The sequence below is a fragment of the Malus sylvestris genome, chromosome 15 (genome assembly GCF_916048215.2).
Source record: "Malus sylvestris chromosome 15, drMalSylv7.2, whole genome shotgun sequence".
Lineage (NCBI taxonomy): Eukaryota > Viridiplantae > Streptophyta > Magnoliopsida > Rosales > Rosaceae > Malus > Malus sylvestris.
In genome coordinates, this window is record NC_062274.1 from 48,643,555 (window position 1) to 48,715,643 (window position 72,089).

The window sequence follows — 72,089 nt, forward strand, 5'->3', positions numbered from 1 at the left end:
TGTTACATTGATTTGGTGTTTGTCCAAAATGTTTTCATTGTCGTGTTCATTTAACATTATTTAAAAGATTAGGGACCAAGTTGAGACAATAATTTTTTTTGAAACCAAAGTGAAATCACCAATGCATTTAAGGGGTTAATTTTGTAATTAACTCTAAAGGGGATCAATTATGCAATTAACTCAATAAGTTAAAAGTTAGTAAATGGACTTGCTTAGCATAGCATTGGGCCTTTTTAAAGTGATCATAGACCGGCTTGTGCCTTACTATTTTTTGGCTTATTTTTTGTTATGGTCATTGAAACTCGATTTTAACCCTACTTTACTTTTGTAACTCCCACCACTTTACTCTTGAAATTCAAAATTTGATCTACTTTACCATGTTTTCATTTCGTCTGTCAAATGCCTGTTAAAGTTGTTGACATGGATGGGTAAAATTGTAATATCATAGACTTATTTTTAGATATGCTCCCTGAAACTCAACTTTGATCCCACTTTGCCCCTTGGAACTCAAAAGTCGTCACTTTACTCCCTAAAATTCCAAATTTGGTCCACTTTGACTTGTAGATTCTCTCTCTATCTCTTCTCCCTAAAACTCAAAAGTCGCCCCCTTGGGACATATGTGGGACTCAACACCAAATATGACTATGTCGCATGTACTAATAAATTTGATTATAAATCTCCACTATGTGTTAACATTCAACAATCATATGTTATTAAGTTTAAAAGAAGAAACTAAGGATTGGAATTTTTTTTGGAGTTTCAAAGATCTGGAAAAAAATGAAAAAGAAATTGATTAATCTGGTGCACCCAAATCAAACTGACATAACGGAAAGAAAAAAAAAGTGTTTTGCCCCAATTCCACGGATAGCAAATCAATCTTAGAGAAAGAGAGAGAGGGAGAGACAGGTTTGATAACTTGATAATGAGGAAGAGAAGATGGAGTTTTCACCGGCAAGATGGGGTCAGTAATGATGGGATAAATGACGCCAAGAAGTCGTTCTCTTCTTTTAGGGTTTTAGATCACCATAATACATGTTCCTCTTCTTTCACATATGCATTTTTTAGTCCACATCAACATATTTGATGGATTTTGAATAGAATTGGCAGAATTAAGGTAATGTGGAGCGAACTTTGAGCTTTATGGAGTAAAATGATGACTTTTGAGTTTTAGGGGTAAAGTGGGATGGAAGTCGAGTTCCAAAGGGGTAACTAAAAAGAATACTATGATATTACAATTTTACCCATCCACTTCAGCAACTTTAACGGGTAGCTGACAGAAGAAACGAAAACATAGTAAAGTGGAGCGACTTTTGAGTTTTAGAGGATAAAATGATGACTTTTGAGTTACAAGGCAAAATGGGGTCAAAATCGATTTCCAAGGTTTGTAGGTAAAAATAAGCCTTTTTTTATATGACAATATTATACACTAAAGTTATTACGTCATCGTATTTGTATGAGTTTAAGCACCAAACTTATTACGTCAAAATGTGCAACACAAAACACACATTAAAACTCAATTGTTCAAAAAAAATTTAATTTTCATTAATAATGACGCATTACAAAATTTGAAATTGTGATTAGGGATGGGCAAAATACCCGTGGTTATGGATAACCATGGTTACCCGACCATTTAAACTTCACGGTTATGGTTATGGGTAACCGTTTAGATAATTAAACGGTTATGGGTATAACCGTTTACCCGTGAAATTTAAATGGGTGGTTATGGGTATTAACCGCGGTTATAAACGGATAACCGTTTACCCATTTATTTTATATATGTAATGTTGAATATTTAAAAAAAATATATATATATATATAGACACACACATACGGGGCTGTTTGACAGGGGATGAGAATATATATATACACACACACACACACACACACACACAAACACATACAAGCTGTTTGACAAGAGATGGAAAGTTGGGTTATTAACCCAACAATCACCTCTCTTCAATTTGAATACTGCATCTTTCTATTTTTTTTTTTTTTTTTGAAAACTGGAACAACAGAACCTGGGCTAAGAAGCCAACCAAACAGAAAGCCAACACAAGGCCAACAACAAGCAGAAGCTAGAAAATCCTTGCAGGGATTAATATTATGACAATTTTTTTTAAAATTTTTAAGTTGTTAAAAAACATGTAGACGGGTGAAAAATGGGTTATGGTAAAAAAAAAAAAGGATAAATGGGTTAAAAAGGGTAAATGGGTAAACGGGTATTAAACGGTTGCGGTTAAATGGGTATGCGGTTATGGGTATGGTTAACCGTTTATAAATGGTTATGGGTATGGGTATAACCGTTTAGGCAATTACCCAACGGGTAAACGGTTATGCGGATATGAGCATAAACGGTTATGGGTAAATTAACCGCGGTTACCCGCCCGCATAACCATTACCCATCCATAATTGTGATAGAAAGTTTATACTATACATATACCACCAATTAACAACTTGAAGATACAAGTCGAGTTCCAAATGGATAGTAGGCACGGAAACAATATCATGAGTAGTGTTGTTGTGCTTCCATGGCTAGATCACGGACAAATATCTTCTTTCCTAGAGCTTGCCCAGAAGCACTTTCGAGAGAAATTTTCACTTTTTTTTTTTGTTCCATGCCTATAATTCTCAACTCCGTCAAGCCAAAACTTCCCAAAACATACACTCGTCGCATTGAATTTGTAGAACTAAATCTTCCATAGTACGATGAGTTTCCAGAACTTCCCCCTCACTACCACGTACACCACCAATGGCGTCCCACCCCACCTCATGCCCACCTTCATAAAAAGGCCATGCGAATGTGTTTAGGCCCAAAATAATAGTTTGGGCCGAATAGAGAATCATTCTCGGCCCGGAAGGCCTTGCGGCATGGATCGTTCAGTACGTGGGCCTCCAAACCTAGGTCGACTAGGTCAGGACGTAGGATAAGTCGAGTCCTGGTGCAATAAGGAGTCTCGGCAGGATTAATAACCCGAGAGCGAATCCGGCTCAATAAAGGACTAGGTTCACAGTCATAATGAAAGTAGGATTGGTCGAGTCAGTGTTTGATTGGGATAAGAAGTCCTAGTCCGAATGGGGTTTCAACTCGACCTTAGGGGGAGCCATTGCTATAAATAGAAGAGGTTGTGCATCATTTGAACCCCCGACAATTCAACACAAAACTGCCATGCGCAAGCTTTCTCAACAACTTTGAGATTTTTTCTTTTCTTTTCTCGCTGACACATCTTCCGTTGGCATCAACAGCACTGTGGAAGCAACTGGTGATATGTTAAGTCGGCATAGATAGCTCTGTCATCGTAGAATCAGTCGGTCTCGCAGTATCTTCCGTTGGCATCAACAGCATTGCGGCGAGGACGGTTGGTTACCTATCCAAGTCTCGGTCGAGAAGGATTTATGGATCCTTATTGATTGAGGTCATCTCATTAGCCTCCTCGGCGAAGTGAGGTGTTACAGTATATCGAGCTCGGTGCATTGCACGCTGAGTTATTTTATGATTGGATATTCCCAAATGAGATTTAGAGTTCGGCATTCGGACGGCTGAACCACGTTCACCATTAAAACTTATATTTGCTTTGAGTATTTGTGCCCTTACACTTTGGTGTCGATTCGGCGTGAGTTTACTCTGACGAATAACATCACTGTGACTGAATCCGACGACGACTACTCGTGAACTTCGTAAGAATAGTAACCTTGTCTTCAGGTTCGAGAACCCAAGAGGCCGAGACGCGTTCTTTCCTCGGTCGCAATCGCAAGACGCAGGAGTTAGCCGCGCACCCAACGCAACATCAACAAATTTACTCATCGGCCGAGCTCAGCCAACGAGTTGGCACGCCCGCATTCACCGAAAGACGTAGTTAGCTTATAGATTACTCGGCCTGCGCGCCACGTAGGCTTGGTAGTTTCTAGGGTCAACATTTTGGCACGCCCAGTGGGACCTAGGGCTAAACTACGAAGTTCATGCCAATTGAAACGCGATCGGTAAAAAAGAAAACAGCTATGGGAAAATCAACAGTCGATTTGCCGATTCAGAACATAGGACACAGTGTGCCACAGGCGCAGAATCCCGTCAGCGCCGTGACACCTGAGTCCACAAGCGCAACCTGCCGAGAAAGGGAAGTTAATCTCGGTGGTCAGGTTCACAGTCTTGAAATTCCCGACAGGAACACTTGCGTTCTCAATGAATGAGTAATGGAAGATTGTGATGAAGATGGTGGCGAAGGATCTGATCCACCCACAAGGTCGTTTCTTCGAAAACGGCTTGACGAGCAATCTCGGACGGTTGAACAGATATTGAGTCGAGGAATCGATAAGCTTCATGACGTGATACGTAATTTCAGTGAAGCACAAACCAGATTACTCGAAATACTGGTTAGTAAGGTCAGCAATGGTAGAACTTTCGATCTTGCCCATCATTTGCCGCCAAGGAATAATCTATTATCAAGTGCACCGGCCGAGCCAATTCCTGCTCGGCTCAGGCCAATTAACTTAGAAAGAAGATAAGGGTCAAATAGTAGGTCAGACGGATCCGACCAGAGAGTGGAAGTAACACCCGTCAATATGACCGAGGTCCAACGGATGATCGATTCGGCCATGAAGAAAGGGCCGAAGTTTCCTAAGTTTATACACCGATATCCAGCTTATGTGGAGCAGTTCGAATACCCTAGAGGTTTAAAATCCCAGATTTTAGCCTTTTTGCCGGAGAATCATCCTTATCATCGTTAGAACATGTAGCTCGTTTCACCACGCAATGCAGGGACGTCAATAGTGACTTTCACAAGCTGTGACTTTTCAATTTTTCGCTGACTGGTTCAACGTTTGCTTGGTATATTAACCTCCCACCAAATTCCGTCCAGAGTTGGGAGGAGTTGGTCGAGAAATTTCATGAGCAGTTTTATCGGCCGGGAATGGAAATGTTAGTATCCTCACTAGCAAAGATGGCTCAGGCGTCCGACGAGTCACCAATGGATTATCTTACCAGATTCAAATCAGCCAGGAATTGGTGCCGAGTACCTCTCCCCGAAGTCAAATTCGTCAGGCTTGCTCTGAATGGTCTTGACGTCGAATACAAAAAGAAATTCTTGGGGGCAAACTTTCGGGATATGTGCGAATTAGCCCAACATGTCGAGCAGTATGATTATTTGCTTCGCGAGGAAAAGATTTCGAAAGCTCCATCTCGGGGGACGATTTACAAAAATCCTACTGTCAATTATGCATCAACCGAGGATGAATGTGTTAGTGTGGATGCAGCTGAGATAGTGATAGATAAGCCTTACGTTTGCAAGGCACTGACTCAAGTTGACTCTGAGGAAGTCAAAATCCGCTCGGCCACTGAAGGAACACTGAAACCTTCAAAAGTTTATACTTTTGATATTACAAAAGCCGATGCAATTTTTGACCAACTGTTATCAGCGAGGATCATCAAACTTCGGCCTGGGCACAACATTCCCAAGGCCGAGGAGCTTAAAGGAAAGATATATTGCAAATACCACAATTCAAGCAAACATACGACAAATAATTGCGTCGTGTTTCGAGACAATGTCCAAAGCTAGATTGATAGTGGCAAACTGAAATTTCCAGAGAAGAAGATGAGCGTTGATACTGACCCGTTCCCCACAGTAACAGTAAATATGGTTGATGCATGCCTACCTAAGGACAAAGGGAAAGGGAAGGCCGAAGTTGTTGCGACGCAACGCTTTCAGAATCAGAATTCTCGACCACGTTTCATGGCCGATTTTCGTTCAAACGAACCACCTACAGCTTTAACGGGACCCGCTATTATCAAACCTATGATGGATTACAGGACCGATGAAGATAGTGGGACGGCGGTTTTATACAGTAAATGTAGAGCAAAGGTCAACAGTGAGCCAGAGGAGAAACCCTCTTCGCTTATAACGGAACGACCTACGGCCGCAACCCAGCAAAAGGTAGCCAACGTAGGCCATCATCAAGGGGTTTTTGATAGGCTCGGTCCTAAAGTGAGGATGGAAGAAACACCCTCGGTCAGGCGGCGTCTTGATTTTGATGCTCCATTTTATGACGAGGACTACTATATACGTAACTCTAGCAGCTCGGAATCATCTCGGAGCCAAAAAACTTTCAAACCTCCAGAACCTAGAGATCAACGTTGGTATACATATCACTCTTCGAAAGGCGTCTCTACCGCACTGTCCAAATCTCAGAAACGCCGGCACCAAAGGATAGATTGCATGGCCCGCCGACGGGCAGCCCAAGAAACTTCGGTCCTTAAATAGCGGCCGAATGACACAATTGTCACTGACGATGAACGACCACCTCTAGCTATTATGACAGAGTTGGTTCAAGGGAAACGGTTGGTCAATCAAGATATCGAAACCACGTTCGAAGAGGCTGATAAACGAATCAAACTGCTTCTTCGGCCTAGGGAGATGAAGGCACACCTCAAGCATTTCAGGCAAGAAGCTGAAAGCAAATTAGCCTCGCCGGCCATTCAAGAGCCTTTGATCAAAATTCGACGGAATTTGCATCCACCATTCCTCGGGGAGGCCTTGGGATATATGCGAGAATTTCATAAGAAACATTCGGCCAACTATCTGTATGGTTTGCCGAAAGCATGTCAAGACACAATTGATCTGATCTAAACTTGCCCTGATGCCGAGCAAATCATTCAGAATACCTCAGACCCCGGGTTGAAAGCAAGGTTCCAGCACATACGAGAAGCTCGTGTTCTTGGATTTGAAGTCGACCCATATACTGATATCGATGTCGCTGACTTTCCTTTCTCAATTGAGGACCTTCAGTATTTACGATATCACTTTGAAGTATTTTCGGCTGTGTCTCTCTTCGGCCTTACGGCCGATGAAATAGCACGTGTTGCAGAATTGGATGCCTATCTCGACACCAGAGACGCCCGTATGCATTACCAGGAGCAAGTTCGGGTCTTGGCCCGAAGCATACTTTCAATCCCAACCTCACCTGAGGCAATTACGCATAACCAACAGGCTGCCAAAGAGACGCCGCAGGATCAAACCATTGAAGAAGGAACAGAAGAGTCTCTTTGTCCAACTCTGACGGCAGCGGAGGCCGCAGTCGCCGACCAGACAAGAGACGCAGCGAGCGAAGAGGATCCTAACCTGATGGGCCCGTCAGTTCTGGATAACATGGAAATCAGTATGGTTCATGTGTTGCCCGCCGATTTTCAGTCAAGCACAGCTTAACCGAGTTTCCTTGATGGTGACGTAATTGCCGAGGAAGCCGGTCACATTGACTTTGTAACTATTACCGATGACGACTCTGCAACAAAAGAACAATATCAAAGCAGCTTTGGCCGAATTGTTTCCTCGCTCATCATCGGCCAACCTCCATAATTAGAGCCATTATATGTCACGGCCCATATTGAAGGGTATCCAGTCTCCAAAGTTTTTGTCGACTGCGGAGCGACGCTCAATATCATGCCTGTAAACATCATGAAGGCATTGCATCGCTCAAATGACGAACTCATTCCGTCCGGGATCACAATGAGCAGTTTCGTCGGAAACAAATCACAAACCAAATGGGTGCTTCCTTTAGCGGTAAATATTGCCGGCCGAAATCACATGACCGCCTTTTTTATCGTCGACTCCAAGACCGAGTATAATGCTCTGCTCGGTCGAGACTGGATTCATCAAACCAGCTGTATTCCTTCGTCCTTATATCAAGTGCTAGTTTTCTAGGATGGCAAATCGGTCATCGTTCACCCGGCTGATAGTCAGCCCTTCGAAACTAACATGATCCAAGCACGGTATTATGATGACCACGTCGGCTATATCACCCTACAGGGTTTCAATGACGAGGGATGGCCGACTAGGATTTTTGTTCAAAAAGCTATCGAAGTTAGCGCCGAAACTGTCCATCAGGATTCGGCGAGACTCAGTTTAGCTAATTTCATCCCCGAAGCCGATGTTTGACACCGATCGGGAAAAACGTAGGGCCGCGGTTTCATCTACTATGGAACGACTGATAGCCCATTGGTATACTATATCGAAACAACCAAATTCGGGCGTTAACCTCGTCGAGTTCCTTGCCGAATGAGATAATGGTCATGTCTTATCTCTTGACAAAATTCAAGCCGCCCCGGCCGAGCTCGAAGATAATCGGCCCCAAGTCAAAGATCCCTTGGAAGAAGTTAATGTTGGGACGGCCGATGACCCACAACCTTTATTTATTAGTGCTTTACTTCCCCAACCTCTGAAGAACGAACTTTGTGCCCTGCTGGAGGAGTTTAAAGATTGTTTTGCTTGGAGCTATCATGAAATGCCTGGTTTGGATCGTACTCTTGTCGAGCATGAGTTGCGTATTAAACCTGGATGTAGACCTTTCCGTCAACCACCTCGACACTTCTTGACCGAAGTTCAACTCGGTATCAAGGACGAACTAGTTCGACTTTTGAAAGCCGGGTTCATTCGGACAGCTCGATATGTGGAATGGTTGGCCAATATCGTTCCTGTTTTAAAGAAAAATGGTGCATTGCGCATTTGTATCGATTTCAGAAATCTGAATCTGGCAACTCCTAAAGATGAGTATACAATGCCGATTTCGGATCTATTAATCGATGTCGTGGCGAATCATGCAATCTTGTCCTTTATGGATGGACACGCCGGGTACAACCAAATTTTCATTACCGAGGTTGATGTGCACAAAACTGCTTTTCGCTGCCCGGAGGCACTCGGCACTTACGAATGGGTTTTCATGCCATTCGGCCTCAAAAACGCCGGCGCCACATGCCAACGGGCAATGAACACTATATTCCATGATTTAATTGGAACCATCATCGAAGTCTATATTGACGAAGTTGTAATTAAGTCCAAACAACAGCGGACTCATTTGGATGATCTCCGGCAGGCTTTCCTTCGTATGCGTCAACACAATCTCAAGATGAACCTTGCCAAATGCGCATTCGGTGTGTCGGCCGGTAATTTTCTTGGTTTCCTCGTGCATCACCGCGGAATTGAAGTGGACGAGAATAAAGCACGTGCAATCATCAATGTTCCACCCCCGACAACTACGAAACAACTGCAGTCCTTACTCGGTAAGATAAATTTTCTTCGTCGATTTATAGCTAACTCGGCAGGAAAAATGAAAGCGTTCTCGACGCTTTTGAAACTTAAGGACTCAAATACGTTTGCATGGACTGACGAGCATCAGGCAGCGTTTACACAAATCAAAGTCTCCCTCACGACACCACATGTCCTTGTTCCACCACGACGCAGTAAACCTCTCAAACTATATATCTTGGTGGCTGAAGAGTCCATCGACTGCCTCCTCGCCCAAGATAATGATGCCGGGCGAGAGCAGGCTGTTTTTTACCTCAGTCGAAATCTTAATCAACCGGAAACCAATTATTCCACCGTTGAGAAGCTCTGTCTTGCCGTGTTCTTCGCCGCCTCTAAGCTCCATCATTACATGCTTCCATCTGTTATACAAGTCATTGCCCAGACCGACGTTATCCGGTACATGCTTACCCGGCCAATCGTAAAAGAGAGAATTGGGAAGTAGACGATGGCGTTGTCCGAGTTTAGCTTGCAATACGTGCCCTAGAAAGCTGTCAAAGGCCAAGCATTGGTCGACTTCCTTGCTCAACACCCTTCCCCCTACGGTTTTGGGGACACCGATGTCGAAATCGGCATGGTTGAAACACGCGACAACTATTGGACGATGTATTTTGACGGTTCCAGTACTTCATCCTCGGCCGGCGTTGGGGTTGTCATTCAATCTCCTAATCACGATCGTTGGTATTTTTCGCTTAAGTTGGATTTTGACTGCACCAATAATCAGGCCGAATATGAAGCCTTTATCATCGGCCTTGGCCTCCTTCATGACCTGCGGGCCACCCGTGCCCTCGTCCTCGGCGACTCTGAACTTGTGATTAACTAACTTAATGGGTTTTTCTGCTACATGAGTTGTACCATGGCACCCTACCACATGGTTGCCAGCTATTTGGCCGACTCCTTCGACAGTATTACTTTCGAGCATATTTCCCGGATCCATAATACCGACGCGGACGAGTTGGCTCAAATCGCCTCCGGTGCACAACTCCTGGGGGGCAAGCTAGGCCGAGAAATACCGATGTTACGACAGCTGTACCCGGCCTTGGTTAACCAGCAAATTCTTCGACGCGACGACGTGATACGCACCAGAGTCATGTCCTTACCCTCGTTGTTAGATCGACAAGACTCTATGGAGGTTTGTGTTGTCGAGGCAATACCAGATGATTGGAGAAAGCCCATTATGCAGTACCTTGACAATCCCAATGGCAAACATAGTCGCAAAACACGAGTTCACGCCACGAACTATGTCATGTATCAAAATGAGTTATACCGGAAAGGCGATGATGGACTGCTATTACTATGCCTCGGCCCCCAAGAGGGTGCTCAGGCGATCACAGAAATACATGAAGGGATTTGTAGAGCTCATCAATCCAGACGGAAAATGCGATGGCTACTTCGACGACACGGCTATTTTTGTCCAAGAATATTAAAGGATTGTATCGAGTTTGCACGAGGATGCGTACAGTGCCAAATCCACGGGCCTATACAAAGGGTCCCGGCCGAATCGTTGAATTCGGTCATTAAACCATGGCCGTTTAGAGGATGGGCCATGGACGTGATTGGTAAAATCACGCCATCTTCTGGGGCTGCCAAGCACGCATAGATAATAGTGGCGACTGATTACTTTACTAAGTGGGTCGAAGCGAAATCATATGCCGAGCTAACATCTAAAGAAGTTTGTGACTTTGTGGAGGAACACATTATGACCAGATTCGGCGTACCGGAAACAATTATAACCGACAATGGCACGATCTTTACCGCCGTTTAGAGAGTATAAAACAGGTTTGAAAATTCGGCTTGAACAATCTACCCCGTATTACCCACAAGCAAATGGGCAGGCCGAGGCAAGTAATAAAGTGTTGATCGGCATTCTCGAGAAGGTAATAAAGAAAATGCCCGGTATGTGGCATTTGAAGTTGAATGAGGCATTATGGGCATATCGAACGTCACCCCGATCGGCGACTGGGACAACCCCGTATGCACTAACTTACGGACACGACGCAATGTTACCAGTCGAGTTAAGCATAAATTCATTGCGGTTGATTGAGCAAAGTAGTTTGGTTAGCGCCGAATATAATCAGTCCATGAGACAGGAGTTGGAAGATTTGGAAGAAGCGCGACTTGACGCTTACAACCTGTTGGTGGCACAAAAATGGATTGCCGAACGAGCCTATAATCAAAAAGTACGGCAGAAAACATTTGGCGAGGGTGAATTATTTTGGCAAACGGTGTTGCCCGTATGACTAAAGGATCCTAGGTTCGGCAAGTGGTCGCCAAATTGGGAAGGGTCGTTTGTTGTGCATAAAGTATACGGCAAGGGGGCATATCATCTTAGAGACCGGACCGGTTTAGTTCACAAATTACCAATTAACGGGAAATTTTTGAAGAAATACTATCCGGTCACTTGGGAAATGCGAGAGTAAAACATTCATTTCATTAAAATTGATAGAATACAAAGTGAGCTGGTCGATCGGTTTACATAAAAGACAAAATAACGTCAAGGCGAAGAAGGTAGAAGAGTGCCGAGCAGGGCTTTCAGCTCTAACCACCGTACCTCGCCCATGATGACCTCAGCCTGCCGGTTCTTCTTCTCCAGCTTCAACTGCTCGACCCGTTTTTGTTCGCTGCATACTCGGTTAAGCAGTCTTTGCCGCCCGACTCGAAGTCCTTAGCAAGCTCGGAGGCAATGGCCGACTTGCGTCTCGCCAATTCAGCCATTTGACGGTCGAGCTCAGCCAAGGCCTCTCATTTTGCCTTTAAAGCATCGATCTTTGGACGGAGAGTATCTTGGACGGCCCTCGCAGCTTGCAGGTCTTGTTCGGCCTTCAGAGCATTCTGGAAGAAACTAAAGGTCTTCCGAACCCGCTCCAAGGCAGACGACCCCTGAACGATAGCCTCGCCGCTCAGGTGACCATCGGCTCCGAGGTTGTTTAGACATGCACCGAGCAAATCAAGATCGTTGCACTCGAGTATTTACGATGCCGAAAGCGACAAAACTTCTTGCAACCGAGTTTGAGCAGTTGAATTAGCAGCTTCAGTCACAGCGACCGAAGGACCAGCCCCTCCAGTTGTGCTGGACAGGAGGGCTTTGAATTCGACTTCCCATGAGGCCTGCACACAAAATAAAGTTTGAGCTCAAAGAAATCCTAAAAAGGTAACAAGAGGGTTTCGTTTCTTTTAACCTGCCGAGAGGATACTTCGGCCATGTCTTCAGGATCGTTGCTCGAACCTAAAGAGCTTAATGGTCGAGCCCAGTGTCTTAGGCTGCTTCTCAGTTCACGCGGCCGATGGAGGTTATCTACATTCGATGGCCATCGAGGCGGCTAAGAAATATAGATAACACCCTTCGGCGCATAGAATTTTCGATGAAAAGAGTGTGCAGGCACCTGACATTTAGTAGTTTCCTGGTTTAGAGTTTTTACGGTAGAGAACTAACCAAGAAAAGGCGGAATGAGGTATTTACAAAGGCCGAAGTAACCTCCTGCGGGGGAATGTTGATATCCTGGTCCTACGGATGAACGGGCGTCTCCGCCGACGCTTCTGGCTCCCCGACAGGTCGTTTACCGTGGTCGACCGTAGATAGGCCGACTCGGACAGCAGCTTCGAGCACAGACTGGATGTCCTGGTCTTGCAGGTGAACGGGTGCGTCCGCCGCCGTTGCTGGCTCTTCGGCCGGTGATTTGCCATGGTCGGCCGTCGTAAAGCCGACTTAGACAGCCGCCTTGGACACGGGAGGAGGTTGACGATAGGAACGAAGGTGACTCGCCAGAGGCACCTCGTCGCTCCCCTCACTCTCCTCCAGAGTGACGGCCACGGGTTTTGCAGAAGTTTTCTCGACCGAGGGGACTGCCTTTTCTAAGACAGGTGCAGCCTCGACCAAGGAAACGACAACTGGTTTCCCAACCTTAGAAGCAAGCCGTGCGTGGACCGCTTCCTTGGCCGGAATTGGTCGATCCTCGACCAAGGCTTAGGCGACGGGGGAAGAAGGGGATACGCTGGGAGTCGTCGCCCCCGTGGTTTGACTGGAGATGACGTGAATCTCTCATTCTCCTTTCCTCGCCAGCTTCTTGACCCGTTTGGCAGGCCGAGGGGGTTCGACGGTTGGCTCGGCTTCTCGACGAGGCCGTTTACTTGGTAAAGCCTGCGCAGCAACCTCTGCCCTTTTTGAGACGGCCGATTTTTTCTTGGCCACAGTTGCGGCGGCCGCCTCTACCTTTTTCAACGGTCGACCACCTGAAAACGTAAAAGTAAATCAGCAAAACCGATCAATAGCTCAAAATTGAAAGGAAAAAGGGGAAAATAAACAGTTACCCTGGGCTTGGGAGACATAAGCTTTCTTGGGACGGTCACCGAAAAATTGGTCCAAGACGGTTTCGACCGGAACACCAAAGAACTCCTGGGTATACTTTTCCCACCACTTGCCAAAGGTATCGGTACTAAGTGTTTCCAGGATGGCCGGTCGAAGGCGGAAACCTTGGCATTGCTCTTGAAACTCCCTCTTGGCGATATTGCATTCCTTCTCCGAGGAACCAATCTCGCGTCCACGGCTTAGGACGTTTCGCGAGGAGAGAAGAGGGACTAGGCAGCCTTGAAGGTAACCAAGCTATCGAGCCAGGAATTTAGGATGGTATACCTCCCAGCCCACTCGTTTCCCATCACAGCCGAGAGGAAGGTCGTGAGTAAGCACGAATGACCCCGAGGACTGACGAAGGTCGGCGTCTTCGTCCGCGCCCCACATTGATATCATGGTGCTGCGGATGAACGGGCGTCTCCGCCGACGCTTCTGGCTCCCCGACAGGTCGTTTACCGTGGTCGACCGTAGATATGCCGACTCGGACAGCAGCTTCAAACACGGACTGGAGGTCCTGGTCTTGCAGGTGAACGGGTGCGTCCGCCGCCGTTGCTGGCTCTCCGGCTGGTGATTGGCCATGGTCGGCCGTCGTAAGGCCGACTTGGACAGCCGCTTTGGACACGGGAGGAGGTTGACGATGGGAACGAAGGTGACTCACCAGAGGCACCTCGTCGCTCCCCTCACTCTCCTCCAGAATGACGGCCACGGGTTTTGCAGAAGTTTTCTCGGCCGATGGGACTGCCTTTTCTAAGACAGGTGGAGCCTCGACCAAGGAAACGACAACTGGTTTCCCAACCTTAGAAGCAGGCCGTGCGTGGACCGCTTCCTTGGCCGGAATTGGCCGATCCTCGACCAAGGCTTGGGCGACGGGGGTAGAAGGGGATAGCTGGGAGTCGTCGTCCCCGTGGTTTGACTGAAGATGATGTGAATCTCCCATTCTCCTTTCCTCGCCAACTTCTTGACCCGTTTGGCAGGCCGAGGGGGTTCGACGGTTGGCTCGGCTTCTCGACGAGGCCGTTTACTCGGTAAAGCCTGCGCAGCAACCTCTGCCCTTTTTTAGACGACCGATTTTTTCTTGGCCACAGTTGCGGCGGCCGCCTCTACCTTTTTCAACGGTCGACCACCTGAAAACGTAAAAGCAAATCAGCAAAACTGATCAATAGCTCAAAATTGAAAGGAAAAAGGGGAAAATAAACAGTTACCCTAGGCTTGGGAGACAGAAGCTTTCTTGGGATGGTCACCGAAAAATTGGTCCAAGACGGTTTCGACCGGAACACCAAAGAACTCTTGGGTATACTTTTCCCACCACTCGCCAAAGGTATCGGTACTAAGTGTTTCCGGGATGGCCGGTCGAAGGCGGAAACCTTGGCATTGCTCTTGAAACTCCTTCTTGGCGATATTGCATTCCTTCTCCGAGGAACCAGTCTCGCGTCCACGGCTTAGGACGGTTCGCGAGGAGAGAAGAGGGACCGGGCAGCCTTGAAGGTAACCAAGCTATCGAGCCAGGAATTTAGGATGGTATACCTCCCAGCCCGCTCGTTTCCCATCACAGCCGAGAGGAAGGTCGCGAGTAAGTACGAATGACCCCGAGGACTGACGAAGGTTGGCGTCTTTGTCCGCGCCCCACATCGACGTAGGTAGCTTGATTGAGGAGGGATATTCTCGACGACGGCATATCAAGAACTTGTCGTTGGAAAGGTCATCAAGGGCGAAAAAGTATCTGAATACCTCTTCGGCTTGGTGAGGGGTTGTTGGTCGGGAGGCCAGCTGAGGCCCAAGCGCTTCCGTTGGTGAGAAATCGACGATTGCCGGCCGAATGGAGGCGAAGTAAACTTGCACCCAGAGTTGAAAGACCTAGAGGGGACCGTTTTGGTATGGGTCGTTCTTGTGAAGGGTCGTCTCAGCCAGGCAGCAGAAGAGATGGGCAAGAATGTTAAGACTAAGTGACAGGACGTGGCCACTAGCCAGGGCCTCAGCTACCGGCATGTTCTCGACCAAGCATTTGTTCGATTTGGTACAACAAATGTACTTGTTGAACCAATAGAAGAGGAAAGCTTCATGTTCCCCTTCTCGCAGGGCCTCTTCTCCTCAGCCGGCAAAATGGAGATAGAGGGTGTTGTAGTTGAAGAAGTTATTATGGAGTTTTTGAACGTCTTCTTTCGAGGGGATTTGACCCTCACGGCTCAACGTCTCAAAAGCCCGTCGGTCGAAAAGCATTTTCAGGTCAAGATTCGACGGGTACCCGGAGAGGGCAGCATCGATGGGGATTCCAGTTGCTGAAGTTCCCAAAATGGCGGTGACATCAAGCATGGTGGGGCCGATGGGACCAAGAGGGAGAACCATGGTGTTGGTGGCCGAACACCAGAAGCATAGGGCGGCTAGGAGAAGCTTCTTGTCGAGAACGACATCCATAGACGAGAGGAGGATGGCGTCGTAGATACCGAGAGCCTTCCATTGCTCACCGAAGAGCTTTTCCATTCGAACAACCCAGGCTGCCTAGGTTGTAGTGGTCGAAGGCCAGGAGCCTTGAGGTTTCGCCGCATCCCATCTCGACCATTCAAACCCTTGGAGCAAGGGTGATAGGCAATGCTCCTAGAGAAGTCCAGTAATGGCTGACGGTACTGCCGCTTTAAAAAGATAACCCAAGATTTGGTGAGAAGTACTCATGTCACTTTCAAACCGTATAGTTTTGATCGAGCTTCGATCAAGAATCTTTTGACACTGATCACATTCCCTGGAAAGTTTGGAGATGAAGGAGGCCATTGTGGGAAGGATAAAAAGTACGATGTGAAAGGGGTTTTTCTGGGTTGGAGACTTGAAGATGAAGACTCGGGGAAAAGGAAGGTGCTAGAGCAATGGCAGAAATTCAGAAAATTTGAACGCGTAAAGGTACAAATGAGAGGATTTCGGTATTTATAGGACGATGAAGGGAAGGGCAATCGTTCGAAATTCGAAATAAAGGGTAGAATCGACCAAGGAATTTGCTAATCATTATGAACATTCAAAAAATCCAATTGAGAAGACCGAGGGTTTCTTGTTTTGGGGGACGCACGATTGCGTGTGACGGCGAGATTTATGGTGAAAGACGGTTTGGCGTCTGCACGATACTGGATGGTTCGTAGATCGAGGCGGCGTGGTGGTGTTCAGCAACAAGACCATGATGATATGACGGTTCAAGGGGCTGCACACTCCAAACGTCACTACGGATTAACCCTATAAAAGAAGGCCACGTAGAATGGTGGTTAGCAAAATCGAGATCATGGGATCGTGTTCAATAAATGCACCTCGGAAGGGGAGCATTTGAGTTTTGAAGTTTTAACTTCGCTTCTTCAAGGCCAAAGCTCAACCAGAGGGTTCAGATCGAAGGCCTCAGAAGCGAGGGGGCAATGTTTAGGCCCAAAATAATAGTTTGGGCCGAGTAGAGAATCATTATCGGCCCGGAAGGCCTTGCGGCATGGATCGTTCAGTACGTGGGCCTCCAAACCTAGGTCGGCTAGGTCAAGACGTAGGATAAGTCAAGTCCTGGTGCAATAAGGAGTCTCGGCAGGATTAATAACCCGAGAGCGAATCCGGCTCAATAAAGGACTAGGTTCACAGTCATAATGAAAGTAGGATTGGTCGAGTCAGTGTTTGATTGGGAGAAGAAGTCCTAGTCTGAATGGGGTTTCAACTCGACCTTGGGGGGAGCCGTTGCTATAAATAGAAGAGGTTGTGCATCATTTGAACCCCCGACAATTCAACACAAAACTGCCCTGCGCAAGCTTTCTCAACAGCTTTGAGATTTTTTCTTTTCTTTTCTCGCTGACACATCTTCCGTTGGCATCAACAGCACTGTGGAAGCAACCGGTGATATCTTAAGTCGGCATAGATAACTCTGTCATCGTAGAATCAGTCGGTCTCGCAGTATCTTCCGTTGGCATCAACAGCACTGCGGTGAGGACGGTTGGTTACCTTTCCAAGTCTCGGTCGAGAAGGATTTCTGGATCCTTATTGATTGAGGTCATCTCATTAGCCTCATCGGCGAAGTGAGGTGTTACAGTATATCGAGCTCGGTGCATTGCTCGCCGAGTTATTTTATGATTGGATATTCCCAAGTGGGATTTAGAGTTCAGGCATTCGGACGGCCGAACCACGTTCACCATTAAAACTTATATTTGCTTTGAGTATTTGTGCCCTTACACTTTGGTGTCGATTCGGCGTGAGTTTACTCTAACGAATAACATCATTGTGACTGAATCCGACGACGACTACTTGTCTTCAGGTTCGAGAACCCAAGAGGCCGAGACGCGTTCCTTCCTCAGTCGCAATCGCAAGACGCAGGAGTCAGCCGCGCACCTAACGCAACATCAACAAATTTACTCCTCGGCCGAGCTCGACCGACGAGTTGGCACGCCCGCATTCACCGAAAGACGTAGTTAGCTTATAGATTACTCGGTATGCGCGCCACGTAGGCTTGGTAGTTTCTAGGGTCAACAGAATGGCAAGCCCTAACTTTTCCAACGTCCTCAAAACCCTAAACCCTAATTTTCTAATATGTGATAGTATTGTTGTCCCATAGGCACTGTCTCTAAGTCTGGACCAAAATATTCCCACATCCAGTTCTTCATCTTCACCGTTGTTTGTCACCAAATCATTTCTTTTCATCATCTTCTCAAGGGCCCTAGTGTTCGACTTCATTTTCACGCACTCTATCTTCGTGATTATGAGATTAGTAAGTTCAATAGTATGATACTGCCGACATCATCGAATGTAGACTGAAAGGATGATAAGAGAGATGTCCTTCCACAACAATTCCCTACTATTACTACTACTACTACTCGTCGCTCTTGTGACAGGACTTTGTCCAAGACGTTCGGGGAGATAGACGGAAAATAAATATTGATTACCTCTCTGAGTTAATGAACAGCAAGATTATGTTTATTGGTTCGATAGTCCACAACCCTAATAAGGACCATGAAGACAAAGATGAAGAAACATATCGCATCATTGAATGGTTGAATAAATGCGAAACATCTTCGGTTGCATAAGTTTCTTTTGGGAGTGAGTACCATTTATCCAAGGAGGAAATAGAAGAGATAGCTCAAGGCTGGAGCTTAGTCAAGTGAGTTTCATTTGGGTTATTAGGTTTCCAAGGGAAGAGAAAATTACTAGGTCTGAGGAGGTACTGCCATAATGGTTTGCAGAGAGGGTAGGAGAGAATGGGATGATAGTTTTGGGCGCCACAAGTAAAGATATTGCAGCATTTCAGCTAATAAACCTAATAATCCTACATGTCCTCCAGGTCAGCAATCCTCGTCAACCCATCAATCTAAGTTCGTGCAGTTTGATTTACATGGTTTCCGCTCATCAACTCAAAGTTAGAGTTTGGATAACACACGAACTCTTCAACAGATTTAGAAGAGTCACAGTCCTTCTTCACCATGACTCTATCTTCACCGTATATACCTTAGCTTCAGTTTATGTTTTTGTAATTTGAATTCCCTTGTAATCTGTGATAATATATACACCATAACTACCTGATCTTGTAAGGTATATTTAATGAAGTAAAGGACTAACTCATCATTAACTAAGTTAAGCTTATGCAATCAGTATTAAAAACCCTAGCTTAAGTTCTTTCATGGTATCTTCGAGCTAAAATCTAACGACAAAACAACTCAATATTTTTTTTTCCTCTCTCAAAATGTCTTCCAATTCCTCCCCCATTCCCCTTCCTGTCCTACCTAATGCCTCTAATTTCATCACGATCAAACTTGATCATACCAACTGTCCCCTCTGGCAAGCCCAGATGCTCCCGTTACTCAAGAGTCACAATCTTGTTTCATTTTTAGACGGAACAAGCAAGTGCCCTCAGGCATTTCTCAAAGATGCCGATGGTAATCTCACTGATGTTGTCAAACCCGACTTCAAAGCATGGATCCAGCAGAATGCTATGGTCGTATCTTGGATCAACTCCTCGGTCTACCCCACTCTACTTGCTGTTTTGATTGGGAAAACTAGTTCTCATTCCACATGGTTAACTTTGCATGAAGGATATGACTCTCAGTCTACATGCCGACTTCTCCAGCTATATAGTGAGTTAATGAATACTCACATAAGTGATTCCTCAATTTCTGAAATTTTGGATAGGATTAATTGTCTTGCAGATACTCTCTCTCTCTAGTTCTCCTATTACAGACTCCGACATTGTTGCAATTGTTTTGAACAACGTCTGCCCTGCCTATGAGAGTATCGTAGCCTCAGCCCAAGCTCGAGACGAGGCAATTTCCTACAGTGCTTTGGAGGCACTTCTTCTTGGTGCAGAAATGAGACAGAAGATGCATTCTGGATTTGGTAATGACAACACACCCATTGCCTTTGCTGCTGTTCGCAATGGTAGTTGTGCATCTAGTGGCTTTCGTGGACGTAGTTCCTTCTCAGGTTTTAAGGGATGCAGTAGTCCCAATGGTGGTCGAGGTCCCTCTGCATCCCGTCCCTGCAATCTAGTCAATCATCTTTATGGATCTCAGTCTCGCCCTAATGGTGGAGTCCTAGGGCATTCTCCTTCTCACGGTAATTTTAATACTGGTAGAATTCAATGTCAAATTTGCAACAGGCATGGACATTCTGTGATTGATTACTATAATCATCTCAGCATGTCCTACGAATGGAGAGTTCCTGCACCTAGACTTCAAGCTTTTGCTGTTGTCGGCCCTCCTGCTTTTCCTAGTGCTCCGGCCATTCAAAATTAACTCTTCGATTCTGGCGCTAATACACACATCACTAATGATCCCACTCAAGTTATCAACCTTCATCCTTACAACGGTATTGATCAAGTGAATGGTGTAAACAGTGGAACAAGTTTGCAAATCTCTCACGTTGGTAATTCTTGCGTTCTCACACCCCAAGCCACTTTTAAATTATCTAACATGCTTATTTGCCCTAATGCATCCACAAACGTTATTTCCATTCATAAATTTACCAATGATAACAAATGTTCCCTAACCTTATATCCCAACTCCTATGGTGTTTAGGATCTTCACACGGGGAAACTGCTTTTTCAAGGCCCAAGTAGGAATGGATTTTATCCTCTTTCCAGTGTTTCATCATGCAATAAAGGAGTCTCTGCATTTGTAGGTGCTAAGGTGTCCAATTCTATTTGGCACTCTAGATTAGGTCATCCATCATCCCATGTTTTAAATTGTTTAATTTCTAGAAATAAAATGTTTGTTAATGGCCTTGTAACTAGTGATTTTTGTCACTCATGTCCGATGGACAAGAGTCATAAGTTACCTTTTAGTTTGTCTAGTTCTAGGTCAAGTTTTCCTTTACAATTGATTCATTCGAATGTATGGACCTCACCTTCTGTTTCTATCAATGGATTTAAATATTATGTAGTGTTTATTGATGATTTTTTCATGATATTCATGGTTGTATCCATTAAGATTAAAATCCAATGTCTTTTCTACTTTTGTTAATTTTAAAAAGTTGGTTGAAAACATGTTTAGCACCACTATCAAATCCTTTCAATCAGATAGTGGAGGACAAAATGGGGTTTTAGAATGAAAACATCGTCGTATTGTTGAAACTGGACTCTCACTTCTTGCATATTCATCGTTACCAACTTTATTTTGGGATGAAGCATTTAACACGGCTAATTATCTAATTAATCGTTTGCCAACTAAGGTCTTGAATGATGAGTCACCTTTTCAAAAAAAAATTCTCAAATCTCTTAAATATGATATTCTTAAAGTTTTTGGTTTTGCATGTTTTCCATATCTTAAGCCATACAACTCTAATAAACTGCAGTTTAGATCAAAACGTTGTGTTTTTCTTGGTTATTCATTAAATAAACAAGGTTATAGGTGTTTACATTTGTCTACAAGCCGATTTTTTTTGTCCCGTCATGTTATATTCGATAAAACAATATTTCCATATAAAGAATCCATCTCTACTCAATCCTTCACCTCATTTACTTCCTCGCCTAACACCATCATAGATATAGATCCCATCACGTCACATTTCCATCAATTTTTCAATCCCACTCCACCACTACCTTAGCCTATCCCTCCCGTTGACACACATACACCAACCAACCCTACCCATTCTACCAACCCTAGCCCTGCACCCTTACCATCTCCCACTCCAACCCTCAGTACCTTATCCTTATCCAATCCTACCACTAATCTACCTATAGATCCCATAGGATTTAACCAACCTGCGAATGCAAGTACATCGACATTAGCCTCTTCATCTCAAAGGACAATTCCTTCTACACATTCCATGGTCACTCGTGCAAAGGAAAGGATTCACAAACCCAATCCCAAATATGCTTTTGTTTTAAATGTAACTAATGATGTGGTTAAGCCTGCTTATTTCACACAGGCAAATAAATCCCCAAAATGGAGACAGGCTATGGCAGATGAGTTTAATGCCCTCCAACGTACTGGTACGTGGTCCTTGGTGCCATTTCATCCATCTCTGAACGTTCTCCCAAATAAATGGGTGTACAAAATTAAGAGGCATTCTATGTTTCCATACAAAGATTCAAAGCTCATCTTGTGGCACATGGTTTTCACCAACAAGCAGGAATTGACTACAGTGAGACCTTCAGTCCCGTTGTCACTCATGCCACGATCATACTTCTTCTATCCATTGCTCTGCATTACAATTGGCCCATTCGTCAACTCGACGTCCAAAACGCATTTTTACATGGCTCTTTGGCAGAAGAAGTTTATATAAGACAAGCCTCAGGTTTTGTTGACCCTCAGTTTCCCTCACAGTTTGTCTTAAATAAATCTTTATATGGTTTGAAACAGGCGCCTTGTGCATGGTTTCAATGTTTTTCTCACCATCTTGAGGACTTGAGATTTTAGGATTCCATGGTATTGGAGTATAAATGTATTTGCTGTGGTAGTTTCATTATAACAAAGTGTAGGATCTAATGTAAACCTTTGGATCATATTCCAATTGGTATTTAGATTAGATTAGATTAGAATGAGTCATAGCTCATGACATGTGCAAGCATCTTACATGATGACTTAGAAATGAATGGTTGTGATGGATTTGTAATGTTGTGAGAGAGTAAAGTTTTTCTTACTCCTCCAACGTTAAATCATGCTTGTTGAGCTCTTTGCTTTTAGAACAAGTTGAATACACTGAAATCTTGAAGAAAGCTCTGCTCTCTGTGTGTGTGTGCATTTTACTGTTCCATTGAATCTACCAGAAAATCAAACACAAATATGGCCTCAGAGCCAGGTTGGATCTCAATCTGGGCGTGAATCTGTGACAAGGGTTGCAGCTAAGGAACTCGACAGAGAATCGAGTTTGCTGCGATTGAAAAACAATCTGAAAATCACTGGGTAACTCGATAACAAGTCTAATATGGCTGGATCGAGTGGTGCTGATCTTCGAGCACCGATTTTCAATGGGGAAAACTTTGATTTCTGGCAGATAAAGATGAAGACTATTTTCAGATCTCACGATCTGTGGGATATGGTTGAAACGGGGTATAATCCTCCAATGAAGAAAGAAGACGAAGAACTCACTACCGCTGAGCTAAAGCAGCTGAAGGAGAACATGATCAAGGATGCTAAGGCTCTCGGGATTATTCAAGGTTCTGTGTCCGATGAAATTTTCCCACGAATCGCTATTCTGGAAACAGCAAAAGAAGCCTGGGATATACTGAAGCAAGAGTTTATTGGAGATAAACAGGTGAGATCTGTGAAACTTCAAAGCTTAAGACATGATTTTGAATATACTCGAATGGGTGAACATGAATTATTTTCTGTGTATCTTGTGCGTTTGTTTGATCTCATTACGCAAATGAAAAGTTATGGTGAGAGTATTGGAAATCAAAGAATAGTGCAGAAATTATTGATTAGTCTTCCTAGATCCTATGATAGTATTGTAGCTGTGATTGAGAATACACGGGATTTGGAGACAGTTGATGTGCAGGATGTAGTTGCCACTCTAAAAGGGTTTGAGCAAAGAATTGAGAGACACTCTGAAAATAGTACGGAAAAAGCCTTTGCTAGTTTAAGTATAGCTCCCAGGAAGAACAATTACAATGGCAATCAAAGTTTTAAACCCACAAAGAACTGGCAGACAAAGAGTAAGAAATGGGATAACAAATATGTGCATCATCAAGGAAAATTTATTGGACCTTCTGATAATGTCAAGAATGCTTGTAAGTACTGTGATAAACTTCATTTTGGAGAGTGTTGGTTCAAGGGAAAACCAAGGTGCCATAACTGTGATAAGCCAGGGCATTTTGTTAAGGATTGCAGGTCAAAGAAGGTTACTCAACAGGCCAATTATGTCAAACAAGTGGAGAACAATCCAACCATGTTCTATGTGTGTATGGCTGTTGCAGTGAAGAAGGGAGAAGATGTTTGGTATGTTGATAGTGGCTGCAGTAATCACATGACAGGAAGAGAAGATTTACTGGAGAACATTGATAGAAGTGTTACTGCCAAAGTTGAGATGGGCACAGGGGAGTTGGTTAATGTAGTTGGAAAATGAGAGTTAATGGTTGCAACTAAGCAAGGCAAACGGTACATCAAGGAGATCATGTTAGTACCTGGTTTAAAGGAGAATCTATTGAGCGTGGGACAAATGATGGAGCATGGATATTATCTTGTGTTTGGGGGAATTGAAGTCAGAATTTATGAAGACTTTACATGCTCTAATCTGGTTGTTAAAATTCCTATGAAGGGAAATCGAAGTTTTCCTTTGAAGTTGCAACCAGGAATACAAATGGCTATGAGGGCAGGTGTTAAACAAGCAGCTGAGATATGGCATAGAAGACTCGGGCATCTAAATATGAAAGCTCTCATGCAACTTCAAGAGCAGGACATGGTGACTGGTTTACCTGAGCTCAGAATGAATTCCACAATATATGAGGGATGTGCTATTGGAAAGCATTCTAGAGATGCTTTTCCTAAAGAAACAAATTGGAGAGCTGCACTACCATTGGAGTTAATACATACTGATATATGTGGACCAATGCAAACACTTACCAAAGCTGAAAACAAGTATTTCATCACTTTCACAGACGATTGTACCAGAATGGGATGGGTCTATTTTCTGAGAAACAAGTCTGAAGCATTTGGCATATTTAAAAGGTTCAAGGCAACTGTTGAATTACAAAGTGGATTCAAAGTGAAGAAATTAAGGAGTGACAGGGGAGGGGAGTATACTTCTCTGGAATTCTCTCAGTATTGTGAAGATCTTGGCCTAGAAAGACAACTCACAGTGGCCTATTCTCCTCAACAGAATGGTGTTGCTAAGAGAAAAAATAGGACCATTGTAGAAATGGCTAAATGCATGATGTTGGAGAAAGGGATTCCATTTGAATTTTGGGCAGAAGCAGTTAACACTGCAGTCTACATTCTCAATAGATGTCCTACCAAGGTGTTGCATAAGAAGACTCCATTTGAAGCTTACAGTGGAAGAAAGCCTGGAGTAAAACACTTAAAAGTGTTTGGATCCTTATGTTATGCACAGGTTCCATCACAGATAAGGCAGAAACTGGATGCAACAAGTGTAATGTGCATATTCCTTGGCTATGGAACGTGTGAAAAGGGTTACAGGTTGTTCAATCCTAAAACTAACAAGGTTGTTATTTCTAGAGATGTAATCTTTGATGAGAACTCTTGTTGGGATTGGAAATCTGGTAATAAGAAGACTATGTCCATCTCAGTTCCAAGTGATGTTGATGGAAGCAAAGAGAATGAGGCTGAAGCTGTTGAAGATGATGCAGTATTTGAATGCACAGAATTACTACAGGAACAACATGAGCAAGTTATTGCTTCTTCTTCAAGACAATAAGAGCAAATGGATCATACCAGTTCACAAATGTATGATCATACTCCATTAAGGTTCAGAAGCTTAAATGAAGTTTATGAAAGGTGCAATTTCTGTGTGATAGAACCTGAATGTTTTGAAGAAGCATCAGGAGATGAGGCTTGGAGAAAAGCTATGTCCACAGAGATTGAGATGATCGAAAAGAATGACACATGGGAGTTGGTCAAAAGGCCATTTGATAAACCTGTAATTGGTGTAAAATGGGTTTACAAAACAAAACTTAATCTGGATGGTTCAGTGCAGAAGAACAAGGCACGGCTAGTGGCTAAGGGTTATTCTCAAAAGCCCGGAGTGGACTTCAACGAGACCTTTGCACCTGTGGCAAGGCTTGACACCATTAGAACTCTAATTGCATTGGCAGCTCAAAAGGAATGGAAGTTGTTTCAATTGGATGTTAAGTCTGCATTCCTAAATGGTACACTGCATGAGGAAGTATATGTGGATCAACCACAGGGATTTGAAGTTCAAGGACAAGAAGATAAGGTCTAGAAGTTGAAAAAGGCTTTATACGGTCTGAAACAAGCTCCCAGAGCTTGGTATGATGAGATAGACAATTATTTCAATCGATCTGGTTTTGAGAAAAGTCAAAGTGAAGCTACTTTGTATACAAAGTTCAGTGATGCAGGTGTGCTTATTGTATCTCTGTATGTAGATGACATTATCTACACAGGGAATTCTGATGAAATGATTCAAGAATTTAAGAAGGATATGATGAAGCAATATGAGATGTCAGATCTGGGATTGTTACATCACTTCCTTGGTCTGGGCATAATTCAAACAGATAAGAGTATATTTATTCATCAGAAGAAATATGCCAAGTCACTACTTGAGAAATTTGGATTGAAAGAATGTAAAGCAGTAAAAACACCACTTGCAGTTGATGACAAGTTAGCTAAGGAAGATAGAAGTGAGGATGCTGATGAAAGTTTGTACAGGACAGTGGTTGGTAGTCTGTTATACCTGACAGCTACTAGACCTGATCTAATGTATGCATCATGTTTGCTGGCAAGGTTCATGCACAAACCTACTAGGAAACACATGGGGACAGCTAAAAGAGTCTTGAGATATGTGCAAGGCACATTGGATTTTGGAATCGAATATGTGAAAGGAAAAGCTGCTGTGTTGATAGGCTACTGTGATAGTGATTGGGCAGGAAGCTTGGATGACATGAAGAGCACCTCAGGCTATGCATTTAGTTTAGGTTCAGGAGTGTTTTCTTGGGCTTCTGTTAAACAATGCAGTGTGGCTTTATCTACTGCAGAGGCCGAGTATGTAAGTGTTGCAGAAGCTACAACACAAGCAATGTGGTTGAGGTTTGTTTTATCTGATTTTGGAGAAGAGCAAATGGAGGCTACACCTTTGTTGTGTGACAACACTTCTGCCATAGCCATGTCTAAGAATCCAGTGTTTCATCATAAAACCAGGCATATTAATCGGAGGTATCATTTCATAAGAGATGCCATTCAAGACGGGACAATTGAACTGCATTATTGCAGCACAGAGGAGCAATTGGCAGACATCTTTACCAAGGCTCTTCCTAAGGATCGATTCGAATACTTGAGGACTGCTCTTGGTGTGAAATCAGCAAAACATTTAGAAGGGAGTATTGGAGTATAAATGTATTTGCTGTGGTAGTTTCATTATAACAAAGTGTAGGATCTAATGTAAACCTTTGGATCATATTCCAATTGGTATTTAGATTAGATTAGATTAGAATGAGTCATAGCTCATGACATGTGCAAGCATCTTACATGATGACTTAGAAATGAATGGTTGTGATGGATTTGTAATGTTGTGAGAGAGTAAAGTTTTTCTTACTCCTCCAACGTTAAATCATGCTTGTTGAGCTCTTTGCTTTTAGAACAAGTTGAATACACTGAAATCTTGAAGAAAGCTCTGCTCTCTGTGTGTGTGTGCATTTTACTGTTCCATTGAATCTACCAGAAAATCAAACACAAATACATGGCAGATTCGTCACTGATTACTTTCTTCAATGGCACCACGATTATCTATCTGTTAATTTATGTCGATGATATACTAGTTATGGGCAACAATTCAAGTCATATCTCACAACTTATTACTCAACTTGGCCAAATGTTTTCAATGAAGGATCTTGGCACATTACATTATTTTTTGGGAATGGAAATCAAAATCAAGAGGACTCCCACTACCATGTATCTCTCTCAGTCAAAATACATCCTGGACCTACTAAAGAATACTCAAATGGCTGATGCAAAACCACTCACCACTCCCGCTGCAGCTGGAAGAAAATTGAATTTATATGATGGTGAACCATTGTTGGATAGCACAGATTTTCGAAGCATAGTTGGCACACTACAATATTTTTTTTTTACACGACCTGACATTGCTTTTGCAGTCAATCAGGTCTGCCAATATATGCATTCACCCACCATTGCTCACAGGGCTACTGTCAAACATATTTTACGTTATTTGAAGGCTACACATAATCACGACTTTGTGTACAAATCCAGTTCCCTTACTCTCGTTACTTTTGCCGATGCAGACTATGCAAGAGATCCGGATGACCGTCACTCCACAAGGGGCTATTGTATTTTTCTTGGAGATAACTTAGTATCATGGAGTTCAAAGAAACAACGCGGTGCATCTCGATCAAGCACCGAGGCCGAATACCGACAAATGGCTTATACGGCAGCAACATTATCATGGTTTCGTCACATATTTCAAGATCTTCATCTTCCTCTTAAACCACGACTGTTATGGTGTGACAATATCAGTGCCTTTGCCGTTGCTTCTAATCCTATTTATCAGGCTAGGATGCGACACGTTGAAGTTGACTACCACTATGTTCGAGAGAAAGTGGTGCATAAAGAGCTAGTTGTTGGCTACGTTGCTACTACTGACCAAAATGCTGATCTGCTCACAAAAGGATTATCTCCCACTTGATTTAGTTTTCTTCTTTCCAAGCTTCCCATTCGTCAACGATCGCTTAGCTTGCGGGGGAGTGAACCTAATAATCCTACATGTCATCCAGGTCAGCAATCCTCGTCAACTCATCAATCCAAGTTCGTGCAGTTTGAATTACATGGTTCCCGCTCATCAACTCAAAGTCAGAGTTTGGATAACACACGAAGTCTTCAATAGATTGAGAAGAGTCACAGTCCTTCTTCACCATGACTCTATTCTCACCGTATATACCTTAGATTCAGTTCATGTTTTTGTAATTTGAATTCCCTTGTAATCTGTGATAATATATACACTGTAACTACCTGATCTTGTAAGGTCTATAAAATGAAGTAAAGAACTCACTCATCATTAACTGAGTTGAGCTTATGCAATCAATATTGAAAACCCTAGCTTATGTTCTTTCGCTAGCGTCGGCAGATTAGTGAGCCACTGTGGATGGAGCTCGGTGTTGGAGAGCATGAATTTTGGTGTTCCAATTATAGCAATGCCTATACATCTTGACAAGCCATTCAACGCTCGATTACTAGAGGAGCTCGGCGTTGGCGTGGAGGTTAAGAAAACAGGAGGAAGTTTGCGACGAGAAGAGGTAGCTAAGGCGATCAAGGATGTGGTGGAAAACAATATTGGGAGGTTATGAGAAGAAAGGCAATGGAATTGAGAGACAACATCGGAAAAAGAGATGATCAAGAGAGATGGGTTGGTGAATGAGATGGTGCAACTTCGAATTCGTACGACAGGAATCAATTAATTAGTTAAGCATGCAAATTAACTTGCAATAATATCAGGACGGTGTATTAGATACACCCAATAATAATAAATCGTGGTAATGTAATAAAGAGTTTGCTCACCCGCACATCGATCTCCTGCACTTCTTCACGAGTGAACGCTTGAGATTTAATTAATTGAGATAAAATTAAATCTCAGACATTCATAAATGAATAAAACAAATGTGTGGGTGAGCAAAACTCGACAAAACCTATCAAACTTTTTAGGTGACAAGGGTTTAGCTTTAGCACATTATCGTTTGTGTTGAAAACCCCTGTTTCGTCCATTGGAATTCGTCTTTGAGTTTATGTTCTTCAGTTCTCCTTTTAGAAAATGCAAATGGATAAATCGGGAGTGTCAAAACCATCACCCTTAATTTAAGCTTTCAACGTTTCATAACATAGAATTCGTTTCACTTTCAAAGATTACGAACCGGAACATCAAAACACAAAGAGGTGTAAAATGTGCTCAAATGGAAACCCGAAAATGAAGACGAAGGCGAAGCACAAGCAAACAAGAAAACAAACAAACAAACACAAACTACATAAACACAGATCCATTAACCTCTGCAGCTAAAGTCAGAAATAATGCCAAAAAAATTGTGGCAATGTAGTGTACTAAATCAAAGACCTTGCTGATCAAAGCCTGCTGTAGGATCTCAACTTCTAAGCAGGCCAAGGTCAGCCTTCTTGTCTTCTCTGTTGAACATTTATGTCCTATCACCTATGTACGTAAACGTTATCCAATCACTCAAATATTCGACAAGCAGCGCTAGAGCCCCATCGGATTAGCAAAGATAATTGTGTCGTAAATACTTGACAAGAACTGCTTCGAAGACACGAGTACAAGACATAATCTTTGTAAGCAAAGACACTACTGTAAACTAAGGCAAAATTAGAGTTATGTGTCGAGTACCAGAGATCATACTAAATATGTGCAGAAGACTAAGCAGACGGCATGTCAGACAAGAAAACAGCTTGAGTATGACTCTGATAAAGTTCCGGTCATGCCATGGGTAGAAATTGGTTCGAGAACTGTTAGGACGAAGTCCGGAAGTTGCTTTGTCTGATGGATTGACATGAGGACGGAAAAGTTTGCACAATCTAAGGCAAAGACAGTCCTTATACCAACAAACAGTTTGCAAAATTGACAAGCTGAAGCAAGATTCAAAGCACAGAATGCATAGAAACTGTAACGGAGAATGATAAACCAAATTTTGATTGTCATTTCAACACGATTTCATAAATCCCTTCCACTCGTTAGCAAGTTTCAACCATGTATTTTGAACTTCTACCAACGTCTAAAACTAGATCCTCCGGGGTGGAAAACCTCGACCCGTTAGAGCAGAACAAAAGAATAAAAATGTTGAGGCGACAAAATCCTAGCAGCATGCCCTTCACAATTAATGATTTCAGACAGCAAAGACATATTCACGAGACGCATTCACAAGAAATCACCAGTTCATATCAACAACACAAGTTACAATTTATCCCGGACCTGCTTCATCGATCCTTCTCGTGGAGAAATTGTGTATTCACAACTTAAAACACATACGTCCATCAACTAATTAGTAGCTTAAGAAAACTACAGACAGTAACAAAAGAAATGCATCCACGCTACGCATTGAAGAAGTGTACTACTTTACCAACAAATGGTCCATGAAGACTGACAGACAGGCAGACAGACAGTAATTTCTTAATCAAGCAGGCTGCTGTCGATCATTAAAGCCCTTATTCACTTCAACAAGCAAAGCACAGACATCCAAATAATTTTTATATGATTAAATTGCTGAGAAACCTTTGTGACCGAAAGGTCCCGGTTTGAGTAGTGGAAATATTCTCTTTTTCAAAGCATGGATACCCTTGCAAAACTGGGAGCATTGTTTACTTGGGATCGCCATTTTTATTAAATTGCTGAGCAAATAAAATGAAACTATATTTCATAAGATTAACTCGATGTTTGGAAAATTTGGGGAAAATTACACATACATCAACATCATCACATTAACGGAGTCTTGTTCTTGACATTTCAGTCCCCATGAAAGATGACGAACAGTATGCTCCTCTACCGCCTCTAAAATTTCAAGGACCTTTCACTTCCCAAATAAATTAGAAGGAAAAAAAAAGAACCACAATGGAAAAACATAAAATAAATCAGAGGGTATGAAATTTGTTAACTTTTTGGTTTTTTTTTTTTTAAGAAAATACGTATGAAATATGCCTGGCTCCATCCTGTTTGCCTTTTCCCGACCAATAAAGGTTGGATTTTTCGTCATTTCACAGAGAGAAAGAGCTACTTTGTAGTGCTCTCTGTCTGTGAATGCACGAAAATGTCCCTCGAAATAGAAAAGCATGGTGAGAAGGTACCTCAACCTCAGGGGCAACTGGGTCACTGCACACAGTGGGAGAAAAGGAGAAGGACGTCGACCTGTCTTTCACAGCCATTGCAAGCCAAGCGAGCACAGACAACTCTCTCTCTCTCTCTCTAACTCCTACTCTCTCAGTCGTTTATATAAGCTATTTTCCTCTGGGTTTTGTTGTGGGGTATTGGGAGAGAGAGAGAGAGAGAGAGAGAGAGAGAAGAGGGTGGGGTTTTGGGAGGGGGAGAGAGAGTGAGAGAGAGAGAGAGAGAGAGAGAGAGAGAGAGAGAAGAGGGTCGGTTCTTGTTGGTGGTGTATAATGGCAAATTTGATTGGTTGGGGGGAGGTAGTTTTTATGTTTTGGCAGGAAACGGCATTACGCTTTTTGGATTTGGGGAGGCCGGTGAAGTGCCATTTTCAACTTTCTCTTCGTTTCTTTTCTCCTTACAAACACTCACCCTTTTGTCTTCTTTTCTTCTTTTTCTTCTTTTCTTCTTTTTCTTTATGATGTGATAAGATAATTTTTCACAGGAAATGATGGATTTAATAACCAAAAAGAAGTTTAATTAAAACAAATCCAAATATGATACATGTTCGTACTAGTAATAAATAGTGTATGGTAATATCACAAAAATTTTGAGTTCAAATCTTCTGTATCCAAAATTATTTGTGATCTCAGACGTTGCATTTCCCCCTCTTCCTCACCTGAAGTCGAGCACACCAAAGGCTGAATTAGGGTACAATTTCTATGAACAAAATCGTGGAAACCTTCAATTTTAATTTTTAAGTTCAGCTTGCATTTAAAAACTTGTTTGGTAACTATAAATTCAAAACTAAAAGTTAAATTTTGAAATGTAGCTTAGTTTTGGACTTCAGTTTCCTTTTTTTAGGTGAAACCTTAAAACAATGATCAAACATGTTTTGAATCTTCCAAAAAAGTAAAAACTAAAACTTAAAAAATAAAATGATTACCGAATGATCCATTAATATACAAGAAGATTAGTTTATAACAAGAATCCAAATACTATAGTCGAAAGAGAGATCGGCTATTAATGAATGACCATCGTGACTCAATTGGAACCTATTCTCTTTTTTCTTTTTTTTTTGAAGAAAGTCCTAAATTTAAATTCTTTAAGCTGCTTAATACTACAATCTAGTGATATTTTTTTTCACTTGTAAGTGAGAGGTCTTAGGTTCAATTCTTATTGAAGGAAAATTTGAACCACATTATTACTAGCTCATTGTAAGACTAAGCCCACATCCTCTCCCTTAGATAGAGTAGATAATATAGTTTGTTCAAAAAATAAAAAAAATAAAGTCCCTTGCGACAATTATTGATTTCAAAAAGGAAACAGGGAAAAGAAATGAGTATTAGTTAACGTGAATCCATAGATGATAAATTTGTTGATACAATAAATAGTGCATGACAACACAACGAATATTCAATTCAGAAATCAATTCACTATTAATTACTTGGAGAAAAAAAAAAAAAACCACAGCCCTACAGAGGGGAGGAGCATATCCCTCTCATTGTTCCTAAGTCTCATCCTTTGGCGAGAATCAAACCACTTTACTTGTAAATGAAAGATTTTAAGTTTGATTCTCGCCAAGCGAATTTGAACCACACTATTATGGCTAGTCGGTTAGTCCATTGTGAGACTTAGCCCACTTCTCCACCCTCTTAGTATAAATATTATCGTTTGTTAAAAAAAAACAAAAAATCCATTGCGATGACGTAGTATGAGTTATGCATAGTTTTTAGTACCCCAATCACTTATTTTTTTGCTCATCCCTCAATATAGTTCATCCTCCAACATGCTTGCTTTAAATTTGTCCATTTTCTCTAATTTTATTTCTATCCTCAATTTAATTAGAGATTGTTTAGTCATTCAAATGTATCAAAATAAATCAACTGTAGTAATAATATTCATCCGTCTTTGTCGGAGCGTAAAGTTCTCATCCTCGGTAAAGGTTATGTGTGATTCGTAATCTGCCATCACAAACATGGTTTTCCAAACATGAATAAGCATAGTTGCCCACGTGGCTAACCTTATAATAGTTTGTTGTGAAGAAGTTGAGGTTCCATAATAAAACTAACTGAAAATATGACTTTAACTCCTCAAACTCAATTTCTTTCATATAAAACCCGACATAACATTTTTACTCGAATAAAACCCAATGACTAGACTTCACATAAGCAAATTCATTAATTATGACATTTTAAAATTTTCGAATGCCTAAAATACCCCTTTTTGCATGTTTAATGTGCACAATTAAACATATGCAGATTTTAAGGAGGATTAATGATTTTACAAAAATAAAATAATAAAAAAGGCACAAATATTCTAAATGCATTGCATGTTATATGAATTTGGTTGATTCATGTTTCTCTCACTTCATAAAATTTGCTTCTAATTTGATATAGGAATTAATTTGGAAAGTTTTCTTAATCTTAATAACAATTTTCAATTTAAATATATTTTTTAATGAAATAGTCTATCTTTTAAAATATTTATCAATAAAATAATGTACCTATATATATATAATTTTTTTTTTGCCAACTATAAATTTTTACCATAATTTACCTATATAATAATGTACCTGTTATTTAATTTTTACAACACTAATGTATCTTAAAAAATAATTTACTTATTGTTTAGTTTTAGCAAAAATAATTTACCTACTGTGTATAATTGGTGAAGCTAATGATGTACATATTGTTTAATTTTTTAAAAATTAATGTATGTACAAAAATAATTTATCTATTGTTCAAATTTTAGGATAAAAATTTACATGTTTTTATTTAACAATAATGTATCTACAATTTTATTTTTGTATGAATATAATTTACCTACTTTTTAATTTTATATGAAACTAATTTACCTACTGTGTCAGTAATGTATCTACAATTTTACATACAATATTTACCTTCTCTTTTTTTTCACAACAATAGTGTATCTACAATTTTGTTTTTGTATGAATATAGTTTACCTACAATTTAACTTTTAAAAAACTGTATCTTCTATTTTATATTTTACTATCATATATATGTTTCTGTGTTCGCAAAATAATTTATCTAAAGTTATATAGTTAAGAGATTGCTAATGAATTATATTAATTCATTATTAGACTGATATAAGAAATTGTTAAAAACGTTAGCCATAATGGTTGGCTAATAATGGTTGTATGAGAACAGTTATAGAAAGTTGTGGCATAAATTGTAAATAACTTATATTAATAGGTTACTTATTTTCTTATGTGGTAATTTATTTAAATTTTGGGTTTTGATTGAATGTTTATTCATAGGTGGGTTTTTATCTGAAGTATATGAGTTGTATGGGTCTATATCTAAACAACCCTAAAACTAATTGGTAATATGGGGAGTAGTGTAATACTTATAAGCGAGTGCAATGTCTATTCTTTTCTGGACATGATATTAAGGGGGTGAATTCAATGGGGATTTTGAGGGATTTTAATTCTTTTTTTTTAAGAGAAAATTAGAATTAGAAGCCTCATTTTAGACTTTTGTAGACTAAACATTTATGCTTTTTGAGTTTTTGATTAACCTTTTGAAACATTTGATTAAGATACTCAGACTTGAACTACTTCAGATTAATTGAAATTAATTTACATTTAAATATCTGCTATATATTTTAAATAATTTCAACTATATTTAAGTCTAAAAATTTAAACTTTTCAAATCTAAATGTACATCCACGCCAAATGGAAACATACCAATATTAAATGAAAATGTACCAACATCAAACAAAAACATAACAACCTCGAATTAAAATGTACCCAATTATAAACTATCTTAAAATGAATATTCATCTTTTTGGAATGTTTAAAAATATGTTTGATTTATACACAATGCTCTAGATAGTCTTGTTTTTTCGTAGATAAGTTTCTGGAACAACTTTAAGTTGATTAGAGATAAATCCTTATTATTGTAGATAATGCTAAATAATAATGATAAATCATATAATTTTGAATTAACAAAAAGGTTATTATATGTTGATTAATGACTCTTTCTAGAAAAATAAAATTAATTAAAGTAATTTAAACTTTTACATTGTTAACGACTATTTCTATAAAAAAAATTAATTAAAGTAATTCCTCATTATTAGGACAAAAAGTAATAAAATTTATGTTTTGAGAACAAACATACCAAAAATTCAAATGTACCAAAAACTAAATGTACCAAAAACTAAATGTACCAAAAATTTAAATGTACCAAGAAGCCAAATGGATCAAAAATTCAAATGTACCAAGTAACTAAATGTATCATTATAATCAAACGTACCGATATAATCAAACATACCTAACAACGAGTTTTGTTACATTCTATTTAATTTACTAAAATAAATATTTTAATAAAAAATTAAAAAAAATCTTAAATCATCATAATAAGAGATGCATAAAAATAGGAGGAAAAAAGGGAATGCTAACGTGAATAGACTTCTAATGAAATAAAATTAAAGTACCAAAATTGTAAGGAAAATGTTTAATCAAATTTGCAAAAGGAATGGATGTTTAGTCTATGACATTTAAAAACGAGGCGTCTAATTCAAAACGTCCCTTCATTCAATTATAATTTTAAGTGATTTTCTAAAATTCAAGGCGTATTCAATCAAGATTTTAAGATAGTTTGTTAAAATTTTTAGAAATCTGGATGTATTCAATTAGGATTGCAAAGAAATTTATAATATTTCAGGTGCATTCAATTAGAAATTGATTTTTAAAGAATTTGAAAAAGTTGAGAATTCGAGGGAATTAGAGAGATTTCATAGTGTATTTTAAGTATTCACAAATCTTACATCTCCCCAAGAGATTTCGAGGAAACTAAATCAAAATTTTACATGAAATCTCTACAAATCAATTAAACTCCATAAAAATCTATGGATTTATAAATCCTTTAAAATCTCTCAAATTCTCAATTGAATACACCATAATACTCTCAACATGTTGTACAAACGTCCTAATAAATCTCGTTATCGACGAACTTCAACAACACACACAATCAACAAAACCGCAAAGAGAGAGCAAAATCACCACGCACACCCTGCAAACACATGCATGCACACCCAAAAACACAAAGACAATATAGTGCTTCAACTTAACATGCATGCGTACGTCCACTCCGGTGACACCCGAGATATTTTCAGCAGTAATAACCCCTTAAGTTCTGGAGTATAGTTGCAAGTGCGCCATTACTCGGCTGAGAGAGCATGAATATTTTCATCTAACCCTAAGTTTTTCAAACGAAGGAATAAATTTCATATGTTTGTTTCAGATCGAAAGAGACGTTCTTACAGAAGACGGCATCGATGTCAAAATCGTGACCTTCTGACTTTTTCAGTGAAGCAGAATGTCTAATTCGATGTACCCAAAAGTTGTTTACAGATTGGCATTTAATACGATCCAACCGTTTTAAATACACCTTGTTATAAAATTGCAAATTTGCAATGCACCATGTCGTTCTATATCTGAGTATTTTTTTCTTAATTTGAGTTTTTTTTTTTTTACTTGTTTTATTAGTACCCAACAAATTGCTGTTTACATCCCACATTTACTTTTTAGATTAAATAATATCTTAATACATCCCATTTACTTACCCAAATTACCCTCACACCCCATTTGCTATCGTACTAGGGCATATCCGAGGAGAAACCAATTTCAAAATGAGAAATGCAACTCTTAAATTGTGACTCTCAGGAGGCAATGTGAAGCTGCTCATCTCAAGGCCTCATGAAAACCCTTTCTCTGAGAGAAGCTTTTGGGAAGAAAATTGGAGGCTTGTCTTTTTTGTATGCATGAATGCTCCATTAACATGGTCCAATACATAGTGCTTGCAACAATCCCAAATTTTCTGTCACCATTTTTTATAGCACCCCTCATATTCAAACACCAAAATTTCCCAAAAATTAAACAGGTTTTTTAGGGCTGGTTTGGTATTGCTGTGCTTTGAAAAAAAGCTGCTGTGAGAATAAGCGGCTGTGCTGTGAGAATAAGCGGCTGTGAAATAAAGCCAGTAGAGTGTTTGGTAAACTTTTTTGTGAAAGTGCTTTTGGAAAAAAAATTAGGATGATAGTGTGTCTTTTCATTAAAGGAGCACTGTAGCTCCGTGTGCTTTGAAAAAACTGGCTTTTTTTCAAAGCAGCAAATAGCAGCTTCAGCTTTTCCTTTGATTTTCAGCTTATTCTCACAGCAGCTTCCAAAATAAGCCCTTTTTTTCAGTTTACCAAACACAAAAATGACCCTCAGTTTTTTTTCACAGTGGCTTTTTTTAAAATCACCTCAATCCCAAACGGGCCTTAATCAACTTGAACAACACCCGCTTGAAAGTGTTGGCCAATTTTCAGAACTGGATGATTAGAATAACCCAAAAACCAAAGTGGTGAGAGAAATAAGAATTAGGGCATGTAAGTCATTTCATATTAGAGCATACAAGGCATTTGATATTTAAATTTTATGTGGGGTGTATTCATCAATATATGGAGTGCTAATAAAACAATCTTTTTTTTTAATATTTAACTTCATTATTATTTTTATTATTTTTATTATTATTATTATTATTATTTCTGGAATAATATAAATTGTTTCTTGAATTTTATTTTATTTTATAAAATGGTGGGAGTTGAAGTGCAGGACACCAAGTGACCCACTGAACAATGAATACCAATTGCCAAACCACTCAGTTACTCGAGTACAAGGGTTTGGTTTAGTGGAAAAAGGGCAAAAGTTTGGAACTTATAATTTGAGTTTAAGCTATTCGAATGTATTTTATAGCGTTATCTGCTCTGATTTAATGTACGGTTTAACTTAAGAATAAAAAATACATTACCGCACCCGCATCATACGGTACCAAGATTGCATGTGAGGGAGATTTAGTTGGTCATCCATACATATATATGAATTAATTATCTCCCTTGGAGCCCGGTTTTTGTTAGATCTCAACTTCAACCCTACCTTTTTTCGTAGAACAAAAATTACAACACCTTGCACCCTGAAAAAGTAGCATTGTAAATTCATTATATATAGTAGTTAGGGACCCAATTGTTAAGGGCCACATGGCTAAAGGTAGGGCCCAGCCGACGTTTGAAAGGATGAAGAACGATGACGTCTTGAAACGGCCGACAAATTTCTCGATGGCGGAGGACGACATTCAGATCCGGTTTCCGGTAGCCATCCAATTTTTCTTTCATTAAAAAAAACGAATAAAAAACAAAACAAAAATAAGAGACCAGTTAGTGGTTTTGCCATGGCAGTCCATCATTTCGGTGGCCAGAAAGACTCACAGAGACATTTCTGGCCACTATAGTGCGATTTACCAGTGTCACAAATCGAATCCAAAACGTACCGTGTGAAATATAGTCTTAAAATTCGTCCCTAATCACTGAACCACCCCATGATAGTTCATCATTAAAATATTTATCTTTATACTTTATACCTATTTTATTCAATTTATGAAAGTGCCTCATAAAGACCAATACAATTCTTTATAGTGTAGTTTGGACGGCAAATATGTTTATGAAAACCCACGAACACCACCATCTTTTCTAATTGTTGTGGCATTTTTAATAATCCTCTCCACATCTGAGACCAGCGAAACCCGTGGGCCAACCCAAACACAAGTCAGAAGTTAGAAGAAGCCCCACAGAATTGTTGTCCGAAAACATCCCCATTTGATCTGCTTTTACATTTTACGTTTCTGATTGATTTTTTTTTTAATAAACAATATTTTTTTACACTAGAAAGTGTGAGATTGAGCTAAGTTACACAATATGCGCAGTAATGTAGTTCAAATTCGTCTTTAACGAGAATAAAATATAAGACCTCTCACTTTCAAGTGAAAAAAAATATCAGTAGATCGATAAACAAAAATATTATAAGGATGTCAGACGCAAATGTGGCATATGGGTGTAATTAATCCAGTGTTTAATTATTAATAAATGGTAGCAATAACATAGGCCACAGCCCTCCAGAGTCCTTTCTAATTGTATGGCAGTTTGGCAGCGGGATAAGTTAACAAATTATAAAAGTTGATCAAGTTTGTTAGGCCCTAACGTCAACAGTTTGTTGTGCCCTAACGTCGCCAGGGCAACTTACATAAATGGGTTCACATGTCTGTCCAATGCATATTGACACATGTCTGTCCAATGCATATTGATCGAAAACAACACATAATAGTGAACTCATTCTACGTAAGGCTTTTTAGAACTCGTATTTTTATTTTAATATAGGAGGTATCCTGCCACATTAATGATAGACCAATTCTCATTTTCATACAGTTCAGGTATCATATGAGGCATTAGCGCACTTTTTAACTCCAGATAAAACAACATTTCCAAATAGAGTTGATGACTCCAAAAAACACATTTGTGGAAATTTGAACTCTAATTAAAAATTAAATACTTTTGTTAGCTTCCAACTAGACCCACACGCTCGTGTTGAAATTAAAACCAATGGGCAAGAAGCCCCAACAACAACAACCCCAAGAGTCCCAAAACCCATTTATTCATAGAACTTTTAACGAAACATTTTTAGTACTGTTCATTTTTAACGAAAATGACATTTTTACTCTAAAAAGTCACTCATTGTATTATTCACTTACAATACATTTTTGTCCTTTTGATTAAAACTCAAAGTTTTAAATCATTTTCATTAGTTTTCCTTTTATCCAAATATCACCAAAGAGAGACATCATTTTTAGAAACTCCAACGGCTCGAGGATTATACCTAAATGGAATTAATTAAAATATTAAGATATACAACCCGACGGAGAGTGATCTGCCACCCCATTCTTTGTTTTATTTGCTTTGCCATTTCTTATTCGGTAAAAACAATGATGAATGGGAAGAAAAAAAGAGATGAGCATCACTGCATAACTTGAATGCAATGAGTGCTAATCTACATTAAGACACGCAATTTTTTTTTCAATTTTACAAGTGTGTTTGTTTTATTTTAAGAAACAGTTCCCCTTAATTTGTATAAGGCATCAACATTGTGTTTTTGGTCGAGGTAACGTTATTTGTTCCATATGCAGTGGGATGATTTTGACAAGGAGAATGATAACAATATAGTTTTTCTTCTTATCTCCTGTTTAATTATGATCGTTGTTTATGTTTGATTTATAATTCAATGACAAAAAGTATAGAGATATGTGGAGAAGTGAGATGGAGAAAAATAGTGTGCGGTTCAAACTTACCATCTCCCTTTTGACAATAGTAGAAGACAGAAGAAAGTTCGCAAGATTGAATTAGTCATTAATTTACCCTAACAACTAGAAATGATTAGAAATCATATATTATAGTTACGCAAATTAAATCCAATTACCAATGCCAAAGAAGAAGAAGAAATTGACCGCATTGACTTGAATTGTGATAGTGTTGAGAGTATGAATTTCACATCAGGAAAAAGAAATATCTTGCATGTGCTTATGAGTAATTGAACTACTCTTCATATTGCTAATTAGTTATATGGTGGAACTCCAAATCTCTTCATGGTATCAGTGGAGGTTGTCTCATGTGTAAAGCTCAACGGTTACACGTGCTCCACAACACCTGATTTGTGTTATCTACGTGCTAGGATTAAATTTCAAATCAGGAAAAAAAATAACCTTGCATGTGCTTATAAGCAATTGGATTGGGGTGTATTATCCACACACCCCATTTTACTTCTCACACACCTTTTTAATTTTTGGCCGTCGAATCGGATGAATTGAAGAAGATCAACGGACGGTGTGTGAGAAGTAAAATGAGATGTGTGGATAGCACGCCCCATTGGATTACTTATAAGTGTAAATTGTTGAAATCATTGGATTTGCAGGTAAGCTTTTGCTTAATTGGCTTTTAATCTCCGCTGTTATTGCTTTGTTAGAGTTAAACTTTAACGCTTGAAGTCTGAAATTCTTCGTTTGAATACTTAATTGGAAATTTTGGTACATTCCTCGTTTGAGTGCTTAATTGGCTTTCATTCTTTCGAGTATTTCTGTATGCACGAAGAAATCTTCTCTCTTCCCGTGTGCTTGTATCTCATGTGTTCAAGCAGTTTCTGTTAAGGTGGAATGAGAGAGAGAGCTGAGGTGGTACAATTACAGAGAGAGAAGAAGAGAGAAGAAGGCTAACATAAATAAAAGTGTGGTTGGACATTTTTATCCCTACATTTAATTGAGATTTAACAGAAATTTTCCTTTTGGGTTGAATTTGCTAATAATCTCCTCCACAAGGGTTTAAATTCTAATTTTTTTTACCACAAAAGCTATCATCTGAATACCCTATCACTACAGGGACTATTAATCCGATTTGACCTTATTTATATGGTTGAAACGAAATTCACCCACCTCAATCTAGTCTCCTTGTCAATATAACAAAGAGTTGGAGTAGCATCATTTCTTCTTAATAAGTTCCAAGTTTGTAAGGGTATTGCATGAGATTTGTAAACCAAATGATGTGGATGTTGATGATTTGATTATTCTAAAGTGTTGATTGACGTGCATATTTCATATTCGTGACACATTAATTAGTTTGCAAATTTAGTTTCAAATGTTGGCTTTCCTAGCATTATCCATTTTATAAAGGATAATGTTACGAAGACCAAATTTTATACCAAATTTACAAACCAAATGTTATAATTGATGATTAGATTATTACTTAAACATTGATTAACGTGTTTTTTTTTTTATTGATAATACATTATTTCATTTGTAAATTTGATTTAAAATTTTAATTTCCTAACATTTTCGTTTGTAAATATTCTCCCTAATCCTTTGTTTTTTTTTTTGTTCCTTTTTCACGTGAAGTAGCTCTTGTACCCTTAAACTGGGACCCATAATTCGAAACTTCTTTTTGTAACTTTAATATGCGATTTGTGAATTTTTAGAGGGAACTTTATATTCAGCTTGAGCATTTTGCGGATCTGATGAGACTGAAAAGAACCTTCTTGTTTGTAGAGATTCTACGGTATAACCACGCTTATTATTTATTTCTACGTCTTGTCTTTTTCATTACATGATCAAACAAACAAAATTTGTCTTGTCATTGTTATTTTGGACAACAAAGGAAACTTTCTCTCGTTTTCTTTTCTTTGGAGAACGGAACAAACCTACATGCATAATAATTTTTAGATAGTGCTATCTATACATTTCTTTATACCTTCCACATATTTTTCTTAATTTTCGGTTATTGACTCGAATGAATTGAAGAAAATCAACTGACTGAAATTAACAATAAAAACGTGGGAGATAACAATGAATATGTGAATAGCACCAACCTAACTTTTAAGTTAATAATTTAAAGTGATTTGTAGAGTAAAACGTTATTTAAGTAGGTCAGTTTTAAAATTAAGGAAAACTAATTAAAAGAGCTTGAAAACTTTGAGTTTTAACGATAAGGACAAAATAAAGGGTAAAGTGAATAGTACCAAGATTGACTTTTTAGTGTAAAAATATGATTTTTCGTTAAAGTAAACAGTATCAGAAACTTTTCGTTAAACTTCCCTTAAAATTATCCAAGGCCAACTCCTACCTAAAACAATCCAGTCCAATCATTGGATTTCATAGGCCCATACGCAGACTAGACCCAATTCTACACAATAATTACGACTAAATGGGCCGATATTTTGACATTCCTCTTTATTTATAAGTATTGTGTTAAAAAGAACAAACTATCATATCCAAGGTTAAAATTCTAAAGTCCATGGCATACAAGTTCTAGACAACCTTCTAAAACACAAGTGTGTATACTGACATGTTTGAATCAACACTAATTGCATTAGTACTACTTGCATCAACGCTAATTAAAGCAACTACTAAAATAGTTACATCAATAATTAACTAGTTGAATTAAAACTTTGATACAATACATACTTCATACTGCTTGTTGGCGCGTTGGTAGGTAAGGCCTTTCCCGCTGCTTATGGTCGGGGTTCAAAACTATTTTGTAATTTTTGGAATTCTCAACTTGAAAGAGGCCCAATTACGTACCTTTTCTTTTCATTTTTTTCTTTTTTTTTTTCTTTTTGAGAAGATTAGAGCAATAATTCATGAATTTTGATACAATTGGAACTTTGATCCTTGAACTAAATAAGCTAGTTAGGGTGACAACCAATTAAATAATTTGATATGAACTTGCATAGCATGACCAATTTAACAAAATCAATTATAAATGTGTTAGGTCAAAAATATATTAATTCTTTAAAAGATGTAGTAAACCTTGGAAGGAGGAATCTATTTCTATAAGAATTACATTTTAATTAGAAATTATTACGACGGATAATCTTAAATACTAGTTTTATTGTTTTGGGTTCCCTTGTCAAATGTTGTATTAGCTACCACACATGCTCATAGTTTAGAGTTAGGGTGCAATGCTAATCTTGAATTACTACTAGGGATTGAATTTGTCAAAGCATCAGTCATCTTCACTACAAAAGGTTTGAATCATACATTTGCATATGCATGTCAAGCTTATTTTTCCAGATTCCTTTTGTCTAGTTGTGTAGTTCGAATTTTCATTTGTTTTCCAGCTATCTAGACACGCAAAATAAGACAGCCCATGCGGACCATCTGACACCTTTTCCCGTGCGTAGATCTCTCACCCTTGATCTGGAAAGGTCTATTTGGCTTGTGATACTTGTCTCCTTGTTCATCTAGTCTAAAACATACAGCCCTTCCATTAAAAGGTTTCAAGGTTTCATTTGTTTCTTAGTTAGGATTTTTAGAAGAAGAAAAAATGCATTTGGCTAGAGCTACCTATTGAGCTTTTAAACCAAAACCCTAGCCATAAAACCATCTCATGCATAAACACTCAATCACTGCATATTAGGGTTGCATTGTTTTAAATGGTTTTGCATTAAGCTTTTGGTCTAAACCTAAGTTTTCATATCCTTCATAGACCAATCTCTCGAATTCATGTTAGGTTCTTCTTCAACTGTTTGACTGGAGAACCTGACTGGTCAGTTGAATCCAAATCTCATGTGCATATCATAAAATCATATCACATCATTGATTGTGTTGATCTCGGTGCCACAAGGTGATGAGCTCAAGAGGAGTTGCCACTTCGTGAAGACCAAAGGAATTTGTCTCCTGTAAGGCAATGTTGCACAAAGGTAAAGCTGCTTCATAGATAGGGATATAGGAATTGAGCTTGTGTGGTCTTTGTATAAACCTTTGTTTACACTAGTGGATTGGACTTAGTGGAGAGTCCCCGGTTTTTTTTAACCCAAACATAGGTTTTTCCGGCCAAAAACTTCTTTGTGTTCAATACATTACAAAGCCTTATTTATAACCTTGTTAGAATTAAACATTGTAGGGTTTGCTAGTATTGACACTTTATTAACCAAGTGAACTTAACTTAAGTACTAAGACTAAAACTTAACTGAAGTTCACATTGTTAAGTTTTGACCTTTTAAGTTTGTTTGATTTATATGCTTATGGGATTCTAACAATCTGTACTCAGTTGACTAGTACGTTTGTCTAGTCAATATAGTTGCTTTTAAGTTTTTATTGTAGGGTATTCTACCTGGTACCAATCTCAATTGGTGTCAAAGCCTTGCTCTAAACATATATAGAGTAATCTCTGGGATTTTACTATTGGGTGGTCTCACATCATGAATCATGATCGTGTTGCTGGATCATGTAACTCTCATCCATTTTTTTATGGCGTGAACTATGCGGCGTGGAGTGAGAAGTTTCAAATATTCCTTGAGGCACATGATTTTCTTTCTATAGATTATCTTACTCTTGAGTGGAAGGCTCCCTCTAGAGCTGTTGATGGGAGTTGGTGATCAAACCTAAAAGTGAATGGACTACTAGTGAAGTGACATCTGTTATAGCAAACAGGAATGCAAGAAAGACATTGTATCTATCATATCGCCAACTTAGTTTGCTTATATTTGCTACTACACAACTGCCAAGTAAGTTTGGGATAAAATTCAAATCCTTCATAAAGGTGGCAAACAAATGAGAGATTTGAATCTTCAAATGACCCTCTTAAAGTTTGAATATTTAAGAATGTTTGAGTCTGAAACCTTCTCAGCCTTCTATGAAAAGGTTGAAATGTTGACGAATAAAGCCTTGGGATTAGGGAAACTTATCTGTGAAACAACAATTGTTCAAAAGATCTTGATATCTTTGCCCAATAGATTCCAAGAAAATAAGGTTGTCATCTAAGAGTTTCAAGATTTAAATGAGATTAAGCTCGGAAAGTTAGTTAAGAAACTCATTACTTATGAGATAAAGCTTGACATGGATAATGGTGTCTCCAAAAAGGGAAAAGATGTCGCTTTTCAAAATGTTGATAACATCCATAGAAGAAAATATCGATAATATCGGCGATATATCGCCGATATTATCGGTTTTTTCCCGAACCGATATTTTAAATGGTATCCAAGGTGTTTTCGTTATAATATCGCGATATTATCGATATTATCGCGAAATTTTGGAACTGTGCACGTCGGAGACGAACGCCGGAGCTTCTACAGCTCCGGCCGACTGTAAAACTGCCCCCTAGCCTCGCCGGAGATGGGTGTACTTATTCCCGAGTCGATTTCATCCCAAAAACCTTGCAAAAACACGACATATAACTTCAATTTCACATCTAAGCTTCGATCTAGAATATAAAAAGAAAAACCCGAAGCTTACCTACCTGAGAAATTGAAGGAACTGGGTCGGGGCGGAGTGGAATTGGAATTTTGAAGAAATGGGTCGGGGCGGAGTGGAATTAGAGGCAATCGGAGATGAACTGGGTCGGGTAGGGGTCCGATTGGGGGGATTTTGGTTGGATTGAATGGTGGAAGGTTGGAATTTGGGGGGTTAGGGTTTGGTGGAGAGGGCGAAGAGGGGGGAGAGAGAGAGAAGCGCCGAGTCCACCTGTTGGATGATGCGGGAAAACAGACGAAGACCAAATGAGAGAGGGAAGGGTTTTCGGGCGTGGACCGCGTGGCTGCTTTTGCCATAAAAAATCGGGGTATCCGTCAAATAAATACAAAGATGAGCTCGCACGGGCTAGGTAAACCCAATAAAACTCTAAGCCCAATTAAGTTATTACAACAAAGATGAGCCCAAACAAACAAATTCTTAGGAAACTAGACTTGAGACCAATTTATTAATTAAAAGCGGTCAATGAGATTGTCAGAAAATGTGATACAAATAGTATTGTTTTGTGTTTATATATTAGAACAAGTGATCCAGACAGGTTCATTATATAAGTTATTTAAAAAAGCGGGTGCTGACGTTTTGGGAAGGGCTTTCTCATTAATTTCCCGTTGTTTGTGTAACTCATGTATTTTACCATGCAATGTATAAAGTGTAAAATATTGTACTAAGTCATTATATATAAATGATTATGGTGTGTTTAAACTTCTTTCATTAATTACTACATATTTTCTACACTCACAATGTTTGCCAGCTCGCTATATAATCAACTTAAATCAGTTAAATCCATCATGCAATGCATTTTCTTCCAATTTTTTGTGATAAACTAATAGATAATTGACTAAATAAACATCCTGCAAAGTTTCAATAAAAATTTCCAAGTTTTTCTTACAATTTCCGTGGTTTCCATGTAATTTTTATCGATATCGATATTATCCCGATATTTCCATCGATATTTCCGTGTTTTCGGACTACCGATATTTCCGATATTACCGATATTTTCTTCCTTGATAACAGCAACATTACAAGTGACTCTTATGATTTTCTCTCAGATGATGATCTTGCCCTATTTGTCAAGCAATTTAGAAGAGGTCTTAAAAACAAAGGAATGGATATCAAGTGGTCTGAGATGTCATTAAACAATCGTGAAAAAACTACTTTCCTGTGAGAAATATAGTGATTCTTCAGAAAAGAAAGACAAAAGTCTATCCAAAGTGGTCATTGTTTTATGTGTGGTGGAAATGAGCACCATGCAGCTAAATGTGCCAACACCAGACTTCTTAGTAAGAAACGTAAAAAGGCTATGATGGCTACTTGGAGTGACAGTGATGAGCAAGATTCTGTGTCATCAGACAAGTCATCAGATAATAAAGATGAGATTGTTGTATTTGTTGCATCTGTTGATGAAACATCATCTAGAGGAAAAGAAAAGGTATTGTATGATACCAATGTGTCATCATCTCAGGAGCTGTCCAACTTGTATGAATCTATGTTTGATGAAAGGGATGACCTAATCGCCTCTCTTGAAGATCATGTTCAGAATTTAATAATATTGCAAGAAAGTCTGCTTCATCAAATTCATTTGCTGCGGGAAAACAATGAATTGTATCGGGAAGCTAATTTGAAGCTGACTTCTGAATTGAATATGGCTACATGCATGTTAAACTGTCTGTTTATGGGTGCTGACTCATCAGAAAGAGTATTCACTATTGGAAATCAGTTTAAAGGTGATGATGTGGTTGCTTGTGATGAAAGCAGTTTAAGTTTCATAGGTGTGAACGTGCATGCTTCTAAGGAACTTCCTGTTATATCTCTTTTGACTGACTCTTCTTCAAGGTGTAGGTTCGTCCCTAAATGTCATCAATGTGGTGATCTTGGCCACATTAGACCTAGGTGTAGAAAACTACATCTGGAAAGAAAAAAATGATCTAAAGGAACAAGTGGATCGTTTTACCATAGAGGTTAGCAGAATGTCCAATATTGTTAATTCTTCAAGCTTAAGAAATATTAAGTCAAGTTCAAGTGGCTTTTGATTGCTCAAAGTTCAACATCATCCTCTAGGCTAGACACCTGGCACCTTGACAGTGGTTGCTCTCATCATATGACCGGTGACAAAGATGCTTTTCTATCTCTTATACCATTCGAAAGTTGTATGATTGAGTTTGGTAGATGAAACAAGGTTGAGATTGTTGGAAAATAAGTGGTGAAGATTCCTAGACTTCCTATGCTTGAAGATGTTTGCTATGTGGTTGGATTGTCAACTAATCTCCTTAGTATTGGTCAACTATGTGACGAAGTTGCTAATGAAGTTTGCTTTTCCAAGACGAGTTGTAGAATTGTTTATAAATGTGGGAAGAACATGTTGGTGGTTCCAAGATCAAAGGAAAATTGATATACAATTGTTGCCTCTAAGTGTGATAATTTCTCAGGTTGGAACATAGAACCTTTTTAGCAAATGGTCAAATGTGAAAAATTACAAACCTTTGTCTATGAATGTTTCTTGTGTAAACCTTGCATCTTGGGAAAACATTCTATTGTATTTTACTTTGGGTAGCATTGCTCTTTTTTTGCCAAAGTCCATCATCCAGAGAATGAAATTCAAAATATTCAAACTCCAACTTTGTTTCTTGATGAGCTACCCTCATTTTGGTCGATGAATGTTTCACAACACCAAGGTATGCTTCTCTCTCACTTATGAATGAAATTCCTCCATATGCCTTGTTTGTTTACATCTTTGCATCATGGGTTGTTCCTCATTTTGATAACCTTGATTTGGCCCTTGATGTACATTCTGATCAATGTTATGCACTAGTTGTTTGGTTAAGTGTTGTAAAATATTTTATCTCCAAAGGTCTTAAGAACAAATTTCTTACTCTTAAGAGATTTCTGCAAAGAAATGTATTGGATATAAACTTGATGCCATGTGAGAAACAACTAACTGTGAATTTCGCAAGTCTCTTGGAAAATTGAAGACACACAAATCTTCAATGGTCTGTTAACTTATGTGCTTTTGACTGAACAGGTTGAGTAGCCTTGCTTCTACTTTGTTATTCTTCTGCATGTTTACTTTTCCTATTCTTGTATCTGCCTTGTCAATCACCACATCAATTAAGTATGTTTGTCACTTTGTGCACTTCTTAACCATCTAACATGTTAGCATTTTATGGATTAACCTTGACTAATTCTTTCTATGTGATGTCAAAGGTTCTCCTTGTTATTGCTATTGACTTGTGAAAAATCTTTGTATCTTTTGACAAAAGCACTAGTTGATGTAAGGGTTAAGCTTACTTTGGTCTTTATTGAGGTATAGTGCCAACTCTTCTCTATAAATTGGGCTAAGTGTCTTTTCCAGTGCAGAACACCACATAGTTTGTCTCCCATTGTGCTTAGATCCCCCCAAAAGTAAAATTATGTATATGAGCTTCAATCTATTCACTCATGAACAAAGTTCTCAAATTTTCAAAAAGAGGAGAAGGAAAAATTACAAAATTCTCAAAAATATTATCCCATGCAATGTCATGAAAGTTCAATTTTTTTCTCTCTGTTTCTAGAAGGGCTCAAAGTGTGTCATGGATTGCTAAAATACAATTCTCACCAATCTTATTTTTGGTCATGTGCTCCATATCACTTGCCAACTTAAATGTTCTATTCTCATTGTGTGTAGTTTTGTGTCTAGATAGTTGCTCAATTTATGTTGTAAGCGCTGGTTCTTAATCTCAATGGGTTGTTAAAAGTTTGGTTAGCCTTTGAATTAAATCTTTGCTTAGTTACAAGAAATTATGCTGTTTCAATGGCTGTCACCAATCCTTTCCCATACCTGGACACATCATGGTTGTAGTATGAACAAATGTTATTATGTGTTGTGCTATCGTTGTATGTCAATAAAGATTTGTTTCAAAGTATTGCATTGATATTTCCTTTCAAATGTACTTGCTTTGTCAAATATCTATTATTAAAGTTGTCTTGGAAGCCTGGCTATTAAATCTGTTTATTCTGGGTTTGTCTCTGTGAGATTCTCAGTTGGCTGTATCTCGAATGGTACTAGGTTTGTAACCGTAGTTTGTTTTCTTTTGTGTGTGTGTTGTCTTCTCCCTTGGCTACAACTTCTTGTACCAAACTAGTTTAGTAGTGGTTAATTTCAACACTCTGACTATTCAAGTGTTCTAATTTGAAAAGTAAGGTTCATTAAGGGTATTCCTGTTTGTGCACGTCTGTTTTAACTATTACATCTCATCCATTGGTATTCATTGTGCAACGTAGGCCTCTTCACAGTGTCCTAGGTTTTTAACCTTCTCTAACTTATCTAGGTTTTTACCATACCTCACTTTGTGTCGTTTTCCTTCCCTCATTTCTTAATCTCTCAAACTATCTAGCTGGAAAAGTTGCTTATCTATGGCTGGAAACACTGATTCTTCCCAGCTTAGCCCACTTATCGTTCCACTCGATCTCAGAATGCAAGGAACTTCTCTAGAGCTACTTATGGTGAACAAGTTCCCATTTTCTCATTCGTTCGAACCAAGAATTTCTTCTCCATGGTGGCGGCTCGAAAGGCCGTGCTTGAATGAAAGATCATCTAAGATGATCTTCCCTTGGCTGACGATATTCATTCTAATAACCTAGTTGAACAATATAGACTTCGTAGGGTAAACTCTCATTCTCCTAATTTCTATCATCTATGATTCAAGAGTTTTACTTTAACATTCCGTCGAATTTTCCTAAGTTTGGTGGGTTTGTTTATGTTCGTGGTGTTATGGTTGCTTTTGACCCGTTTATCATTTACACAGTCCTTGAACTAGATCCGTTTTCTGCTTTCGTGTCATCAAAATATAATGTTGCAACCAGTTAGTATGACTTGAGTGCCTACCATCGTGAGGCCTATGTTGATCCGTCAATTCCTCTAGTTAAAGGTCAAGTGTCAAAGTCTCGTCTCAAACCTTTCTATAAGATTTGGTTTGATTTTATCCGTAGAAACGTCTTAGAAAGGTAGAACAATGGCAACCCTAACCTTGAGTCAGCCAGAGTATTGTTTGCCATGTTGACTCACTGTGATGTGCCTTCTGGCTTTCTGATTTTCAAATCAATTATGTCCAAGTCTAAGCGTGCTGGAACCCATCAGTGATGATCTACCATTCATCATTGTCTGATCACTTAGTTATGTGAGCATGCTAGTGTCCAAAAACATCCTTGTGATCTCTGTCCTAGAACTATTAAAGACCTTGACAGAAATATGATGAAACTAAGTAATGTCATGTGTGATGTAGTTTAAGGTGATGCTAAACCAATTCATCCACCAAATGCCTCCTAAGACAGAAAAATAACATATCTTGAGTCCAAAATCAACTCCCTTTGAAAGCAATTTGTTGATTTTAAGTCTTTGGTTGGTCAATCTGCGTCTTCACCACTTGTCAGTAACTCCTTCTCTACGCCATATATGAGTCAAACCTCCCTAAATCCTCAATCGTTTGTCTTCGAGCCTTCTCTGAGTCCTCCAAAGCTTGTCCTTCAACATCTTGTGGATTCATCCTTTGTATCATTTCACACCGCTGCTTCCTCCAACTATTCAAGTATTGTTGCTAACAATATGGCTGCAATCTACACTGCTAAAGGAAAATGAGTGTCCATCAACACTTTTTCTTCCACTTCTACCTCAAAGGGCAAACACATCGGGTTCACCTATTCCTCTAATAAAGATGAAGATGAAGAAGGTCCTGGTCCTGGTCCATGCTTTTGAGTTATTCCTGTTGAAGATGCCATTACTGCTGGATCTCTTATCGGCTCAAATGACTAATCACAATCGGATGAGTTCTAGGTTTATGGGGGAGCACCTGTAAGGGTTTAATATGCAATTGTTGTGGTGGAGTTTCATATTTGTTGAACCTTAAACAATGTTGCTGAAGTTGAACCTTCATTTTGTTTGGGCTTTTGATGTAATTAACCTTACTACATTTGTTTTGTTGTTGTTCTTTCCTGCCTGCTTAGAACTTATGAGCTTAAATTGCTAAATATCTGGCTTATTTGGTACCGAGAATTGTACCTATTTAAGTTCTTTTGGTGGTCCAAATTGCATTATCCCTTCATTGTTATTCCTTACCAGTGTTTATGCTTATCTGTTTATCACTTTCTTCCTTTGTCTTACCATGACAAAATGGGGAAGAAAAATTATGTTTTGGAATATACACCTGTTGGTATCACTTCAGCTTACTATGTTGTTTTAATCTCATAATCCATGATGAAACTCACTTGTCTCTTGTCAAGAAATGCATGTTGTTGCAGGAGTCGTTACTTGCTCATCTCTTGTCTCAACTTGGTTTCTTGAGTAAGGGTGATGTGTGAATTAGTCATAGGTTTGGGGTTATTTTGTCAAGGAAAGCCAAAGGGAAAGATTGTTAAATACTAGTTTATTGTTTTGGCTTCCCTTGTCAAATGTTGTATTTGGTACCACACATGCCCATAGTGTAGAGTTAGGGTGCAATGTTAATCTGGAATTACTACTGAGGATTGAACTTGTCAAAGCACTAGCCATCTTCACTACAAAAGGTTTGAATCATACATTTGCATATGCATGTCAAGTTTACTTTTCTAGATTCCTTTTGTCTAGTGTAGTTGTGTAGTCAAAATTTTGTCTGTTTTCCAGTTGTCAAGGCACACAAAATATGACAGCCCACATGGGCCACCTGACATTTTTTCCCGTGCGTGGATCTCTTACCCTTGATCTGAAAATGTCTATTCGGCTTGTGACACGTGTCTCTATGTTCATCTAGTCTGAAACATCTAGCCTTTCCATTAAAATAGGTTTCAAGGTTTCATTTGTTTCTTGGTAAAGATTTTCAAACTTTTAGAAAAAAAGTGCATTTAGCCTAGAGCTACCTCTTGAGCTTCTAAACCGAAACCCTAGCCATAAAACCATCTCATGCACAAACACCAAATCACTGCATATTAGGGTTGCATTGTTTTAAATGGTTTTGCATTAAGCTTTTGGTCTAAACCTAAGTTTTCATATCCTTCATAGACCAATCTCTCGGATTCATGTTAGGTTCTTCTTCAACTGTTTGACTGAAGAACCTGATTGGTCAGTTAAATCCAAATCTCATGTGCATATCATAAAATCATATCACATCATTGATCGTGTTGATCTTGATGCCACAAGGTGATGAGCACAAGAGGAGCTGCCACTTCTCGTGAAGACTAAAAGAGTCCATCTCGTGTAAGGCAAGGTTAGACAAAGGTAAAGTTGCTCCAAAGATAGGGATCTAGGAATTAAGCTTGTGTGGTCTTTGTATGAACCTTTGTTTACACTAGTGAATTGGACTTAGTGGAGAGTCCCCGGTTTTTTAACCCAGAGGTGGGTTTTTCCGGCCAAAAACTTCATTGTGTTCAATACTTTACAAAGCCTTATTTATAACCTTGTTGGAATTAAACATTGTAGGGTTTGCTAGTATTGACACCTTATTAACCAAGTGAACTTAACTCAAGTACTAGGACTAAAACTTAACTAAAGTTCACATTGTTAAGTTTGGACCTTTTAAGTTTGTTTGATTTATATGCTTGTGGGATTCTAACAATTTGTACTCAGTTGACTAGTACGTTTGGCTAATTAGTATAATTGCTTTTAAGTTTTTATTGTAGGGTACTTCACCTGGTACCAATTTCAGATACATTATTGAACAAAATGCACGATTGATTATATTTTCCCAAAGAAATACACTAATTTGATATTGTAGGATTTGTTATAAAATTATAAGATATTTGCTAATTGAGTCAATCCCGCTACATCAAAGCACTTCAAATATAAAATTATTTTTTGCGACACCCTTTTGAATTTCAATTTAATTTTACTAGCCCTAAAAACTCAAATTCAGCAATTTTGTCTCATTGGAACTCAATTTTTGTTTCAATTGGCAATTTTTCATCAATAAATCTGTTAAAACTCTGACGTAGTGTAAGTGGCAGCTTTTTCATCAATTAAGTGGATCCTACTTATGCCACGTCAAAGTTTTAACAAATTCATTAACATAACTTGGGCCGTTGGTGTAATACCACGTATTTAAAAAAAAATGATTATATATAGATGTGTGTGTGTATGTGCGAAGTTATGATTTTATTGGGTTTCTTTTTATATGCTATGTGTACAAGAACTTATACTTTTAATATGTAAACTATTGTCAACGTAAGTTCATTTTGCTACAAGATTATTTCAAACACTAACTAGTATTATTTCATGTTCGTATGTAATTAAAGATTTGAATTGGAGAAAGGGGTTAAGATGAGTTTAGCTTGATTTTTCTCACAAAGGCTAAGTGGCGTTTTGTCAACCATTAGAGAATAGAGAGGAGGGTTTAGTCACTACTCTAGATGGGTTGAGGTGGGATTCTATATCTTATAGAGTATGGATGTGGCCTTTGTGTATTTGTCCACCTTGCATGATAATTTTTGTTTATGACTAACTTAACACATATTGCTTTGCCATATCAACACATACCATTGTCAATGATTAACTTCACATTTGGTGTGTTTCTATTGGAAAACATATTAGGGCTAATGATTAGCTAAACATTTGTTGTTTTTCTATTGGAGCACATTTCATTCTTAATGATTAGGACAACACTTGTTGCCTTGTTATTGGAACACATTTTATGGTGATGATTAGCACAATACTTGGTTTTTTTTCTATTGGCACACTAGGAAGATTTTTTTTGAGAGGAAGATGTCATGCAATCTCTATAAAGGGAGGAGCAAGAACCAACGGAAGGGACATGGAGAGAAGAGATAGGAAGAAGAAGAAAAAAGAAAAATAACAACTCCAACAAAAAACCATTCTCCCCTTCATCTTACCTCCTACCTTTCTTTTACATATTGTTAAGGCTTTAAGCCATCTTTCATTGTATTTGTAAGTCTCTTATATATAGTGAAATACAACGAAAGTAAACCCAGTGGATGTAGTCGATCTGACGAACCACTTATATCTTGTATTGTTTATGCATTTACATTTTGAGATCATTGCCATGAGAAGCACTCCCCACTAAACCATCGAAAATCTCCATTTACTTCCCTTGAGAATGTTGTAAAATAAGAGAGACAAATCCCAGAAAATGCATGAGAGCTTACCCAACAGAATTGCTCTATGGAACTCAATTGGGGTTATGCATCAATATCACCTAGAGAGAGATGGAGTAAAATGGTGAAGTAATATTTCTCAATTAGATTGTTGTGTGTCATCCATACTATATATTATTGATAATATAATTCAATTTTGGCTACTAACAATTTGATTAGTGTTGCAGATATAATACAATTTTGGCTACTAACAATTTGATAAGTGTTGCAGATGTTCTAGAGCAAGTGATTATTGATATCCTTGTTACAAGGCATATATATAAGCATTCTTGCAAAGCAAGAAAAAGAGTTGTGTTGTGTCAAGTGCTCACTTGTTAAAGTGTTTAAGTTGTGAGGATATTCAAAGGCTGAAGTTTGCCTTGAATATAATTAATGAAATCTTGTATATGTAAAGCGTCGGGAGAAGAGCTTGAATGTACAATTGGGTGTTGGGGGAAATGTCTATATGATAAAGTGAAAACTGAGAATTTAATTACAAAAATTGGGTTTAAGGGATGAACGAGAGTTAACTCATATTCTAAGGTATTCAGAGTCAAGTGGTATAAGCATGGTATGAGACGTGCAGGCTTGGGTGCCTTAGGTATGTGTTAGCAGTATTAGAAGGGAGTGAGTACATTCACCCATCTCATTTGCATATATTTTATGTATTTGCAAGAATTGTTACGATTTAACCATTATTTAATTGGTAGCTCTTGTTGTGAATTAATTTTTACACTATTTTATTCCGATGTGTATTCGATAAATTCTATGTAAGATTTTGTTATGTAATCTATGTGTAATCATTATAATTTTATTTTATTTTCCACCATATCTTGGTTGTATAATTAATTTCTATAGCTAAGATATGTTTCACACCCTAACTCATGAATAGTCCTTATTCGTTAGTCAGGATGTGGCAGTTGGTTGGCTTTATAATTTGCTTTAAGTTTTAATGAATCCTAACTTTTCATCCAAAAAAAAAAAGGTAAATTCATTAACATAACTTACAAAAAATGACGCCACTTGAAAGTGAAAGATCTTAGATTCAATTTTTGTCAAAAGCGAATTTGAACCACTTGGAGTTTTTTTTTTTTTTTTTTAACAAATGATATCATTTATGGAGAGGACGTGGGATTAGCTTCACAATGAGATAGCAATAATGTGGTTCAAATTCACTTTTAGCGAGAATCGAACCTAAAATCTATCATTATAAATAAAAAGAAATATCATTAGATCGTAATAATAAATGTTAAGTTTTTTAATACAAAATAAAACTGAATTGAAATTCTCTGAAGCGTCGCAAAAGTAACGGATTATTTTCTACTGGGGTCCAGTGCATCACGAATCTAAACTGACACCACCCCACTTGCCCACCACTAATTTCCTGGGAGGAATCTATTTCTTTAAAATACTACTCGATACCTTGTTCTTTTTTGGCCAGATCTAAATTTGAAATTTTATTGGTGAAAATATCTAAATCTGAAAATTTAAACGGTCTGGTAGTTAAGGTGCAGCCAGGCAGCCAGGGTGTCCAACGGTTCACCTCTCTCCTCTCAGAGCTGGCAAACCCTCATTTTAACCCGACTCCGCGGTCAACATTTAACCCCGGTTACATTCCCCCCCCCCCCCCCCCTTTATAATCCAGACCTAGATCTCCCCCCTTTTCCAATTCAATCCAATCCCACCACCACTCGTCTGAGGCGTCTTGGTAAACGCCGCCCCTCCCTCCTCCTCCTTCTCCTTCTCCTGTCTCCTTTCAGTTGGAACCCTAACCCTCCCTCGCCTCCCGCCAAAATGAGAGAGTGCATTTCGATCCACATCGGGCAAGCCGGAATCCAAGTTGGCAACGCCTGCTGGGAGCTCTACTGCCTCGAGCACGGCATTGGCCCCGATGGCCAGATGCCCAGCGACAAGACCGTCGGCCGCGGTGACGACGCCTTCAACACCTTCTTCTCCGAGACCGGTGCCGGCAAGCACGTCCCTCGCGCCATCTTTGTCGATCTGGAGCCCACCGTCATCGACGAGGTCCGCACCGGCACCTACCGCCAGCTCTTCCACCCTGAGCAGCTCATTTCCGGCAAGGAAGACGCCGCCAACAACTTCGCCCGCGGTCACTACACCATCGGCAAAGAGATCGTAGATCTCTGCCTCGACCGCATTAGGAAGCTCGCTGACAACTGCACCGGGCTCCAAGGGTTCTTGGTCTTCAATGCCGTTGGTGGCGGTACCGGATCGGGTCTTGGGTCGTTGCTTCTGGAGCGGCTTTCGGTTGATTACGGAAAGAAATCCAAGCTGGGATTCACTGTGTACCCTTCGCCTCAGGTTTCTACATCTGTTGTGGAGCCTTACAACAGTGTTCTCTCAACCCATTCTCTGCTGGAGCACACCGATGTGTCTGTGTTGCTTGACAATGAAGCCATCTACGACATCTGCCGTAGGTCCCTCGATATCGAGCGTCCCACCTACACCAATCTGAATCGCCTCGTCTCTCAGGTATTTCATCAAACACCTCATGTGCATAACCACTGATTCTGATTGGTTACGATTTGATGACTGATGGGCTGTTGATTGATTTGTGGGTTTTCAGGTCATTTCTTCGCTGACAGCCTCGTTGAGGTTCGACGGAGCTCTGAATGTGGATGTGACTGAGTTCCAGACTAACTTGGTTCCATACCCCAGGATCCATTTCATGCTTTCATCTTATGCTCCGGTGATCTCCGCCGAGAAGGCGTACCATGAACAGCTTTCGGTGGCTGAGATCACCAACAGTGCATTCGAGCCTGCTTCCATGATGGCGAAGTGCGATCCCCGCCATGGCAAGTACATGGCCTGCTGCTTGATGTACCGAGGTGATGTCGTTCCCAAGGACGTGAATGCCGCCGTGGCCACCATCAAGACCAAGAGGACAATCCAGTTTGTCGATTGGTGCCCTACTGGGTTCAAGTGTGGTATCAATTACCAGCCACCGACTGTTGTTCCGGGCGGTGACCTTGCCAAGGTGCAGAGGGCTGTTTGCATGATCTCCAACTCCACCAGTGTTGCTGAGGTGTTCTCTCGCATCGATCACAAGTTTGATCTGATGTACGCCAAGCGCGCCTTCGTGCATTGGTACGTGGGTGAGGGCATGGAGGAAGGAGAGTTCTCTGAGGCCCGTGAGGATCTTGCTGCTCTGGAGAAGGATTACGAGGAGGTTGGCGCCGAGTCTGCCGAGGGAGATGATGGTGATGAGGGAGACGACTACTGATTCCCAACCTCATGGTTTTTACGTGTTTTCGCACTCGCTAAGTTTCGTTTCGAATGTTAAGAACTGATTGTTGTTTGTGGGTGGTGTAGCCATGCATCTTCATAGCACACTACACATTTCTAAGTCAGCATGCAATCTATGTTATATTTCTTGCTGGATTTTTCTTACAATCTTAACTCAGAATATTATTCACAGAGGAAAAACCGAAATCGATCTCAAACCAGACCTCAAAATTACGAAACGATTAGAATTTTCGGTTCTTTACATAATGCAATTCGAAGCATTCCATCTCAGAGACGTCCTAATTTTTCGACCAGGCGGTTCTCTATTTCGAGTCTCTTCTTTGCGATCAACCCATACTTCGGAACTAGATGTATGTCGGGAATCGCTGCAAGTTTGCTCTTGAGGGACGTGTTCTCCGACTTGTGCTCGTAGAGGCATTTGAAGGGCACAAAACTGCCTTTGTTGTTGCACAGCCAACCATGTGCAGCCCTCAAGGCAGCTCCTAGAGAAGCTGAATCTGTAAAAAGGTTAGAGAATGAAAAGAAATGATGAGTTGCGGTCTCTCGATCAAGCAAACGTTATAACTTGTGAAACAAGGACATAGAAAAGGAGCACCCATTTGATATGAGAGACAAAACTTGTATAATCGTACACATAATGCATATATTTGGCGAAATGCTTACCCGGCCTTTGGACTGTGTAAACCTCACACCCAAAAACACAAGCTGCTACGCCCAGGATCGGGCGATTTACAGACGCACCCCCAGTGGCTATTAATCGTTTTGGAGGAGAAGGCATTCCAAATCTTTCTGCATGACCTCGCATTGACACAAACTGGCCCTCTATTACAGCCCGAACCTGCAAAGTTTGTAAATTCGCTTTTCTCAGGGAGAGTTCATGTAGGGTATCCTCCACCAATGTGAACAACTTCCATTTAAAAAGTACAAACCTCAGAAGCACCGTCAAATTCCTTTTCTACTTCACGTTCATTCACGCCCTCCAAAGTTTCACCGTTGAAATTTTCAAGAACGTAGCGATGGAAACCAACTAAGAGCATAAAAGTTAAGAGTTTATCATTTGCTGCTTACTTCTATGATTGAATTATAGAATTACGTAGTTGAAAACTTGAAAGGCAGTTGGATATCCAGGCACTGCAGAAATTAGAACCCTAAACCCTTCATTCCCAAAGCAAATAAATAGAGCAGAAACAACAATTTAGATAGACTATGCTTTCTACAATTACCATTCGGCCGGAAAATGATCAGTTAACCCAGAAATGAAGGCAATGCAACTACTAAATATGGACAACCTTCAAAGAGTCAGTCAGAAAGAGATTACGAGTATAAATGGAGAAATTAACTAAGAAAAAAGTCTAACCTGGAAGAGGGGGAAGAATTTCATGCTCCTTGTAGTAGAAACCCAGCTTTCCACCTATAGCAGAAACCAGAATATGAAATAAAGAAAAGACAACAATAATTCCAAAAAGAAAGTCGTTCAGACAAGACATGCTAACCATTTAGAGGTAATGTATTCAAAAGCTCTTGGGTGAATCTATCCCAGCTGCTTTCCATGTAGCGGTTGCGAATATCTAAGATTAAGATTGTGGTCATACTAGGAAACTAGGAAAATATCTCAATTAGAACCCATAAAAATATGTCAGCGCACAGTTGTACCTTCACGAGTTAGTGATCCATTCTTGTAACACAACATTACCATGTACCCTTTTGTGTCAACGGGGTTAGGGAAAACATGTCCTTCCAAGCTTGGTTGAAGATCATCAGTAATCCCAATGAGCTAAGTAACAGATGCAAGTAAAGGAGAACACAAGATATAAGCGAGAATCCAGAGAAAGAGCAACTTCAATAGTAGATTATGTAGAAGAAACCATTGATTGTGGTAATGACTCGTGCAACATTCACTATTATAACAATTTGCGATACCTTGTTAGCATTTTAGTTGGTTACACTAAGCTCCAGCTAGGTAACATTCTAATTTTTAACTTGTTTAAATGGAGAGAGGAGTATGAGAGATAGAAGACAGACACAGTATATGGGGAAAGATGATCAAGAGCCTAAGGAGGAGAAAATACATTAAAATGCTAAAAAGTGAAAATTAGAAGCTAATATCGAAATTTAACACAAAGGAGCCCCAAATCTCATTTTCTATTTTTTTAGCTCTCATCTGTTTTCCTTTTCTTTCTCACATGTTTTGACTCTCATTTCTCTCCTCTCCCCATTCAGTTAATTGGAAAAGATAGCAGAAAATAGAAATGGTATCACCATATCACGAAGATCCTAAGAATTTAAATTTAACTTACAGTGTCACTTGTTCCAAGACTGATTGCTAGATCCCCTGGGGTACTTAGTGTTAAACCTGCACATCCAAAACGCTTACATTTGATAAGTTAAAAAAGTAAAATCTAAATCATATGATAGCCTCTTACGAATATGAAAGGTTAAACTATAACAACCAACAGCAGAACTATAAGGAGTCAAAGAGATTTCACCAGTTCATCGGAAATTTACAAATATTAGGAACACAAGAATAACCAAACAATTAGAAAATCAGGCACCTGCCACACTGTTGGGGTTGTCTCCTGACCAGAGAATAACCAAACAATTCTTGTTGAAGCGAAATCTGGAAAGAGATTTGAAATTTCTTATCTGTTACGGAAATATTTTCAGGCCGAAAGTATACATGAAACTACAAAGACTGCAGACTAAAATCATGACCATGCTAGCATAACTCCATTCAATGCAAATGATTCTTATAATGTCAAACTTCCACAATCATCCACATTTTCAGGCTTATTATTTGAATAGTTACACAGGTTTTGTATTTTTTTTGTAATGTCATAGTCGTTTTTTCCTTTTTGATAATTAGAACTTGGATATTATAGATTAAGTTCATTTTGAAAAGGAAGAAACCATAGTATGCAGTTTTAGCCTTTCAAGTACCATGTAAATCCCTAAACCATAAACCCTAAACAAAAGTGCTTATAAAAAAAGGTTGTGTCCTGGTTTCAGGGGTGGATTTTATTTCTCAAAAATACTATCCCATTGGTCCATTTGGTTTGCTATTTTATTTAATTAGTTCACCCTAATTCTGGGTTATATTACCATTTTTTCTTTTGAGGTGCACATAGTTTATTTTGTTCTCATGTAAACTAAATGCATCACAATAAATAATGGATGAAAATTCTAATACAGCATAAGACAATCAAATATCAAGAGAATGCTACAAGAGTAGATTGAAAAACAATATGCTTCTGAAAAACCATCACAAACGCTATTTAGCCCCTCCAAAACACCAAAATATAAAGTCGAAATTAACTGCCAATGACCTGTCAATAAAATAGGGAGCAATGTGGCCAGCAACAGAATGGGCAGGAGCTATCATTCCAAGCTTTTCCTCCAGACCAGGGGCAGTGGCCTTCAAAAAACATGAAGCACAAAGAAAATTAACCAAAAAGGATACAGTAAACTTATTACGAGATACTGAGACACCACTCCAAGAAGTAGAGAAGCAACTTAAAACATGACGAACCTCTAAAAGTATATTAGACCAGGCCCTTTTCTTTATATCCATCAAGTTCATCCCTGCACCGTCAGATTCATCAATCCAAGCATATTTCCCTATCAGAAGAGACGCCATAAACGAACTAACAAGGGAGATCCTCTCAGTGTTTTTGTAAGCTTCAGGATGTGTCTCGAATATCTTCCTAATCTGTGGGCCTGTGAATCTTTCATAACCGCGTGACCCTGTAAGTTGGGATAACTCTAACGCTCCACCAGCAGCCTTCTCTAACTCTCTACACTGAGCTGTGGTGCTGCTGTCCATCCATACTGGGGATTCATTGACCGAAAAGGCTCCACTAAACTGATCCACCAACGGCTTCTTAGGGTCCAATGATGACAGTATTGAAGAACTACCATTCTTCCAATAGACACTGCCATGCTGCTGTCCACTGCCGGAAACAGCAGCAATTTTCCCAAAATCCAAATTTGCACTGGCAAGTTTACTAAGCACGAGATCTAGAGCTTCAACCCACATCAAGGTGGGTGAGACAATTCTACCATTAACCAAAGGGTCTCGGTAAACTCCATCTTTGGTTTCGTAATGGGGCAAATCAGTGTCAAATTGGACAAGCTCGGTAGTCACAATGTTGAGATTGGCGTCTAGCACAGTTGCCTTCAGAGACCTCGAAGTAGAAACCAATATAAATTAACAAAAGTAAAATCAAGTTTTACCCAATTCAGATTACAGAGCAATCAGAGAATCACAGTCCCATAAGAAACTTTTAACTTCACAGAAACAATGAGAACCCACAACCATTAACAAGTACAAATCAAGTTTTACCCAATTCAGATTACAGATAATACTAATTAACTTCACTGTGGATGGATCATGGAATGCAGTAAACAAATGGGAACCCACATCCATAACCACGCAAAACCATGAATTTCTGATGTGGGTAATTGGGATTTTGTGATCAAAGAAAGATATGAAATTGCAGGGAGAAAAAGTGAGGGATTGGTAACTTACTGAGTAGAGCTGTCAAATCCAAGAAAATAAGAATCCTTGGGGAGAGAGTAATCTGCCATTGGAGCAAGCAAAACAAAGTCTGATGGATTTTGCTCTGAATTCAGGTTCACGAAAACTGGAAGGTGACGAGTGAAACGGAAATTGGTTGATATGATATGGAGATGTATTGGATTAAAGATTGTGGATTTTGGATAAGGATGAAAAAGGCGATGGAATTGATGTACCAAATGGATTGCGTTGCTGACACAAATCCCGGCCAAGCAAAATTGGAGTAGGAAGGTTCACTCTGCAACGGAAAAACAGGGAGAACCAGGTATATTGAACGATATTGGTTACTCCTATCTCATGATTTTATGGATGGACGCTCATCGTTGAATTTGGTATTAAAATTGAAATTAAAACGTTTAAAAATAGAGTGTGTACTTGTATCGTCATTTGTATCATCTTTATAACAAATGTAGGCTCCATCGATACATATTGGTCTTATTTCTATTAGAAAGATGATACAAATAAATGATAAAAATAATATTTTTATAAAAAATATCAAATATAAACTTGTATTAAGGCCTACCCTATAACGTAAATTTATGATCTGAACCGTTTATTTGTTAGATAATTATTCATAAATTAGCACTTTAATTATTTTTTGCGAATATTTTATTGTTTATTGTTAATAGTGCATTCATTTATTTATCAGATGAGAACAAGATTACTAAACCACTTCCAATTTCATTAATTTTTTGCATGAATGATCTTTAAGCAACAAAATGATTGATTCAAATTATGAAAAATATTGTAGAGTGGAGCTAAATGAGTGATTAGTGTCTTATTAAGTTACTAACTGAGTAGCTCTTAAGCTCATGTGCATTAATATATGTGAACTATTATTGACACTTCAAAATCTAATCATATATCCTGCATAAAAGTTTTTTTTTTTTTTGTATAAAAAGTTTGGAGTACATCCATTTCCAAGAAAAATAAATGAAATACTCTATTTGGATTTGAAAAGAAAAATTCTATGGCACACTTTAATACAAATGGGTATCAGTACTATTCAATTTGAACGTTAGTAGTGTAATACAATTATGTCCAAGTATGATATCCTACCTTTACAGTGTAATATGGCTATAGTTAAATAACACATTGTGACATTATTATTAATATTATACAAGGTTGGTGGTTATATTCAATATGATATTACACTTGGACGTAATTGCATAACACTACTAACGATACTATAACAATGCCCTTGAACGTGATTACATTACAATATGGACCAAAATTTAAAATAAATACTCCAACCAACGTGAAATTACAAAGTTGCCCTCGACGTTCCGTAAAAACCGGGATGGGTCGTTACACTTAATATCAAGAGACCGGATGACCAAAATTTCACAACTATACTGCTCGCCCAGCATGCCAAAACAGAGATCTTGTTTTTCCAAAATTTATCATTTCTTGAATTGAAAATCTTCATGCAAGACATCACCACGTGCTTGTCAAGTGACCACATTTTCGGGGCCATTTCCATACCACATCCTCTCTTTGACATTGAGAACCAAATAAAACACCGTTTCTTTTTCTTGTGGAACCAAGTCAACATTTAATCTAACAAAATTGGCAATCTCTCCCCAATTTTCTTTTGCTGTGAATTGGGATGAGACGATCGTTTACATTGGTTGACAAACCAAAGCCTAAACCTATACAAAGGTTGACTGAGATCTGCCCAACAGTCGAGGAATAACTGAAGCTAAGGAAGCTCCATTGCTCGTGAGGTTAGTCCACTAATTAGATTATAGTTTTCCAGTTTTTGGTGTTAATCTTGTACCTGTTTGGGTACTTAATGTAAGTGATATAGCGTCTAACATTTAGAGACTTAAGCAAGATCGAGTTCATGAATATATAACTACTACAGATACAAGTCTTTGTAATCCAAGTGTATTGATTGTAAAGTGAATATGTGTAGCTCTGTGTGTGTAGCCTTTGAGCTTCACATCTCCAAAGTTACTCGAATTACGTAGTTTTGGTGTTTTATACACGCAATACTCTCGTCATTGATCATCACGTCATGTTTCCGCCGTGAGCATTTTCTTATATCCAACACGCTTTTCATTTAATCTTCGTTCTCTCTTTGTGTTTGTGTAGAAGTTAATAGATGGCAGAGATTGTTTCTGGACTTGCGAGTCCGATAGTGCAGCTCGGTGAGTGGTTATGGATTCCAGTAAAGCGCGGGTTGAGTTACATGATTCACTACAAGAAAAACATACAGTCTCTTAAACTTCAAGTGGGAAATCTCGAGGCAATGAAAAATGGTTATCAAGAAATCGTTCGTGCTGTTCAAACGAATGGAGAAGATGTCAAGCCTGAGATTCAAATATGGCTACAAGATGCTAATAAGGCCATAGCAGATGCAACACAATTAAACAATGAAGCCGAGGAAGCAACTAAAAATTGCATCACCGGAAATTTGAGATGGCGTTACAGTTTAGGAAAGAAAGTAATGAAGAAGAAAGTAGCTTTAAAAAAGCTACAAGAGGAGGGAAAGTTTGAAAGTATTTCAGTTCCAGTTATGCGGCCAATTGAAATCGAGTCCACAATGTCAACGAATGGTTTTCAAGCATTTGCAGCAACAAGACAAGCCATGGATCAAGTCATGAAAGCGCTGAAAGATGATAAGGTCACCGTCATTGGGGTCTATGGAATGGGAGGTGTGGGTAAGACAACCATGGTGAAAAATGTCGGTGTGCAAGCTTGTAAAGATGGACTCTTTGATCATGTGATTATGGCTGTCTTTACCCAAAACCCCAACTTGATGAAAATTCAAGGTCAGCTTTCAGACATGTTGGGCTTGAAATTGCAGGAGGAGACAGAATTGGGAAGAGCATGTAGACTGAGGAATAGGATACTAAGAGCAAAGAGGACGCTCATAATTTTAGATGACATTTGGAATACATTATTAGATTTGATCAGCATTGGGATTCCGAACCACACGGAGCTTCAAGGATGCAATTCCAAAGTCCTTCTCACCACAAGGAGATTAAATGTCTGTCATGCCATGGAAAGCCATGTCAAAATACCTCTCAACGTCCTATCTGAAGGAGATTCTTGGAACTTGTTTGTCAAGAAAGCGGGAAGGTCTTTTGAATCGCCTGCTTTTAACAATATAGCGAGAAAGGTAGCTAGAGAATGTGCTGGTCTTCCGATAGCATTGATAGCAGTTGCAAGGGCACTTGGAGATAAAGACATTGACGAATGGAAAGAAGCAGCTCGACAACTTGAGATGTCCCGACCTGCCAACCTTGAAGACGAGGGGGATGTGCTCAGATGCATAAAGTTAAGCTATGATTACTTGAAAGGCGAGGATGCCAAGTCATGCTTCTTGCTTTGCTCCCTATTCCCAGAAGATGGTAAAATCCCAATACAAGACTTGTTTAATTATTGGTTTGGGAATGGATTGTTTCGAGAGGGCAAGACACTGGAAGAAGCCAGAGCTAGAGCGCATTCAGTGATCAAGTACCTTAAAGCTTCTAGCTTGCTTTTGGATGGGGAAAGGAAAGAATATGTCAGGATGCATGATGTCATACGCGATATGGCCATATCAATTGCATATTCAGAACAGGGCCATGAGTTTTTAGTAAAAGCCGGTTGGGAATTGGAGGACTGGCCAAATGATGTCGATGAAGGCTGCTCCGCAATCTCACTAAAGAGCAACTGCATTTGCAAGCTTCCGGAAGAATTGGTATGTCCAAGACTCCGAATTTTAGTTATAGATGATAATCTTAAACTAAAGAAGATCTCAGAAGCTTTTTTCCGAAGTCTGAATGCGTTAAGGGTCTTAGACCTTAGCAGCACTTGTATTTCGTCACTGCCCTCTTCGCTCAATCTCCTAACCAACCTTCAAACATTGCACCTAGATTCATGTTGGTCATTAAAGGATATCTCCGTACTCAGAGAACTAACCAAACTTGAGATCCTTAGTCTGAAAGACTCGCGTTTTGAGGAATTGCCAAAGGAAATAGGAAACTTGGCCAGTCTGAGGTTGTTGGATTTTGCTGGGAATACAATGATTCAGAGAGTTCCATCCAATGTGATATCTAGGCTGTCTCGGTTAGAGGAACTATACATGCAAGGTAGTTTTGGAAATTTTGGGAGTAGAATTGAAGGAGCAGGAGAAGAAACTAATGTTGGATTCAATGAGCTAACTTGCTTGTCGTACTTAAGTAATTTAACTGTTCAGATTCATTCTGCAGAATGCATTCCCGAAAATGTTGGCTTCCATCCAAATTGGGAAAAATTTTACATACTTATCAAGAGTCAAACAATACCCCTGCATAAGGTTGAGTATTATGATTTTAGTACTTCATATGGTTCAAGAATCTTGGCTCTTGATACCACAATCAATAACTTGCCTAGTTGGTTTAACAGTGCAGTGACCGAAAGGGCAAAGAAAATAGTCTACAAAGAATGCAGGGGCTTGATTAACATTATCGAGGAATATGCCATTGAGAGACTACATGAATTGATGTCTCTTCATGTCGAAAGTTGCCATCAGATGCGTAGTTTGATGAACTACACGGCCACAAATTTGGTTCCGAATAAGCTCGTGTTCAGGAACTTGGAAGAGTTGTGTGTGAGTAACATGAATGAGTTAAAAGAGTTATGTGTTGGCGACTTACCAGATGGATCTCTAGGCAATCTGACGCTATTGGAAGTGAAAAAGTGTCACGCCTTTGCGAATGCACTTCTCCAATCAAATTTGTTAGAGAAACTCGAGAGTCTGGAAGTACTTATTGTTGATGGTATGAAAAGTTTGGAATACGTGTTTCAATCCGATGGTCTCAAACCGGAGCAAACTGTCATGGGAAAATGCAGAGAGATGAAGCTGGAGGATCTACCGGCACTGAGAAACATATGGAATGGCCCTGCGCAACACGCGACGTTCCATAATCTTAAAATTTTGACAGTTGCATGGTGTATGAAACTGAAGAACATCTTCACAGCGGATATGTCTCGGTGTCTTTCACAACTGGAAGAGCTGTGGCTTTCCGAGTGCGATTGCTTGGAGACAATTATCGGACCAAGCGAGGGAACATTGAACAGCAAGATCATTTTGCCGCAACTAAACTACTTATCGTTGCAGCGTCTTCCACGGTTCAAGAGCTTTTATAGCGGTGCAAGTACTGATGTCGAGTGCCCTTCAATGGAGCATTTGTATGTACACTACTGCCCGGAATATTTAATCTCTACGTCGGACTTCAACAGCCGGAAGGAAGTCCAAGTAAATGCAGACCAGCAAGTGCTCTTTGGCCCCAGAAAAATGTACGTACGTTTTTGTTCATGTTTAGATTATGTACGTAAATTATTAAGCTGTAACTAATGGTTAATTAAACCACATGCAGAAAGGCTTCGTACTCGATGACCAGAGAGACTCCTACATTGATTGACGACGGCTATGCGTGGAAGAATTGCGGACAAGATGAGATCCCTGGTTCTGATCACCCAAGGTATAATACCACTTTTTTACACAATTTTTGCACACATTTTTGTAAGGCCCATTTTGTGATGTATTTAGCAATCCAAACCGTCTATCTTTAAAACCATCACTCACATTCTTGCAAAAAGTTGGACGAATCCAAACTATTAAGATATTTATTCGTAGTGAAGAAAATGGACAAATACAGTTCTACAAAGAAACCCTAAACCTTTAATCAAACTGTTATATAGTTCCAGAGTTGGGTGATTTCTAATTGACAAGATCTTTAAGGGAATGCCTAAAAAGATAGATAGTTTAGATCGTTGAAACACATTATAAAGTTGGCTCTACAAAAATTTGCGTAAAAAATTGTATAAAAAAAGTGGTATCACGTGTCCGTCCTTTATATAAGCTTTCTTTGATCGACTATTAACCACAAGAATTCTGACTTCATGTTATATCCACACAGGATCTACTATCGATGCATTCACAAGTTCAATAACGACTGCCAAGCAACCAAAGAAGTGCAAAAATTTCGAGATGATCCGCCAATGTACGAGACTACATATTTTGGCATTCATACATGCAGGGCACGTCCTAATTACATTTGACCATCTTTGTAGGTTAATTGCTCTTACAACCCCTGAGTTTTTTCATATTTTCATAAAACTTCAAGAGATCTCAAAAATTACATTGACAACAGTAACAGGAATCGCTTTCACAAAATCCTTTGCGTGCACAAAATAAGTAAATAAATTACAAAATTTCCTCCTCGTCCCCATATCTTTTATTTCATCAAATTTGGTCAACGTAGTTTTCAATCTGTTCCAATTTGAGGACATCTGGTAGCATCATTTGGTGCTGAAATTAACCAAAGAGAACAGATGTTCTTGAACTCGAACAGATCCGTAACTACAATAACCAAATTCGATGATGAAATCAAGCGTCTGCACAACCGAAACTACGGATTATAACTACTACCTATTCATAATTCCAAATGAAATGAACAAAGGAAAAAAAGATAATAGCTGTACCAAATCTTATTACTTCGCAACTAATCAAACTCTGCAAGCTGCATTCCAAATCTCTACCGCCTGCTTAAATACACGATCCTTTCGACGGGAACTGTATCAAAAGTTACAGAATCCAACTAGCCTGGAATATTATGGTCCACGGGCTCGTGGCATTCCTAGAAACTTCACGTTGAGGTTGAGCCAAACAATGGCACAACTTCTACCCGTAAAATGAGTTCTAAAGCTGATAATTTACAACAGCCGATGTCTTCAAGCATTTGCTCGTCCTCAATGCAGAGAAAGACGTGATGCCACCATTCAACACCCCACCTCCAAAAGAAAACTTCCTCACTTGGTCTTTTGATTGAAGGGAGGGAGAGATTACCAGATAGAGATGGGCTAGAGGAGAAGCTGCATTTGCTAGCAACAGCCATTACCGAAATATGTCTGGAAAAGACCACATGATGAATCTTGCAAAAATGTCGGACTCCAAAAATTCAATATGAGCAGCCCTTCCTATGAAGGTGTTCAAGTTCTTTCCATAAGAAGAGGTATCAAAGTTGACGTCACAGCGCATGAACACTCGATTCTCAGACTGAGGGGCCCGTATCTGTTCCAAGCAATCACTCAGCATTTCCTGAAACACTTTTCCCTTCCTTGAGAAATCCAATGAAGCAGCCTGGCACGTGTCTATTCTAGCGGAATGGTAGGGAACATAACCATCCTGCAAAACACGATCCATAATATTAATTTATGGGTATGAGAGAAAAATACAACAAATTATTAAAGATTTTTTTTTCTGTTACAAGAAAAAGTCACTCTCCATTCGAATAACATAGATATCATGAGAATAATTTTGCCTCAAAATACCATATTTAGAATATGAAGAGCAAAGAAGTTTCATGAGATTTTAGCTCTTCCAATTTGGCGCAAGTAGATTGCTGCATAATTCTAAGACATCGACATTTGTAAATCTGAAAGGTACACTTCAATACAAGTGTTTCTATGACACATCAAAATAGATAAAGAGAAGAAAGTGGTATTAAGAGTTCCTCCCAACCTAACATCAAATCTTTCAGTATGTGGAGCAAAAGCAAAGAAATAATGCATGTTGTCCTAGTAATTTAGACCCTGCTTATTATTGAAGCACGAATAGTTCACTAATGCAAAATCTATCATAATGAGCATGTTTTGGAACCAGAGAACAAACTAAAAAAAGGGTTTTAAAGGTCCTAGTTCACCAAGGTCCATAGAGTACTGCTCACATGAATGACGACTGAATGAGCATATTGAGTTTTTAATTAGTTCAGCAGTAGGATAAAAGCCTATAGGTTGAGGATGGATGACAAACAAGTCATTTCTTTTTGGTCAGGATAATAAACAAGTCATATGGCAAATTGATTCTCAAGAGATCATAGGTGCTCAAAAACATAGTAGCTCACATAAGAATTTATGGTCCGTGGATAGACCAATTGCACTTCAACTTGATGGAAAACAGCAGAGAGAAGCAACCAAAACAATGTGTTTCAATTAAGTAAACTAGGTTATGAAAGCCCCAGGGAAGAGATCACGATACCTGTGGTGAAGATAACAGGACTATGTGCTTGAAATTCTCAAGTGTCTTCTTCTGCAAAAAGAATTACTTTAGAACATCAGCAAATAAACACATCACATTTGTCACCATTTTTTCTTAAACCAAGTTATAATTATTAAAAAAATAAAAAAAGTCATGTTTGCCTCGACTTTGAATTACAGAAAAATGTATTGAGTATGCAATACTATTATTAAACTTTAAAAGGAAACAAAAGGCCATTATTAATATCATGATTTGATTACACTTCCCAAGATGATGAGTAGCTATTAGGCAAACACCTGATGGCTGAGCTAAATGCATTAAATACAGGAATTCAGTACCTTACACAGCTTGTAAAAGAACGTATTTTGAAGATCTGGATCATCGGTGAAGGTAAGCTGATGAATGCACTGCGTGTTCTTGAGCTTCTTCAAGAACCACAGCCCGGAGTTGAATAAAGAGTTCGAACTGTAAAGATATCCCAAGTGTGGGCCCGATATAGAAAGATATATGTACAGGTATCTTAGGAATGGCTCCATAATGCTATCTGCAAAAATGATGCCAATAATATCTTACACCAACTGCATATAATGGGAAAACATGAAGTCAGTAGTTTGTTACCTGTTAGTGCTGTTCTTATGATAACATTCCCAATAGAATGTCCCACAAAGCTAAGCTTAATATCAGCTATGTTTCCAGATCTCGATACTTTATCCATTTTCTTCTTGAGGAAAGAAACTACTTCCTGAGCCAACCTTTGTCCCATTTCTCTGAAGTCACCAGATGTTTTGTCTTCATTTGCCTGTGACATTAGAAACTCTACCTTGGGATCTATCAATAGCCATTGGTTTCGAATAAGCCGTAAATCCAGGTGATGACCCTGTAGAGTGAGAACTGTAATAAGCATCCACTTATCTATCTTTAATAAAAATGCAGTACAAAGTACAAATAAATAGACTTATGTAGCTGTTCCATCAACTAAACAGGTATGAAGTCGTAAACTTGCAGCATAAAACATGAATGACCAACAAATGAATATTTTAACCCATAAATCACTAACGTTTAACTCCCTTTAAAAACCAAATATACACCGACTAACACAACCAAAAACTTTTATGATCACTACGTATACAAAGTATTTTGAACCTCCATAAACATAAGTTATTAC

At 39.2% G+C, this 72,089-nt stretch overlaps 4 protein-coding genes and 2 pseudogenes across 4 annotated transcripts; 3 read left to right on the plus strand and 3 right to left on the minus strand.

The window, feature by feature from the left end:
- Window positions 1-12,035: 12,035 nt before the first annotated feature.
- Window positions 12,036-14,350, minus strand: LOC126603058 (uncharacterized). The gene is made up of 3 exons (XM_050269821.1): window positions 13,750-14,350; window positions 13,216-13,295; window positions 12,036-12,173 (listed from the first exon to the last, which is right to left on the minus strand). Exons 1-3 carry the CDS (start codon window positions 14,348-14,350, stop codon window positions 12,036-12,038), a joined length of 819 nt encoding a protein of 272 aa, XP_050125778.1.
- A 1,671-nt stretch (window positions 14,351-16,021) lies between these two features.
- On the plus strand, window positions 16,022-36,434 carry LOC126603059 (UDP-glucosyltransferase 29-like; annotated as a pseudogene).
- Window positions 36,435-56,715: 20,281 nt separating this feature from the next.
- Window positions 56,716-58,472, plus strand: LOC126601796 (tubulin alpha chain-like). Its single transcript, XM_050268557.1, has 2 exons — window positions 56,716-57,563; window positions 57,658-58,472. The coding sequence occupies exons 1-2, from the start codon at window positions 56,865-56,867 to the stop codon at window positions 58,312-58,314; spliced, it is 1,356 nt and encodes a 451-aa protein (XP_050124514.1). The 5' UTR covers window positions 56,716-56,864; the 3' UTR covers window positions 58,315-58,472.
- LOC126601795 (xylulose kinase 2-like) lies at window positions 58,439-63,253 on the minus strand. Its single transcript, XM_050268556.1, has 11 exons — window positions 62,863-63,253; window positions 61,864-62,518; window positions 61,661-61,749; window positions 60,890-60,954; window positions 60,635-60,690; window positions 59,991-60,111; window positions 59,831-59,905; window positions 59,695-59,748; window positions 59,267-59,364; window positions 59,001-59,175; window positions 58,439-58,834 (listed from the first exon to the last, which is right to left on the minus strand). The coding sequence occupies exons 1-11, from the start codon at window positions 62,919-62,921 to the stop codon at window positions 58,605-58,607; spliced, it is 1,677 nt and encodes a 558-aa protein (XP_050124513.1). The 5' UTR covers window positions 62,922-63,253; the 3' UTR covers window positions 58,439-58,604.
- A 1,177-nt stretch (window positions 63,254-64,430) lies between these two features.
- On the plus strand, window positions 64,431-69,061 carry LOC126601797 (probable disease resistance protein At4g27220). The gene is made up of 4 exons (XM_050268558.1): window positions 64,431-64,637; window positions 65,008-68,181; window positions 68,262-68,366; window positions 68,805-69,061. Exons 2-4 carry the CDS (start codon window positions 65,018-65,020, stop codon window positions 68,944-68,946), a joined length of 3,411 nt encoding a protein of 1,136 aa, XP_050124515.1. The 5' UTR covers window positions 64,431-64,637; window positions 65,008-65,017; the 3' UTR covers window positions 68,947-69,061.
- Window positions 69,062-69,351: 290 nt separating this feature from the next.
- The window catches only part of LOC126601798 (uncharacterized), a 9,209-nt pseudogene continuing 6,471 nt past the window's right edge, over window positions 69,352-72,089 (minus strand).

Bases quoted from the DNA above. Each gene is read 5' to 3' on its own strand.
- LOC126603058 (XM_050269821.1), bottom strand. From the start codon at position 14,350: ATGGGAGATTCACATCATCTTCAGTCAAACCACGGGGACGACGACTCC. The intron at 13,296-13,749 runs GTGCTTACTCAC...TTACGTTTTCAG, and splicing joins GTCAGTCCTCGGGGTCATTC to GTGGTCGACCGTTGAAAAAG. The intron at 12,174-13,215 runs GTTGCTGCGCAG...TTTTGTGTGCAG, and splicing joins CCGTCTCAAAAAGGGCAGAG to GCCTCATGGGAAGTCGAATT.
- LOC126601795 (XM_050268556.1), bottom strand. From the start codon at position 62,921: ATGGCAGATTACTCTCTCCCCAAGGATTCTTATTTTCTTGGATTTGAC. The intron at 60,955-61,660 runs GTCATTGGCAGT...ATCTCTTTCCAG, and splicing joins GCTCCCTATTTTATTGACAG to ATTTCGCTTCAACAAGAATT. The intron at 59,176-59,266 runs GTTTGTACTTTT...CAAACTTTGCAG, and splicing joins AATTTGACGGTGCTTCTGAG to GTTCGGGCTGTAATAGAGGG.
- LOC126601797 (XM_050268558.1), top strand. From the start codon at position 65,018: ATGGCAGAGATTGTTTCTGGACTTGCGAGTCCGATAGTGCAGCTCGGT. The intron at 68,182-68,261 runs GTACGTACGTTT...AACCACATGCAG, and splicing joins CTCTTTGGCCCCAGAAAAAT to AAAGGCTTCGTACTCGATGA. The intron at 68,367-68,804 runs GTATAATACCAC...ATATCCACACAG, and splicing joins CCTGGTTCTGATCACCCAAG to GATCTACTATCGATGCATTC.
- LOC126601796 (XM_050268557.1), top strand. From the start codon at position 56,865: ATGAGAGAGTGCATTTCGATCCACATCGGGCAAGCCGGAATCCAAGTT. The intron at 57,564-57,657 runs GTATTTCATCAA...GTGGGTTTTCAG, and splicing joins TGAATCGCCTCGTCTCTCAG to GTCATTTCTTCGCTGACAGC.